The 61,935-nt window shown below is 30.4% G+C and overlaps 7 protein-coding genes and 1 pseudogene across 10 annotated transcripts; 6 read left to right on the top strand and 2 right to left on the bottom strand.

Annotated features, from left to right (window-relative positions):
* Positions 1-1,434: 1,434 nt before the first annotated feature.
* Positions 1,435-3,736, top strand: LOC137828506 (protein DETOXIFICATION 14-like; annotated as a pseudogene).
* Positions 3,737-5,861: 2,125 nt separating this feature from the next.
* On the top strand, positions 5,862-9,120 carry LOC137828175 (protein DETOXIFICATION 14). Its single transcript, XM_068634637.2, has 7 exons — positions 5,862-6,220; positions 6,878-7,422; positions 7,521-7,607; positions 7,749-7,805; positions 7,916-8,154; positions 8,260-8,465; positions 8,748-9,120. The coding sequence occupies exons 1-7, from the start codon at positions 6,005-6,007 to the stop codon at positions 8,808-8,810; spliced, it is 1,413 nt and encodes a 470-aa protein (XP_068490738.1). The 5' UTR covers positions 5,862-6,004; the 3' UTR covers positions 8,811-9,120.
* A 2,938-nt stretch (positions 9,121-12,058) lies between these two features.
* LOC137829668 (protein DETOXIFICATION 14) lies at positions 12,059-14,866 on the top strand. 2 transcript variants are annotated; one of them, XM_068636531.2, is made up of 7 exons: positions 12,059-12,456; positions 12,687-13,231; positions 13,333-13,419; positions 13,561-13,617; positions 13,741-13,979; positions 14,084-14,289; positions 14,540-14,866. In XM_068636531.2, exons 1-7 carry the CDS (start codon positions 12,205-12,207, stop codon positions 14,600-14,602), a joined length of 1,449 nt encoding a protein of 482 aa, XP_068492632.2. In that variant the 5' UTR covers positions 12,059-12,204; the 3' UTR covers positions 14,603-14,866. The 2 variants fall into 2 exon arrangements, 1 of the variants encoding a protein (XP_068492632.2); XR_016523544.1 differs by having other exon boundaries at positions 12,098-12,456; positions 13,741-13,837.
* Positions 14,867-19,327: 4,461 nt separating this feature from the next.
* LOC137827645 (uncharacterized) lies at positions 19,328-22,086 on the top strand. The gene is made up of 4 exons (XM_068633861.2): positions 19,328-19,573; positions 19,658-19,751; positions 20,087-20,296; positions 21,201-22,086. The coding sequence occupies exons 1-4, from the start codon at positions 19,490-19,492 to the stop codon at positions 21,932-21,934; spliced, it is 1,122 nt and encodes a 373-aa protein (XP_068489962.1). The 5' UTR covers positions 19,328-19,489; the 3' UTR covers positions 21,935-22,086.
* A 222-nt stretch (positions 22,087-22,308) lies between these two features.
* On the bottom strand, positions 22,309-25,951 carry APG2 (Sec-independent periplasmic protein translocase). Its single transcript, XM_068633862.2, has 4 exons — positions 25,539-25,951; positions 24,743-25,050; positions 23,054-23,344; positions 22,309-22,675 (listed from the first exon to the last, which is right to left on the bottom strand). Exons 1-4 carry the CDS (start codon positions 25,780-25,782, stop codon positions 22,466-22,468), a joined length of 1,053 nt encoding a protein of 350 aa, XP_068489963.1. The 5' UTR covers positions 25,783-25,951; the 3' UTR covers positions 22,309-22,465.
* A 1,151-nt stretch (positions 25,952-27,102) lies between these two features.
* On the top strand, positions 27,103-32,294 carry ORC4 (origin recognition complex subunit 4). 2 transcript variants are annotated; one of them, XR_016523545.1, is made up of 16 exons: positions 27,103-27,242; positions 27,339-27,429; positions 27,511-27,567; positions 27,907-27,954; positions 29,320-29,370; positions 29,460-29,503; positions 29,579-29,642; positions 29,824-29,910; positions 30,178-30,269; positions 30,346-30,427; positions 30,876-30,961; positions 31,056-31,154; positions 31,311-31,403; positions 31,470-31,534; positions 31,659-31,802; positions 32,083-32,294. XR_016523545.1 is itself a non-coding variant. In XM_068633860.2 (16 exons), exons 1-16 carry the CDS (start codon positions 27,139-27,141, stop codon positions 32,116-32,118), a joined length of 1,254 nt encoding a protein of 417 aa, XP_068489961.1. In that variant the 5' UTR covers positions 27,103-27,138; the 3' UTR covers positions 32,119-32,294. The 2 variants fall into 2 exon arrangements, 1 of the variants encoding a protein (XP_068489961.1); XM_068633860.2 differs by having other exon boundaries at positions 31,045-31,154.
* Positions 32,295-39,246: 6,952 nt separating this feature from the next.
* LOC137829539 (palmitoyl-acyl carrier protein thioesterase, chloroplastic) lies at positions 39,247-41,890 on the top strand. Its single transcript, XM_068636360.1, has 6 exons — positions 39,247-39,898; positions 40,004-40,137; positions 40,484-40,597; positions 40,702-40,870; positions 41,157-41,225; positions 41,331-41,890. The coding sequence occupies exons 1-6, from the start codon at positions 39,533-39,535 to the stop codon at positions 41,664-41,666; spliced, it is 1,188 nt and encodes a 395-aa protein (XP_068492461.1). The 5' UTR covers positions 39,247-39,532; the 3' UTR covers positions 41,667-41,890.
* A 627-nt stretch (positions 41,891-42,517) lies between these two features.
* Positions 42,518-49,069, bottom strand: PSS1 (phosphatidyl serine synthase family protein). 2 transcript variants are annotated; one of them, XM_068634491.2, is made up of 14 exons: positions 48,488-49,069; positions 47,998-48,173; positions 46,822-47,014; positions 46,625-46,690; positions 46,467-46,526; positions 45,634-45,724; positions 45,330-45,384; positions 45,093-45,172; positions 44,866-44,982; positions 44,615-44,699; positions 43,879-43,970; positions 43,323-43,576; positions 43,118-43,206; positions 42,518-43,011 (listed from the first exon to the last, which is right to left on the bottom strand). In XM_068634491.2, the coding sequence occupies exons 3-14, from the start codon at positions 46,980-46,982 to the stop codon at positions 42,881-42,883; spliced, it is 1,281 nt and encodes a 426-aa protein (XP_068490592.1). In that variant the 5' UTR covers positions 46,983-47,014; positions 47,998-48,173; positions 48,488-49,069; the 3' UTR covers positions 42,518-42,880. The 2 variants fall into 2 exon arrangements, with proteins under 2 accessions (XP_068490592.1, XP_068490591.1); XM_068634490.2 differs by lacking the exon at positions 47,998-48,173 and having other exon boundaries at positions 48,488-49,048.
* Positions 49,070-61,935: the final 12,866 nt, after the last annotated feature.

Here is a 61,935-nt window from a genome sequence, read left to right as displayed (position 1 = left end):
AAGACTAAAGGAGTGGCTGAAGTTCAAGTTGAGAAAGACTAAGTCAATCAACAGTTCTCAAGGTCTCATCTTCTTAACAGGAACACTTATGCTTAAGCATCACGACTCCATTTATCTAAAGTCCTATTCAATCTATACAATTTTATTTAAATTCTGTATAACTAGTATTATGTTAATACGACTTTGATTATTTATATAAATTTAAATGTGATTATTTTTTTTGTTTACTTTGAAATCTGTTTGACGACTTTAGTGTAGTTAAATTTTATATTTATTTTTAGTATAAAGTGATAATTATTTTTAAAGGATCGTGGAATTAATTAAAAGGATTTTATTATTTTATGAAGTATTTTAAAAAATTAAAAACATTTGAGTTGTTTAAAAAAAAGTTAAGTGATTGAAGTAGACTTTAGGGTTTATAAAATTGTAAATAAATGACGTATTTATAAATAAAAAAGAAGTAGGGTTATAGATTGATTAAAAAATTCAAATATAGCAAAAAAGAATTAACAATACAAACATTATTCTTATATAATATTAAATAAACCATTTATGAGAAATTGTGTTACAGGACGATTGTTTTGTCATTTTGTTCAAATGGAATGATAAGAAGTAGCACTTCGATCTTATTATGCTTAGTTGAATTTTCAAACACCGTGAAAACATTATTGTTCGATGAGTTTTTTTTTTATTTAATTTGAAATGTAGTCGTATATATCGATTATAATTTAAAAGAAATGAAGTTGTAATGCTTGAATACAACTTCATTAAATTTGTAATATTTTTTTTGGAATTGTTAATTCTCGTAATATTGGTATAAATTTATATGATTTGTATAAATTTTTCTAATAATTATATTGTTAAAGCATTATATGAACATATCAATAATGTTAGATAAGTAGAAGGTATGACTGAGAGGCTAAAGCCAATCAACAACATGAATATTAATCTTTCTCGATGGAATAAAATGGATCAAATCTGAGGGGTAAGAAAGGTTTCTAGTTTGAGTTGGGAACTAAAATATTTTCTAATAATATCATTAATGAATATGAGTATTAGTAATTAGCAAAATCAATAAATATTTCCTACCAACATTATTAATATGATAAAAAATAAAAAAGACAATGATTATGTTCTTAAAAAACAGAAAGTATCCTAATTAATATCTTACATATTTCTTTAATTCTTTACAAATGAATTCAAATGAAATATTAAAGGTAATCAATGACTAAAATTTCATGTAGCTTTTATTATAGAGGATTTTTTTCTTCTATAAACCCTGAAATATAATTATTAAGGGACCAAAAAATATTGTTCCTTGTAACCATATATAGAAATATTTGTTGCCTTCGGTCTCAGGCAAACGCCATAGCTCTACTGCTATTTGTATCAGTCTTAACAAGGTGCAACTTTTCTATGACCCTTAGAGAGAATATGGAAAAGGGTCTCTTAGAGAAGAAGGGAGAGGTGAAAGACGGTGGTTCAGGCATAATAAGATGGAGTGTGTTTGGTGAAGAGGTGAAAAGGGTTGGTTATTTAGCAGGTCCCATGATTGGTGTGAATCTGTCACAGTATTTTCTACAAATAATATCAATGATGATGGTTGGTCGCTTGGGGAAGCTTGCTCTCTCCAGCACAGCCATTGCCATCTCTCTCTGTAATGTTTCTGGCCTCAGTGTTATTGTAAGTCTTGTTTTCTCGTCTAACACTTTTTTTTGGACATTTAAATGGATGCATGTTAGAGTAGTTTATGGTTGTTGTGAACCATGCTTGAGACTAGAGCATTAATTGCATTTTCTCTTTTGTACATGTCAAATAGTTTGGAATGTCATGCGCATTGGAAACTCGATGTGGGCAAGCATATGGAGCACGGCAATACAGAATATTTCGTGTTCAGATTTACACTGCAATTGTCTCTCTTGCTTTAGTTTGTCTTCCTCTGACTTTTTTGTGGATGAACTTGGGGAACCTGCTCATTTTACTTGGCCAAGATCCTTTGGTTTCTTTAGAAGCTGGGAAATTTGCTTTGTGCATGATCCCTGCTCTCTTTGCTTATGCAACACTTCAGTCTTTGGTTCGATTCTTTTTGATGCAGAGTTTGATGAGTCCTCTTGTCATAAGTTCCTCCATTACTCTTTGCTTCCATGTGGCATTCAGTTGGTTTATGGTCTTTAAATCAGGACTTGGTAACATAGGAGCAGCATTTTCTATCAGTACTTCATACTGGCTGAATGTGATTTTACTTGGATTATATATGAAATACTCTACTCAGTGTGAAAAGACTCGAGTCCCATCATGGGATTGGAGAATTCATCCGCTATGCCATTCCTTCAGCTGGAATGATTTGGTGAGTTTATTTGATCTTTTTATATATGTTGTGTTTTTATTTCACTTTAATTTTCAACCATGATTTGTTTCTTATACATTTGATCACTGCAGCCTTGAATGGTGGTCACTTGAAATACTAATCTTGCTTTCTGGTCTTCTACCAAATCCAAAGCTAGAAACATCAGTCTTATCCGTATGGTATGTAGAACTAATCTTAGTTCTTCAGACTTAGTGTGTCTTAAAATCTGTGTTGAAATTGTTACTCCTAGTCAACTATAGATTTCCATTCATACAAATGATGCTAATTTGTTGTTTTATTGTTAACTGTTTTTCTGACCAGTTTAAACATCAGCGCAACAATCTACACGATCCCAGAATCAATTGGATCAGCAGCAAGGTTTTGATTATCCTCATTAATCTGTGCAGATTCATATTCATGAACAGTACTAATAGTATAATAAGATTTTTTTTCTTTCTTTTTGATTGGTTTCTCTTTTGTGTTGTTATTCAGTGCTAGAGTTTCGAACGCATTAGGAGCTGGAAGTCCACAATCAGCACAAGTATCTGCTTATGCTTCCATGACACTGGCAGCTTCCGAGGCCCTTCTGGTGAGCTCAATCATTTTTGCTAGCAGGCAGATTTTAGGTTATGGATTTAGCAATGATGAGGACGTGGTGTTTTATGTCACAAATATGGTTCCTCTCTTAAGTCTCTCTCTTATACTTGACAGCTTACATGGTACCCTTTCAGGTTTGCACTTGTTTGAACTACTTTTCAATGCACATCACTCTTCTTATACAGTGGAATCTGAGTAGTGACAAAATATAACACTGTAATACTTGTGCATTGCAGGTATTGCCAGAGGATGTGGGTGGCAGCACTTAGGAGCATATGCAAACCTTGGAGCCTATTATGGTTTTGGAATCCCAATTGCTTCTATATTGGGTTTCTGGGGCCAATTAAGAGGAAAGGGGTTGTGGATTGGAATGGTGACTGGTGCTTTCTGTCAAACAGTATTGCTACTTCTCATAACAATTTGTACAAACTGGAAAAAACAGGTTTGTTCTTGAAATTCCAAACATTGTGGCTCTGCACTTGGCATAATCCAAAAACACCACCTTCACAATGTAATATCTTCCCATATATCAAACTAAAACTTTGGAATTGAAGTTTAAACTGGAGAAATGATCTCTTAATGGTCAAAGAAAAGTAGGATCTTACTCGTGCAATCTTATCAGTTCTGAACATTTATTTCTTCTAAGTACTAATTAAGTTGTACTAATTTCTGGAATGTGTATGATTGCAGGCAATTAAAGCAAGGGAAAACATAATTCAGAGAAGTTTTTCTGCAGAAGGTGGATTAGATTAAGCAAATGGAGAAAGCTCCTTATGTCCCTGTATGGATTAGGGGTTGCACTGTTGTTCCTGCAGACGGAAGTGAGGTGCATCCCTGTTTGGATCACAGATAAGAGGAGGTGAGAGGGCGCAAAGGGTGTGAGAGGGGTTGAAATTCTTAAATATATAAAATACCTATATATTCTCATTCTTTCATAATATTTACTATTCACATTCTAATTTTTTTAAACTATATTACACATGTTATAAAACATAAAAAATATTAAATATATTTTATTCTAAATATATTTAAATAATGATAATAAATATTAATTAAAATCATTTAATTTTATTCTGAAGAAACTGTAAATATTCAAGAAATATTTAATATATTCATAATAAAAATAAATATATTTTTAATAAAATGAAAATACCTATATATCTAAAAATATATTTATAATAATAAAAATTATTATATTTAAATTATATATTATAATAATCTAGATTTTGATTTATTAATGTAAATACAAAATTCATTTAAATATTTAACTTCTAACAAGGATTAAAATGCTAGTAGTGGGAAAGTCTTCTCTTTTTCTAATTAACATTGTTATGTTATTCATTTTTACATGATTCCAAAATTACAAACAAATTAACATGTCTTTATCTTTTTTCGGATCAAATGTAATGACTTTATATAATATATTTTGACAACTAGTTAATATTCTAAATATCTATCTTTTTAAAAAAAATATTTATTCATAATAATGAAAATCATTATTAAAATAACTATATCTATATAACATAACATAATTTAAAAAATCATAAATAATATTAAAATTATATAAATAAATTAACTTAAGTAAAAATAATAATTAAATTAATAAAATGTTAAATAATAAAATTATACTTAAATTTTAAATTATAATTCATTATTTCTTTTAATTTTACATTTTTTTGTTTTATTTATAAATTAAACTTTAAATTATTTTAATTAACTAAAATATGCAAAAAAAAATTAATTATTATTTATTCTTCTTTATATACAAGGATAAATTTGTAATCTTACAACTTGTACTATTTAAAATAATTTATAATATTCTTACAACCATCACATCACTCATCAATTTCAATAAATTTTCTTCACAGTATAACCTACTTCAATCCAAACAACCTCAATTTTCTTCACACTTCTACTTACTTACACCCTCAACTTTTCACTCCTCCACACCTTCTAATCCAAACAAGTCTATGTGTCAATAGTTAATAGTAAGAATTGGTGAAATTTATACATAACTTTGATCTTAGAAAATAACAAATTTTAGAGACTCACGAGTTTTGACGTGAGTGTATTTATTTATTTAGACTTCAAATTCTGTCAACATTCTCAACATCTTCGTGTATAATGAAATATAAAACATTTTCAATTAAAATGCATAGTTTTGGTAAGACTCTTGTTTTGACTAAAAGAAAGTTGACTTTTCACTTTCCAACAGAACGATGATGAGAAGTTCGAATAAAATTCATTTCAGTAAAATATTTTAAAAATATTAATTAGATGTGAAAAGCATATTTTTCCAACTTCAAATTCCTTGAAGCCTAAAAAAATTTCAATTGCTGTAAAATACTACGATTCTTATAAATTTTTATATTAAAATAAAATTACAATATATATATTTTAAATATATACTAGAAGAAATTAAACCTTTGAAGGCTTATAAACCTATCTATCTATCTATATGTATACCTGCACTGCATTCCTTTCTCGTGGAATGCATGGTTTAAAAACCACACACACGCGCGCGTATATATATATATATATATATATATATATATATAAATAGAAATCACTTAATACTTAAATAAATCATTATTTTATTAATATAATATTTTATTTTTTTTAAAAAAGGTAAAATATATTTTTTTACTATATTTGGTGTGTTAAACGAATTTTATTTGGGAGACTAATTTTGCTGTGTATATAAGCTTTGAAAGCTTGTTGCCCTTTATCTTATTTTAGGTGGCTTATGGTGTGTTATTTTACAATAAAGATCCTTTGACAAATTAAAAAAAAAAATCCACTCTTTTTTAATAAAATATTACATCATATTAAAATAATAATTGATTTGATTGAACAATGTCATACTTCAAAACACATATGAACCACATAAAATTAGACAAAGGTCGACAAGCTTTGAAGGCTTATTTATACAGAGCAAAAAATTTCTCCTACCCTAAATAGCCTGTTTTACCACACAACCATCTACTGTACCAGTGAGTGGTAGTTTAACATAAAACCTCTGAACAAGGTGACAACTTTTGTGTAACCCTTGGAGAGAATATGGAAGAGGGTGGTTCAGGCATAATAAGATGGAGAGTGTTTGGTGAAGAGGTGAAAAGGGTTGGTTACTTAGCAGGTCCCATGATTGGTGTGATTCTGTCACAGTATTTTCTACAAATAATATCAATGGTCATGGTTGGTCGCTTGGGTAAGCTTGCTCTCTCCAGCACAGCCATTGCCATCTCTCTCTGTAATGTCTCAGGCTTCAGTGTCATTGTAAGTCTTTTTTTTCTCATCTCACACTCTTTTTGGGATATTTAAATGATGCATGTCAGAATACTTTATAGTTGTTGTGAACTATGTTTGGGACTCGAACATTAAGTGCATTCGTTGCCCTAGGTTGCCTGTGTTATTTTTTTTCTTTAAAATCTTCTTGAACCACCTCCCAAGAATCTTATATTTAAGAAAAGCTTTCATTTTGATGTTCCAATTGTTGTACTTAGTTGTTTTTGTTAATTAGGAGAGTGACAGATAGCTCTGAATAGTTTCCTAATGACTTCTCAACTTCACATGTTATCTAATACCAACTATACTATAAATTACATTTAAAACTATAAATTACATTTAAAACTATACTATAAATAACATTCAAAATTAGAATTAAAAGTATTAATTATTTCAAATTTTCAAACAAAACTGACGCTGACTTTGAGTTTAATACTTAACAATCTCATCATATCAATATGAAACAGTCCTTTATCAAAGGAGGGACAACAATTTTGTAAAGATGTTAGCTACTAGTTTTTTTTTGCTCTGGTTGAATTTTTTTTTTAACTCTAGTGGGATATTGAAATGGATACATGTTTAGGGTTTAGTTGTTGTGAATTGTGTGAGATATGAGAATTAATTGCATGTTGGCTTTTGTACAAACAGTTTGGAATGTCATGTGCACTTGAAACTCAATGTGGGCAAGCATATGGAGCACAGCAATACAGAAAATTTGGTGTTCAAATTTACACTGCAATTGTCTCCCTTACTTTAGCTTGTCTTCCTCTGACTCTTTTGTGGGTGTACTTGGGGAAGCTGCTCATTATACTTGGCCAAGACCCTTTGATTTCGCAAGAAGCTGGAAAATTTGCTTTGTGCATGGTCCCTGCTCTCTTTGCTTATGCAACACTTCAGTCTTTGGTTCGATTCTTTTTTATGCAAAGTCTGATCAGTCCCCTTGTCATAAGTTCCTCCATTACTCTTTGCTTCCATGTGGCTTTCAGTTGGTTAATGGTTTTTAAATCTGGACTCGGTAACATAGGAGCAGCATTTTCTATCAGTACTTCATACTGGCTGAATGTGATTTTACTTGGATTATATATGAAATTCTCTACTCAGTGTGAAAAGACTCGAGTCCCAATTTCAATGGAACTATTCCATGGGATTGGAGAATTCATCCGCTATGCCATTCCTTCAGCTGGAATGATTTGGTGAGGTTCCTCCTCTTGTATTTGATCTTTTATGTTGTGTTTTTGTTAGCCCTTAAATTTTCACTCATGTTTGTTTCATACATATTTGATCTTTGCAGCCTTGAATGGTGGTCATTTGAGCTAATAATCTTGCTTTCTGGTCTTTTACCAAATCCAGAGCTAGAAACTTCAGTCTTATCCATATGGTATGCAACTAATCTTAGTCCTCCAGACGTGAATGCTTTTATGTGTCTAAAAATCTGCTTTGAAATTGTTACTTGTAGCCAAATATTGAATTTGATTCATTCAAGTGATGGTAATTTGTTGTTAACTATTTTTCTGACCAGTTTAAACATCACCACAACAATCTACACGATCGCAGAATCAATTGGCTCAGCTGCAAGGTTTTAATCTCCTCAATCTGTGTATATTCACATTCATGAAAAATAATAATATTATAATAAGGATTTCTTTCTCCCTTTCTGATTGATTTCTCTTTTAAGTTGTTATTCAGCACTAGAATTTCGAATGCATTGGGAGCTGGAAATCCACAATCAGCACGAGTATGTGTTTATGCGGCCATGATTCTTGCAGCTTCCGATGCCATTCTGGTGAGCTCAATCATTTTTGCTTGCAGGCAGATTTTAGGTTATGTATTTAGCAATGAGCAGGATGTGGCAGATTATGTTACAGATATGGTTCCTCTCTTAAGTCTCTCTGTTATACTGGACTCCTTATATGGTACCCTTTCAGGTTGGCCCTTGTTTGAACTATTTTCCCATTCACATCACTCTTCTTGTACAATGGAGTCTGAGTAGTGCAATCAAATATAACTCAGTTATACTTTTTCCATTACAGGTATTGCTAGAGGATGTGGGTGGCAACACTTAGGAGCATATGTAAACCTTGGAGCCTATTATGGTTTTGGAATTCCAACTGCTGCTATATTGGGTTTCTGGATTCTGTTAGGAGGAAAAGGGTTGTGGATTGGAATACTGACTGGTTCCTTCTGTCAAACAGTGATGTTATCTCTCATAACAACAAGTACAAACTGGGAAGAACAGGTTTGCCTTCACTTCCAAGTCTTGTGGCTCAGCACTTGACACAATCCCAAAACACCATGTTCACAATGTTATGTATTCTGAAATAATATACCCAACTTTGTGAATATAATATTTAAAATAGAGAAGTTATGTAGTAAATTCAAAGAAAAGTATTATATTAACCCATGCAATCTTATTAAAATTCAGATTATACATGTATTGGTAACTTTGGTCTTTAGAGCACACATGTCCCACTAAGTTCTAACTAAATTGTACTGATTTATGAAACATCTGTGATTGCAGGCAATTAAAGCAAGGGAAAGGATATTTCAGAGAAGTTTTTCTGTAGAAGGTGGATTAATTTAAGCAAATGGATAAGATTCCTTAAAGCTGGGAGCAAGTTTAGTATGAATTGGTGAAGCATGTATAGCTTTGGTTGCAGGAAAGAACAAATTTTAGTTACTTTGAGCAGAGAAAAATGTTTTACCAACATAATATTCTGTTACTTTTTTTAACCCAATTTTGGCAATGGATTTGTAACTAATTACGTAAAGTAAAAGTACTTGGTTGGATACGCAGTACTTTTTGTCAGTTACATACTTAAATAATTTAATTATCTTATTTTAAATACTTTTTGTTACCTTAATTATATAAATTAATATATATTTTTTTTTAACATTAATTTTACATAGTTTAGAATAATGGCTAACTACATTATTTTAATAATAAAAAAGGAAAATGTTCATTAATATAAATAAGGTTATAAATATTATTTTAAATTAAGATGATAAAATTCTGTATACACATTAAACTATGTAATTATTATTTATATAAATAGGGTAATTATATATATATATGTATATTATTTTTCCTTTTACATTCATAAGTTTATTTTAATATTATGTTTTTATATAAAATAATTATATATTTTTTATTTTTTATAATTTATTATCTAAATATAAATTTTGATATTATAATAATATAAAAAATTCAATCTAAAGACTAAATTTAATAAAATGTGTTTTCTATTTTTAAAATTATTAATTATACTATATTAAAATTATATGTCTCACAAAATATTATTATTTTTTTTTTATCCTTACAAATTTAAAATTAGTATAAAGTAATTGACTTAAATTAAGTCCTCTTAAATATTATTTTATTTTATTTTAGTATCTGTAAATATTTTTAACTTTTAAAATAATTAAGAAACGAGATGTAAATATTAATTAAAAAATTACATTATTTTCAATAACAAAATTCAATCAAGGAAAGGTATTCAATATTAATTCACGTTGGTTTGCAATCCTCTCAAACATAGCACAAGAATTATTAGTTATGTTTGTTTTTATAGTAGCATTTGAGTTCGTGTTTAGCAGAGCAGGAAAAGTCATAAAGAGAAAGAATGTTGAGTATGTTGATGTTCCAATTATATATATTAATGTTACAATTAAATATGTATTAAATAACTATAAGAATTTGTATTTCTTATAGAGTTGATTTCTAAATAAGATATTGGCGGATTAACCATCATTTTTCTTAAATAGTATGTTTACTTTATAACTATAACTTATTCTTTGAGGTTGAGATGTTATGATTTATCAATGATTTTGAATTATTAGAAGTAAATAAGTTAACTTTTCTTTGATTATTTTTTATTTATTTTTTGTGTTCCATAAGAAAACAAGCTTTCTTGAAGTTGTGTAGACTTTTCTTAGTTGATTTGTTTGTAGGAGTTTTTGCTTATCTTTTTTGTTAGTTTTTTTTTTCATTTACTATTTTTTATTTTTTTTATAATTTCTGAAGATAGCAAGTATATAATTATTACAGTTTCACTTCCATTAATTAATTTATTATGATCTTAATTGCTTTAATATTTTGCATATATTTTTATTCAAGTGAGATACCTCTTCATATGCCATCTGAAAGCCTAGGTAGGGAGTTGGGATTTATATCTCCAATATCTTGATCTTGAGCCTTGTTCAATGGATTTGAAGTTCATTCTGTGAAGAAACTTAGTTTTATTTAGTTTTTTTTTTTCACTACATGCATGCTTATGACTTTAGGAAAGATCATTATGGTGTAGTCTGAAAACTTAAAAGATGGTGGATATTCTAGCCATTTGGTTTTGTTATCTTTTTGTTTATTTACACTTTATCAATGTATATCACTTCTTTTATATGTTAGATTTAAAATTCAATCTAAATATTTGAATTTAGATTTATAAAATCTAAATTAATTTTATAAAAAATATAATTTTAGATTTAAAATCTCATTTAAATATTTGGATTTAGATTGAGCTTGGTGATAGTATAGTTGAAAAGTTACATAATTTAGCTGCAAATGTTACGGATTTTTGTCAAACAAATATTTCACAACTAAAATGTAGAAGTAATAATATTTTTTTCAATGCTAAAATGTGAATACTAATTCAATTTGTGTTGTGCCATTTAAACACACGCGTGAAATGAATACAATGAACTAAAAGGAAAAAACAAAAGTTACATTCTTTTCGTAAAACTCAAACTCTTGTTTTGACTAAAAGAAAGTTAGCTTTCCGCTTTCCAAATGAGAACGATGGTGACACGTTCGATTAAAAATCATTTCAGAAAAATCAGAAAATGTTATTTTAAAAAATATTAATTAAATGTGAAAAACATAATTTTCAGCCTTCAAATTCCTTGAAGCCTAAAAAAATCTCAATTGCTGTAAATTTTTTACACTATTAATTAATTAAATTCAGTGAAAATAAATCTTTGTATTATATACGTATTTTAGTTATTTTCATTAATTGATTCTTCAATCATTCATTGTTTTTATCTTTTTTTTCATAATAATGATATAAAATAATTAAAATTAAGTAAACATAGTAATATAATTCAAAAAAATCAAAATTTTAAAATAATAAATAAAAGATATTTTTTATTTTATAAAAATAACACTTTTCGAAAAGCAACAAGAATAATATATTACGAGCATAGTTTATGATATTTAGGGTGTTGGTAGAAGAGACATTTTTTTATATCCACTTATCATTAATCCTGGAAATCATAATTTTTGAAAATTATGATTTTTGAAAATGTATTAAATATGTTTTATTTATCTTAAATATTCTTTAAAGTATTTCAATAAGTTTCCTCAAAATTAAAGAGTAACAACATATTTTTATTAGATATAATAGTATGTAAAAATTGAAAAATTAACTATAAATTATTATTTTATTAAAATATAATATTTTATTTTAAATAAATACTTGTTTTTAAATAAATTATTATTTATTATAATATAATATTTTTATTTTAAAAAAATAGTTGTAGAATAGTTGTTTTTAATGTTTGTTACGTTAAACAAACTTTATCTTTAACTTTACCAAGGCTTTATCTCTCTAAAGCCTTCAAATGTTGTTACCCTTTATCGTATTACATGTGGCTCATGGAGTGTTATTTTACAATAAAGATCCTTTGACAATCTAAAAAATATATTTTTTTTAATAAAATATTATCTTATAGTAAAATAATAATTTATTTGATTCTAGAGTGAATGTATCATATTATTTAATTATTTAATACACCATGTGCCACATAAGATAAGAGAAAGTCCAACAAACAACCTTTGAAGGCTTATATATACAGAGCAAAATTTGCTCCTACCCTAAATAGCTTGTTTTACCACACATCAACCCTCGACTGCACCAGTGAGTGCGACTTTATCATAAAACGTCTCAACAAGGTGGCAGCTTTTGTGTACCCTTAGAGGGAATATGGAAAAGGGTCTCTTAATAGAGAAGGAGAGAGAGGAGGAAGAGGGTGGTTCAGGCGTAATAAGATGGAATGTGTTTGGTGAAGAGGTGAAAAGGGTCGGTTATCTAGCAGGCCCTATGGTTACTGTGACTCTGTCACAGTATTTTCTACAAATAATATCAATGATGATGGTTGGTCACTTGGGTAAGCTTGCTCTCTCCAGCACAGCCATTGCCATCTCTCTCTGTGCTGTATCTGGTTTCAGTGTCATTGTAAGTCTTATTTTTCATTCTCATGTTATCACAACATATCAATATGAAACAGTGGTTTATAAAATTATTTTGAAAAAGTGTTAGCTACTAGTTTTTTATGTTCTGGTTGGCTGTTATTTTTTTTTAACTCTGGTGGGATATTGAAATGGATACATGTTAGGATACTTGGTAGTTGTCGTGAATTGTGTGAGATATGAGAATTGATTGCATTTTGGATTTTGTACAAACAGTTTGGAATGTCATGTGCACTGGAAACTCAATGTGGGCAAGCATATGGAGCACAGCAATACAGAAAATTTGGTGTTCAAATTTACACTGCAATTGTTTCCCTTACTTTAGCTTGTCTTCCTCTGACTCTTTTGTGGATCTACGTGGGGAAGCTGCTCATTATACTTGGCCAAGACCCTTTGATTTCACAAGAAGCTGGAAAATTTGCTCTGTGCATGATCCCTGCTCTCTTTGCTTACGCAGCACTACAGACCTTGGTTCGATTCTTTTTGATGCAAAGTCTGATCAGTCCCCTTGTCATAAGTTCCTTCATTACTCTTTGCTTCCATGTGGCTTTCAGTTGGTTAATGGTTTTTAAATCTGGACTCGGTAACTTAGGAGCAGCATTTTCTATCAGTACTTCATACTGGCTGAATGTGATTTTACTTGGATTATATATGAAATTCTCTACTCAGTGTGAAAAGACTCGAGTCCCAATTTCAATGGAACTGTTCCATGGGATTGGAGAATTCATCCGCTATGCCATTCCTTCAGCTGGAATGATTTGGTGAGGTTCTTCCTCTTGTATTTGATCTTTTATGTTGTGTTTTTGTTAGCCCTTAAATTTTCACTCATGCTTTGTTTCCTACACATATTTGATCTTTGCAGCCTTGAATGGTGGTCATTTGAGCTAATAATCTTGCTTTCTGGTCTTTTACCAAATCCAGAGCTAGAAACTTCAGTCTTATCCATATGGTATGCAATTAATCTTAGTCCTTCAGACGTGAATGGTTTCATGTGTCTAAAAATCGGCTTTGAAATTGTTACTTGTAGCCAAATATTGAATTTGATTCATTCAAGTGATGGTAATTTGTTGTTAACTATTTTTCTGACCAGTTTAAACATCACCACAACAATCTACACGATCGCAGAATCAATTGGCTCAGCTGCAAGGTTTTGATTCACACAATTCCTAATCTCATCAGTCTGTGTATATTCACATTCAGGAATAATAATACTATAATAAGGATTTCTTTCTCCCTTTCTGATTGATTTCTTTTTTAATTTGTTATTCAGCACTAGAATTTCGAATGCATTGGGAGCTGGAAATCCACAATCAGCACGAGTATGTGTTTATGCTGCCATGACTCTTGCAGCTTCCGAGGCCATTCTGGTGAGCTCAATCATTTTTGCTTTCAGGCAGATCTTAGGTTATGTATTTAGCAATGAGCTGGACGTGGCATTTTATGTCACTGATATGGCTCCTCTCTTAAGTCTCTCTATTATACTGGACTCCTTACATGGTACCCTTTCAGGTTGGCTCTTGTTTGAACTCTTTTCAATACACATCACTCTTCTTGTACAATGGAATCTGAGTAGTGCAATCAAATATAACTCAGTTATACTTTTTCCATTACAGGTATTGCTAGAGGATGTGGGTGGCAGCACTTAGGAGCATATGTAAATCTTGGAGCCTATTATGGTTTTGGAATTCCAACTGCTGCTATATTGGGTTTCTGGATTCTATTAGGAGGAAAAGGGTTGTGGATTGGAATATTGACTGGTGCCTTCTGTCAAACAGTTATGTTATCTCTCATAACAGCAAGTACAAACTGGGAAGAACAGGTACACAATCCCAAAACACCATGTTCACACACAATGTTATTTATTCTGAAATAGCAAACAGAACTTTGTGAATATAATATTTAAAATAGGGAAGTTATGTAGTAAATTCAAAGAAAAGTATTATCTTAACCCATGCAATCTTATTAAGATTCAGATTATAGATGCATTAGTAACTTTGGTCTTTAGAGCACACATGTGTCACTAAGTACTAACTAAATTGTACTGACTTATGGAACATCTGTGATTGCAGGCAATTAAAGCAAGGGAAAGAATATTTCAGAGAAGTTTTTCTGTAGAAGATGGATCAGTTTAAGGAAATGGATAAGATTCCTTAAAGCTGTGAGCAAGCTTTGGTTGCAGAAAATAACAATTAAGTTACTTTGAGTTAGCAGAGAATAATGTTTTCACAACATAACCAACCATATTTTGTTACTTTTTTTTAACCCAATTTTGGCAAACATAAAGTAGAAGTACTTGGTTAGATACGCAGTACTTCAATTTACATTAACATTTTTTCTATGCTGAGTGTAAATACCAATTGAATTTATTTTTATGGTAAGCCAATTATTTTTTATTAGTTTTAGATTGTGTACAGAAGAAAAACAAAAGCATAATGTTTTTTTTTAATGTTCAATATTAATTCAGTATATTTTAATTAGTAATTCTTAAAAATATAAAGCATATTTCATTACTTTTGTTTTTAAAGATAAAATCTCTATTTATGATATATGGTCACATAACTGATTTTATAATAACTTAAATTATAATATCAAAATTAATATATAGAAAATTAATTACAAGCATTTAAGTAAACTATAATGATTTTTAATAAAAATATAATCTCATTTATGTTAAATAATAAATGTATTTCTTAATTACTATATTAAATTACATACTTAAATAATTTAATTGTCTTATTTTAAATACTTTTTGTTACCTTAATTATGTAAATTAGTATTTTTTATTTTTAACATTAATTTTACATAGTTTAAAATAATGGCTAACTACATTGGTTTAATAACAAAATAGGAAAATATTCATTAATATAATTAAGGTTATAAATATTATTTTAAATTAAGATGATAAAATTCTGTATACACGTGAAACTGTGTATTTATTATTTATTATTTTTCCTTTTACATTCATAGATATATTTTAATATTATATTTTTATTTAAAATAATTATATTATTCTTAATTTTTATAATTTATTTTCTATGTATAAATTGTGATATTATATTGATATAAAAAATTCAATCTATTGTAAACAAAAATTATCTCTAAAGACAAAAAATAAGAAAATGTGTGTTCTATTTTTAGAATTATTAATTATAATATATTAAAAGTATATGTCTTACAAAATATTATTATTATTCTTTTTTTTTATCTTTACAAATTTAAAATCAGTATAAAGTAATTTGCTTAAATATTAGGTCCTGGTAAATATTATCTTATTTTATTTTAGTATCTGTGAATATTTTTTATTTTTAAAATAATTAAGAACCGGAGATGTAAATATTAATTAAAAAATTACATTATTTTCAATAACAAAATTCAATCAAGTACTATATTCAATATTTTTTATTAATTAGATAGTCACGCATTTTTTTTATTTTTAATATATGAAAAGTATTACTTTATATTACGTAATTGAATTATGCTATTGTTAATATTTTTGCTAAACCCTAAACCCTGAATGTAAATACTAATTGAATACGTGTTGTACTATTTGACACCAAATGCGTATAATAAAAAATATAAGAAACAGAGTAAAGGTATGTGTTAATCCCCACGCAAAATCCATGAACATCGTTTTCATAACTCAACAAAAGTGCGATTTGTATTCTAATTCATTAGTCAACTTTGGATGTTTCGCAACATGCCAAATTGGTGGATCAAAAGTAAGGTTGGAATGATTGGCCCACCAATCAGTTTTTTTTTAAATTATAAATAAAAATAAAAATAGTTTAAGAGATTTTTTATATTTTTTATTAACACAAATATATAATAGTACCTCCAACGCCACTTAAATAAATAATACTTACTGATTAGGTTTTAATTATTAATTATAATAAAATAATTTAACTTCTATAAGTAATAACTATTTTGATTTATCCAACATTCATTAATTAAAATAAATAATAAATATTTATATGATTAAATACATTTTATATATAATAAATTTTTAAAGTATAAAATTAAAAAACAAAAATTAAAAAAGTTGTATATTGACTAGTCTATTTTATCACATGTTTTACATGTAAATAATTAGTTGAACTAAAATATACCATTTTATTTAAGAATAATCAAGTGGGTTAGGTTCGACGGATTAATCTATATAACTGCTAATACGTTGGACTATAGTCGGATGGGACAAGTTAGTTGATCAATTATTGCTTTTTATTTGACAAATTCTTCTTGGATCTCCGTATTTTTTTCATGCAACTTTATATTTTTTTAATTCTAATAATACCCTTATGAGTATGATATCTTCTTCATTTTCAAGTGGTGGTTGATGATAAATGGTGATGGCTGGTAGTGAACGTAGTTGAAGTAAGTTTTGTGGTGTTTTTATCGATAGTGGTTGTGATTTTGTTATCTTATTTTTTATTTTTTTCAAAGCAACCAAACCTAAAAAAAAAAGTAACTAGATGTAAAAATGAATTATAAAACTCAAACAAAATGTTGTTTTTGCATTCAAAGACATCAAAGGTAATAAATTTTCCTACTAACCATTTCACGTACGCTTAATATAATGAAATTACTCTATTAAATTTCTAAGTGGAGTGGAGAATAATAAAGGTATAAAAATGGGTATGATACAATTGAAATTATTTAAAAATGTAAAATTATGTTTTATTTAAAGTTTTTTAAATTTAGTTTAAAGATTAAAATGGACTTTTGCTGACTTTTCACATTTCACCTTTTATTTTTAACACTTTTAAAAAACAATTTCATGTTTTTTTAATTAAAATTGACAACGATTAAATATTTTATAATTAAATTGATAACGATTAAATATTTTATATAAAGTTTTATTTATACTAATTTATTTATATACTATTTAATTGATATTTATTTTATTAAAGATTAAATATTATTTGATCGAATTATTAAATTTTATTACTTTTCTCACATTTTGATTATCCAAAAAATATATAATAACTACATCCAAATACATACATAAAAATCAAAAGATTATAAAGTGATGAGTCAGTCTGTTTTTGGGCACAGTGACTTGCGACTTTCACCAAATTTATCATATTACACATCATTATTCAAAATGGAACTGAACATTTTCAAAGGACAAATACTGCACGTAACGGTTTGTAATATTTCATTTGTTATTTAATCGTTAATTTTATAAATATTGTTTTATAATGTATCTTTTCATATTGACTCTAAAAGTATTTGGTCAAAATCCTTCTACCTTATTTCCTTTTTATAGAAATAAATATTAAAAAACATAATTTTTTCAAAGAAAATTTAGATTTAGTAAGCTACCTCCAATTCAACACTTCGACTTCTAGCAGAAAAAGAAAATTGACATTATTTACATTTTTTTTTCTAAAAAATGTCGATATTTTGTTTTGTTTAATTTATTTTAGGGAAATAATTCATTTAATTTTTTTAAATTGGTTGGTTAAATAAATATTTATTTCGTTAAAATTATGTTAAATTGAGGGCATTATATTTTAAATCAACTGCTTCAATATAAATAGATAATAAAGTCATTTATAATATTTTTAGCTTAAAGATATTAATAGTTAGAAATAGCTTTCGATATTTCTTTAACGATATACTTCTTAATGTAGTATAAACTTTCCTAAACAAGATATTAACTAGAATTTATTTGTTTTTAAAATTACATTTAGTTTTAGAAAGAAATAGTAGTTATAAATTTATTTATATATTTATGAAATAAAATCATAAAGGAAAATATTAATTAAATTAATTAATTTTATAAGTGATACTTTACAATTGCCATAAGCCCATCTTGTACAGCAATAGTGAGCCTATTTCGTTTCGGCCTATTACTAGATACACCTCTCACAATTGCAAAGTATACGCCGTTTACATTATATATATATATATATATATATATATATTATTATTATTATTAAAAACATATTTTCAAATCAAATTTAAGTTTAATAATTTGTTTATGCGAAAGAAAAGTACTCCTATCCTTCATAATTTATTTTAAGACTATTACCGTTAATTCTATTTAAAACATTATGATTTTTTAATGTTCAAAAGCTTCTCATTAATTAAAAGTCTACGTCAATAATAATTTATATTAATCTTTTTATCCTAATAACTAAATTATTATTCTCTTAATTCTATTTTTTTTTTCAATTGGATTGTTAAATTCTTGCATGCACAAGTTAGAAATTAAATTGTGTTTTTGGTGGGATTCATGTGTTGGTGAGAAGAAAAATAAATTCAATTTCATATATAAGAGTAGAGAAATCATAAAAAAAAGGTGTGACACATTTTTTAAATACATTATCCATAATTTTTTTTTTAAGAATTACATATTTTTGTAAATATCAATTTTCGTTTAATATTTTCTTAATTTTATAATTTTCAATCAATAATAAAGTGTGTTATTAACCTTACTCATAAAAAAAATGCAATAAAATTACAAGTGTCCATTAACATCAAAGTTCTAAACAAATAAATTCAAGGTGTAATTTACACTTAATTGAATATTTTAAATATATTTTTCTCCTTTGTTCTTAAAACATTTATTTCACAAATAATTTTATTAACTAACTTTTCTATCTTTTCAATTTTACCTACTTTAATACCTATATCTAAATTATATTTCAATGTTTTTAAAATATGAGTGAAATCGATTAAAAATAACCTTATAATACTATTTAAATATTGGATAAGAAGCTCAAAGTATAATTTATATGAAAAAAATATTTTTTATTAAATTTTAGTTATATAAAACAAAGATTGGTTCTTATAAGTAAATATAATCTATATGATAAAATCTTTTCACATGAAAACATTTTTTTTTTTAATTTGATGGTTTATAAAAGAAGTGCCACGCAGGCATAAACCCCTATTCCCAGCTTCAATTGCGAGTGTTCTGTTTCCAACGCCGTCACGACCATTGTCACTTGGCAGAAAGCTTGAGTTGGAGATTGAAACGCAGTGTGCAGTTGTGGAGAGTGCGAGGGTTGAAGATGGCTATAAGATCCAAGAAAGAGAAAGAACATCTCAATCTAGTGCTTGGTTCCCACCTCGCCACTATCCATGAAACGCTCCAGGTAATAATCACATCGTTCCTCTCTCTGTTTCTGTCTACTCGGTTATCACCATCGCTCAACATCTTTTTCTTCACACCCTTTTAGGTTTTGGATCAAACACCGCCGTCTTCTTCTACCAAAGTCACCTGGGACGATGTCATGAAGATGGGAGACCAAGTTTCTAAACAAGCAACTACAGGTCAGCCATTCTTAATTTCACTCGCTAAATTTTGTTTCTCTCTGATGCCCTGTTTCAATTTTGCGTTCTAGCACTCCCAAAATTTAATCTTTCCCCCCCATCATTAATTAGTTTTCAGTGTTGTAGTCACTCACGAGGGTTTTCCAAACTGGGTAAAAGAGATTGCATGAATTGAATTGTGTTGGGCACTTGTTGCTATTCTTAAATTAATGAAATCGTTTAGACTGGTATTTGTGAAAGGATAAAGATTTTTTTCTTGCCTTTTTTGCACTATTCGGATACCAACCATCCAAATTTTCTGTTTGGTTTTTCAATTGTGTCTTGGTTTTCTGCAGTGGGAATGCTTTGGACCGGGGAGCAGCCAGAGTCCAAAGCAATTGAGGAAAATATGGCATCATACTTCAACAATCTACAAGGTTTCCTTTTGGTTTCCCATGGTAGTACAGTTGGTGCGGGGCCTACTCTGTCTTCTGCTGTTCATGCATCCGTGAAGCAAGTTGTTGATTCCAGCTTCAGGTTGATGAAGGAAACAATCTCTTTATATGGTATGATGATTACTAATTTGTGCTATGCTATGATAATTAATGACATGTTGATCAGTAATAATAATACACTTTTGTCTGTGATTCTGGACTGTTGTTTTATGAATTTAAAAGCTAGATGTGAGCGATATAAATGAGAACATGCTTCTCCCTAGACCATGCGTTTTATACACCCTGTCAGAAATGTAGAATGGGAGACTATGCATGAGTTGAGGAGAAAACACGCAACCTGATGATGATTCCATTTCATGGTTTAGGTGATAGTGAAAGAGATGGACGCTAGCTAAGATATGTAGTTGGTGGTAGAGATGTTTTTTAAGTCCGTCCTCACGCTATGTTTTCATCACAGAAGTTTTTTATGCCGTTTTTCTTTTGTGATGTTGACTGTTGAGAGTCATGTCATTAGTTGATCTGGTAGCTTTGGAGTTGATATATGAATTGTGCTAGAAACACACTCTCCCTAATACTCTCTTCTATTGATCCGAATTTATTCGACACTACAAAAATCGGGGGAGAGATTCATTAAATAAGGTATGGGACCCACCAAATTGTGATTTCCAATCAATTTAACAAATGAGAGTGTATTAGATAGTGTATTCCTAACATTTTGCTTGATATATATGAGGTATAGTTTTCTGTTGTGATTTGGAGTTTTGTTCCTTATGGTGTTAGAGAGTGTATTCCAGTTTCTTGATTTATTATGTAATCAATCTAGTTTAAAATTAAAATTTGATTTAATAAGATCCCTGGATACTTCTGTTCTGGTTTAATATGCACTGATTAAGGATACTTCTGGTTTTGGAATGCACACAGCCTGCTCTAATGAATAGACTTTAATTTTAAAATTATATTTGTAATCTCTTATTGGATTGTTGACAACTTTTCTCTTTTAATGAAACACCAACAGGGACCCACTGCAAAGACCAGAAACTAACAGTACCTCAATTGGTTGGTCCTGTATGGGATGCATGTTCTGCTCTTAAAAAGACTCCTTCCACAAATGTTACAGCAATTGGACGAGGAATGACGCAGGTTGCTGTCTCAGTGAAGGATGTTCTTCGTGAAATGAAAGAATTGAAACCTGCTTCATTCGATGATCAAGTTGATGAAACTTCCAATGAGAGTTGTCCTGAAGCAGAGTCAGTTTCCCATGATGGTAATTCAAGTGAAGATGATTTAGGGAATGACTTGTCGCCTGAAGAGATGAGAGTGGCTGAAAGATCAATTGAGGTGGTCTCTGATACACTTTCAGTTATAAAAGTACTCATTCACTCCATCATCGGCTTGCTTAAGGTGGAAAAACCAAATGACAACAGCAGTTTTGTAAATTCCATGGAGAAATTGTTGCAATTGTGTCAGGAACTTGGTCGACAGATTGATGAAATTGGAGCATGCCTTTATCCCCCACAAGAGATTCCTGCCATAAAGGCAGGTTTGGAGAAAATCCTCAGCATTATTGATACTATGCAAGTGGAGGCAGAAGAACTTTTAGGCGCATCAGCTGCATTTATGGAGCCATGCAATGGCTTGAGGAGTTCACTGAAACAGTTTGCATCTGAACTAGGTAATCCTAGTACTACCGATGAAGCCGTTGAAGCCGTCGAAGCCAGAGTGGAAAATATAACATTAACCGATAAGTAGGCTCTGACATTAGCCAGGGTGTATTTTATTAATTATTATTTGGGTGGGGGAATATGTGTTCAATGAATTTGCCGTTGTAGAACTTCTGAAATGATCATTTGGATTTTCAATTTTATATATACCAGTGTACTTATTGTCACTGTTCAACCTCAGACATAAGATTGCTAGAATATTATCTCCTCTCACATTTAAACAGTATTAAAAACTTCGGTATAAAAGTTTCAATTATAATTCCATCAAAATCTATCTGGTTCAGTTCAAAGAACAGTTATAATTTCAATAACTGGAATTCAGGGAATGTCTTGTTTTTGGATTTTCGTTATTTAGTTCTATTATACTTTATCTTTCATTTGTAATTTGAAAAAAAAAATCACTTAAAAATGACCCGACAGACTTAAACGTTTAAATCAATTGGAATACAGGAAGAGTAATGCTCTGGTACGAGTAAAAATATACACTAGATTGCTGTGTGAATGTACATTAACATCTGCTCAGACTGAAAATTCTGGTACATAAATTAAGGGACTAAGGTCACCGTCCAATAAGCTTGACCATCCATGCGCCACCTAGGTAAAGACCCAATAAAGGTGCTGCTAGAAGAACTTGAGTGAGAGGATCAGTAGATGGCGTAACTATAGCAGCTGCCACAACTGCACCAACCACAACATACCTCCAAATTGATAGCATCTGGTCTCCGGACACCAGTCCAAGTTGTCCCAATAGAAATTGAATGACAGGTACCTACAATATGATTTCCTTTAGATTCCATAACTAATAAAGTTTGGAGGTACATACGTAGATAAAGATTGCTTCTTGTTATTGTTTCATTAAGCACTTGTTAAATGCACAACTGTTTATGCAAAACTAAAATCCAAAGGTATGATTGATTACAAGTGGTTTCTAAGCACAAACTTATGAGCATTCTTCGTCTTAGTAACCATAGCATGCCTTTCTTTCGAATACTTAACAGAATTATGTTGTTGGAATGTCCAGTGTTCATAACTCCAAATAGACCCCAAGCAGAGATTTTTAAAAATGTAATCATGTCAATGACCTCTGTCAAGAGTTGGTGTCAGCAAGTTTATCAAAAAGAAAGAGAAAAACAAGAAGAAAAAATACCTGGAAAGATAAGCCTGTACTGAACATAAGCACAAGAACAAATTCAAAGTATTGATCAATGGACCATATTGATTCAACAGCACCTTCAGCGTAGTTAACAAAGAAATTTAATGCTGCAGGTGTCAGAACTAAGTAGGAGAAAGTTATTCCCGCATAGAAAAGAACTGATGAGCCTAAAACAATCGGTCCTAGAAATCTTCTTTCCGCTTTTGTAAGACCTGGAAGTATAAAGGCTATGATTTCATAGAGGATGATGGGACTTCCCAAGAGAAGGCCACAGTATCCAGACACCTGCAGTTCAAAGTGACAAAAAATTAATATTATCAAGGTAGCTCCTGCCTTCTTTTATTTTATCTCTATTCAGGTTTGATCCTAACTTAGACGTGTATGCAAAAAATGGTTAAATGCACAACACAACACCCATAAAGATAATAAGATTTCGACTAGCTCTAATAAGATAATAGATTACTAAATCTTAAACACTAAGCATACTAAAGATAATATACTAGTTCTAATAAGATTTCAATAGTTCTCACATTATAAGTGTTGTGGAGATGAGGTTGTGGTAGATCCTAATTCAAATTCTAAGTGATAGATTATGTGCCTATGAGATCTTACAAGACAATCTGAATGTAGTCACATGAAGGATATGTTTCTCATCCCCACGATGAATGAATTGTTGGACGAACTAGTTTCCGCCAAGGTATTATTATGAGTTGTTTTTCTTTTCTATATTATCAAAAAATATAGTTTTCGTCCCACCCCGTTGTCATCCTTGGTAACAAGGAATGGTGAAGGAGTGAGTGTGGAGGTCAAGGGGGATGTGGGGACAGAAGCATGTACATGCGATGAGGTCACCATGGTACCATAATTGATAATGGTTTGGTAGGGTTAGTTGTGAGATGAAGGTGGAAGGCAATGCAAGGTTGCAAAATGTTGTGGGAGCTCCTACTCTCAATGAGTAGGGTATAGAAAAACCCCAAATATTGCGAATGAATTTGAGAGATTTGGGAGAAGGATGGCCAAATAAGGCTTGAGATGAAATTGAAACTAGATAGGGTTTAGGGGAAGTGTGATATCAGTATTGGTAGGTGATGGTTGTGTTTTTAGAGTAGAGAGGGAGTGAAAATATCCTTGGTCAGGTATATATGAGGTAATGGGATCCTCATCATCTATCGTGAGGAGAAGGAATTTTTTTGAAGCACATTTGTGATATGGTAAAAACTTTTCATTACAGTAGTAGCAGAGGCCTTGGGCCCTTCTTTCCTGCATCTGAGCAGTGTTTAACTTTTTTATAGGAAGAGAGTTTTGTGAAGTTGAAGGGATAGTTTTGAGTGTATGGTGGTTGTGAGGTAGAGTATTGGGATTTGAAGGGTTTAGATTTGATGTGATGAAGTATAAATGACCACACTGTTTCTGTTGTTCTCGATCTTCTAAATCACAAAGTTTATTTGGATTGAATTTTAATTTAAGCTCTTAGATAAAACAATTATCTGGAGAACAAAGATATTTCAATTGTACTACGCCATTAACCTTATTTGGGAACTAGTTATGAGGCAGAGATAAGAACGAAGGTTGCTTTGTACATTCCTGATAAAGCAAGAGCAACAACATAAAACACTGGTTTACAGCTCATTTGATAAGGAAGGAAGCAACAGCCATCTCAGAGATATTTGTAAGATATCTTACCTTTAAAGTTGTAAAGAAAAATTCACCAGGAGCCAGCTGAAGAAATCTTACACCCTGTGATTTAACAGGGGCTTCAAGAATCAATATCAGTTCTTTTGAAAATGTAAAGCATCCCAAAATGCTAGCTCCAACGGCTAAAACTGATACAAAGATTCTCTGCCGCAGCTCTTCAAGATGATCAAATACACTCATTTCTTTATCATCAGGAAGAAGCTCTTTACTGGGATAAAGAAAATCATAGATAGCACCTCGTCCACCATCTTGCTCAAAATTTCCCTGCATTTCTTCTGATGTACTCTTAAAAGGATCTGTGTTTTCAGACACAAGAACGATCTTAGAATCTTATCCATATCTACTACATTTGAGGAATCATATCACCACAATCATCATTTAACAAGGGAAAAAAATTAGCACAATTTCAAATGTACCCGCAATAACATTGTTCTCAAGAAACCACCCTAGGATAAGTTGAGTTAAATAGTATAATATGAACAAAAAACGATATACACTAATCATATTTGGAATTTATCCTCGTAGCATCCATACACAATATTATACATAGGTCATGTTTGTATAAAATTCTCCATAACTAAGAAAAATGAAATAAGCTTCTTTCACAGGCGAAAATTAAATCTGTAGCTCTGTATTTGTCCAAATTAACTTTATTCCATACAAGAACGATTTTTCTTATGTTCTTCTACTATAAAACTTTCTAAAAACTCTTAAGGAATAAGATAACGATAACATTAAATTGAAATGACTGAATCCGATGAAGCGGGTTCCAGTGGTTATTTACCGGGCCTTTCTTCAAGGGCGGAGCCCAACCCAGTAGCGGTGGTACTCAAGTCCTGCTGCTCCTGTCTGAGGTCGTCATCCACAGCCAAGCAAACAAAGCTCCTACTCCTCTTCTGTGACCGTGAAAGAGGGAGGCTCAACCCGGATGGGTTTCCGACCCGAATGGATGTTCGGAGCGACCCGAACTGAGGAACGACGTTCATGGGAACAGTGGTGGTTACCAATCCCATGGTGAGCCGTAACATCTCTTGATTTTGGTTTGCTCGGTGTGGCCTCGCCGCCTGATATTTTACACTCGCACGCTCTTCTTCCGCACACAACACCACTACAATATTATTGATATCTTTTGCGTATAAGTACAAATAAATTTTAGACAAAACTCTCTGAAATTAGTTTTCGAAAATTCAACGTTGCAACGCAGTTGTACTCTTTAGATATTTTTAGTTTAAATTAATGTTTCAGTTCTTTAGATTTGGTTTAAATGAGCTTAAAAAAAATTAAAATACTTATATTATTTATAATTTTTATTATATAAAAATTATACATAAATTCAGATTTAAATTCAATATTATGACTTCAATTAATATATATATATATATATATAATATAATAGTTAAATTTATTTAACTTTTAATTTTTTAGAAACGAAACAAAATTATTACATGTTAGACCAAAAAAATTACAATTCATCTAAAAAAACAGATTATTTTGATACAATTTTTTTAAATGGTCTTACACTTAGTCAACTTAGATCGAATCAGTTATTTCATAGATCTCGATAGTATTATTTTAATCATTATGTGAATCTTCTGTATATATATATATATATATATATATATATATATATATAATATGTATTTTGTTAATGTAATACTAAATGATGATGTGATTATTGAGATGTTGTTTAATATCTATATATCAATATAATTTAAGTATACAATTAAGATACTATAGAAATTAGAAGTAAAATAAATCACATTAGAAATATATGTTACCCAAATATTAAACTGCATTGTATAATTGTTATAATATATAAATTATACCTAAAAGACAATTACAATTATTAAAAATTCCTAGAAGACCCTAATTTACACAGAATATTAAAAACGAAAACAATACAATTATTATACCTAATCAAGTAATTAAAATCATATTATACTTTGAAGATCTATTATGATTTGTTTTTTAAATGTAAAGTTGATATAAATTACGTGATATACGATTTGTAAGAAAGGTTGATATAATATAATAGAGTGAAAAATATAAAATTTAAATTTAAGAAAAACAGGATGGTATTGTAATTTTTTTTAAAGTTATTATTACATCAAAATTCATGTAGGAGGATTTTATTGTGTTAATATAAGTAAACAAAATTACTACTTCTACAAAAGAGAAGAAAAGGGTAAAATTGTCATTTCAGATGTTCTTATAGAGGTGCAGGAAGAATTGCTCCACTTTTAGCCTATCACCGGGCTTCCAACGAAGAACGAAGCCCATTATAGGAATTGGGCCGCATTTGATAAAGAACACAAGATCTTCGCTAGTTATAAATACTCAGGCGCGGTTATTGTTCCCGCCAACTGTGTTGCATCTTCGGCGCAATGGAGCCAGAAAATCACAAAACGATGGCAGTGAACGTGCTTCGAAGCAGAATCTGCGACCCCAAATTCATCTTCAACAACGATTATCCAGACAGCAACTACAGGTCTGAACTTCTTCTTTCCCACAGTTAACGTTTCTCCTTGTTATTCAATCAAATTCGAATCGGTCGTAGCCTCACTTTACCGATTTCTCATATCAGCAAACTGAAATTCATGATATCGAGTTCAGTGACGGAGGCGTGCAACAATTCTATTCTGCTTCTCGGTCCGCGCGGCTCCGGAAAGAGCGCGGTGTGTTCATCACTCACCTCAATCTCAACCTTGGTTTAAGGGTTTCCTCCATTTTCTTTTCAATATGTTTTCTCTTATTAGGTTTTGGAAGTTGTCATTCAAGATTTGCTGCAAGAGTATCCAGACTCGATTTCAGTGGTAATTAATCATTGCCTCTAAATAATAATATAGTTTAATTAGTCTTGGTCATTTGGTTCTTGTGCCTGCACAATCATAACTGTTTCATTCCCACACTTAGATATTACTTTCTTAGGCTTTACAGATTAGCTTTTGAACTCGTTTTAGTCTCTAAAATACCTTTTTAATCCATTTTAGTCCACGGTAGAGACTATAACAGATTAAAACGTCTATGTGGACAGACTACAATGAAAAAATAAATGTTCAAATATTACTGAATGAGCGATTAAACATAATGATATGAATAATTTATAAGATCGGAAGTATGTTTATTCTCTTGGATTAAATTTTTCGTTGCAGATAAGGTTGAATGGGCTTTTACATTGTGATGACATCTCTGCATTCAAGGTTAGCATTCATAAAACCTGCTTATACAATTACTAATTTAAACAGCTATGATGTTATTATTGCCCTTTGTTTTTCTGCTTGTGTTAATTTTTTTCTAGAATTGTTTTTCCTGATTGCTTATGTTGACTTACTTACTACTGACAACGACTTTGGTGACGTTTGTTAGCTGTGATTTGTATATAATCAATGGCTTCTTATATGGCTAGTTTGCCGCCCTAGTCAGCTTCTTACACTTAATAATATAGGCACATAGGTTGGCATGAACTCTGGTTGAGTGATTAACTAGTTAGTCTTGCTGCGGAAAGAGACAACTAATTGGAAGATAATCCACGGTGATTTAGCTAGGAAGCTTGTAGATTCTCCTAGTGGAACTGTAACAATGTTCTTTCTGAATTTTTGTTACAAGATAAGGAATAAATCTTTATAGAATTTACTATTCTTGTCATACGGTCAGTTTGATTGCACTGATGTAAATGAGGAAATAGTGGAATAGCGAGGAAGAGAGTTAATTTTGGGATTTGTGCACCATTTGGCAGTGAAAAGCTACGAAGAAATGGAGAGAAATTCAAACACTGTTCATTTCATCTAAGGGTGTAGAATAATGCAGAAATGGGCGGAAGAACACCAGATGGAAGGATGTCTCTTACGTTTTACTTCTTTTTGATACACAATCCCAATGTTTTATTATAAACACAAGAGTTGTTGCGCCATGTGTCTGTAATTTCTATCACAGTATATTATTTTAAAGACTTAAATTTAACATTTATTAATTTTAATTTTATATATTTTTTAAATAAAATGATTTGCCTTCTAAATTTTAAAAATAAAAAAGAACACATTAAATACTAACATGGCATTGAGTCCCATCCACCACAATTGCACTCCAATTTTGTCAAACCTAATCTCTTTTACATTACACAATACACCAAATGGGATGATCCCTCTTATATATTCTTATAGATAAGGGTAAAATAGGAACATAATGCCTACATCAAATAGGATAATCCCCATTTATACTTATAGATTATAGATAATAAATAAATATATAAAGTAGTAATAATGATAATAATAAATGAAAATAATATTAATAAATATTAATCTCAATAATAAAATAGTATTTTTAATTCCTTTTTTAAATTAAATAATCTCAAAAAAATAATCTTTTTTCAGTGAGACTATTTCTATTTTTATTTTATTTCTCATAAATTTCTCTTCTTTCTTTTTCCACTTCATTTCCTTTATTTCTTTCTTCTCTACCAAACATATATCAATACAAATAAGATTGTTTGAACGGGTAGATTTAGGTTGCACTGTATCTAATCTTGTTTGGTGTCTCATTTGTTGCTGCAAACCATGATGAAACAGGAAATAGCTAGGCAGTTATGCATGGAGCATCAATTGCTATTCTCAAAAGCGGTAACATAACCTACCTATACAAAATTCATACTATGCATTTGCAAATATGGTACGTTGATTTTTTTTATCTTGATATCAACATTCTGCAGGCATCATTTGATGACAACTCCCAGTTTATGGTTGCCATTCTAAAGTGAGTGAAAGTTTCATTGGTTAAAAAAGCAAAATAATTTCAAGTTCTAGAGCATTTACTATCTTTGTTTTATAGGGAATGCGGATTAGCACATAAAACAATTATATTTGTTCTAGAAGAGTTTGACTTGTTTGCTCGGGTAAGGCTTCTCTTGCTTTTGTCCTTTGATCATTTCTCAAAAGTTTGTGGTTTAACTTGTGGGTTATAATTGTAGTTATTTTCAACCTCTTACTCTCTGTTAAGTTTTGTGGTCACTGAAATATTTTGGTTTGACTTTTTAAACATACATTTGCTATGTCTGCATTCCTGATTCTTTGCAGGGTAAACAGCGGTTACTTTATAGCTTGCTGGATGCAATGCAATCAATAACATCACAGGCTGTTGTACTTGGCATTAGTTGCCGTTTGGTATGTGCTTTGCAGTTATTTCGTTTTTCTTCTATAAACTTTTAAGTAGTTGTGAATAGTTATGTCTGAATTTCTTAATGCGATTGGTAAGGAGAAAAAATTAAAGTGATGCTATTTCTGTAAATTACAAATTATTGTTATTGGATTAACTGTTTCCCACTTCTTTTTTTTGCTTGTATATATATTTTGAGAAAATAATCTATCATAGCATGTGGTTGTTGTAGAACATAAGATAACTTTTACAAATCAAGATAGTCCACCTTGCAGGATGCAGATCAACTGTTGGAGAAAAGAGTACGATCTAGGTTTTCACATAGAAAGCTGTTGTTCTTACCACCTTCAATGGAAGATTCACAGAAGTAGGTGGATTGTAATTTTCTTAGACTGAGATATGCTGAAGACGATGTTAAATGCAATGCTTGACTTGTCATGTAGGTTACTTATACACATGTTGACATTACCAATCGATTCAAGCTTTCCACATGATTATGCTGTTGAATTTAACAGGAAGGTCCAAGTATCCTTTTTTATTGCGAATGCTTTTCTATGTTGATTCTAGTTTATTAGTTGGGCTTCTGAACAAACAGGAGTGCCACCCATATCAATTTAAATGTTTCCAAAGCACACGAACGAATTCACATGTCTACCATATGCTGCAATCACCGAGATTTGATAACTTAATGCCAATAAATTCATAATGCACAGATGTTGACATGTTTGTCCATATTTGACTATTCTTATATTTAAGTTAATGAGTTTTGCAGAACGAAATATTGTTGCAAACCTTTTCAGTTTTCTGCATCGCCATTAACCGCCTTTGTGTTTGCTAGTAAACTTATTTCATTGAAAACAACTGGCTCACATCTACAGAAACTGCTATGTGTGGAAAAGTTAGTTATGTATTTTCTTGATCAATGAAAATTCACACTTGTCTACCTGGTTAAGAAATCCTTGACAAATTACAGAATATTATAGAAGATAGAAAGTTCAAAGAAACCATAAAAAAATATTTAAATGTTGATTCCTGTATCAAACATTTGCTGAGGTTCCTGTAAGTATCTTTTTCACACTTCTGTAAGCTGTTGAATAACATATAGATGTTCTCCACGCTTTTGCGAATTTGATTATTTTCAGATTCTGTGCAGTCTCTCATATGGATATGCAGACTGGGTTCCTGTCTCAGGAGAACTTTGAAATTGCATTTTCAAGCATCCAGAGGCAGCCCAAACTAGAATGTTTAAGAAGTATGACAATTTAGATAATTTATAAATCATAATAGATGTTACTCTTTCTGTATAGAGATGCCATTCCATTGACGTTATATTTTATATATAAACTATTCTCATTTAATGGGTCTTGAACTAATTGGCTTTCTGGTTATAATTGCGATTTGCAAGCAGATTGTTCCAATTTAGAACTTCATATTTTGGTTTGCATGAAGAGATTGGAAGTTAAAGAGCAAAGTTTATGCAACTTCAATTCTGTAATGAAAGGTAATATTTGTTGTTTTTCTTTCAATTTTTTTATATTATTCCTTAATGTGATTGCCAACTTTGCAGAGTATAAAAGCATGCATGATTCCTTCCGGACTTCTGAGTATTATTCAAGAAATGTCTGCTTACGGGTTTGTCCATCTGCTTTTATGATTTTTTTAAGCCAAACATGTTATTCGTAGCAAATAATGATTATGGTATGTTTCCTACCATTCCCGAAACTCATTTGGGCGTATTTTATCCTTGTGTATACAGGCATTTGAACACCTTATACATCGTGAGATGATATGTTTCACGGACAATAGAGGCCAAAGTTTGACTGTTGAATTCCGCCCTGTAAAGCTTTTAATTTCATCTGCTGAACTACATCAGGGACTTAAAGCGTATAGTTCATGTCCTGTAAGTTAACTGACTCAATTAGCCCAGCTGTATATTAATTATGTGCCAGATTGAGAAATAAGAATTGCCTGGGGATTTCGTTGGAAGTAAAGGGGCTTGCATCTCCTAAACATGATCTTAAGTTCAATTTCGAGATTCATGTGTATGATGGGGCAAAAAAACTGTTGGCAGGAGGAGTCTCCACTTTATAGCTTCATCTAAAGAGAAATTAGTCTCTTACATACCGGATAGAAGGATATTGAGAAACCAAAATACTAATCAAATTGCATATTTTTGGCAGGCTTACCTTTTAAAGTTAATGGACCGTGAAGGCTAAAACCTTGAGGGACATGTCTGTTCGCGCTTGATGTTACGCTGTGTGGTACGATTCCAAATTCTGATAAATTCAACCTGTCTACTAAAATGTCTCTCTTGTTTATTCAACACTTTTTCGTGATTATATAGTTCCATGTACACGGAAATTAATCTTTTTTATTCATTTCTTTTGATCAATCAGATTTCAATTTGCTATAGGTTAAAATCCCGATTTACGTCATTACATAAATCAATAATTACAAATTATGAAAACACCCATCCCCGTAAAATGTTTAGGGCTTGTTAAGGGTGGGGAAAAAATCCAAATTACAAAATCCAATCCATAATTATCCAAATCTATATTAGTTTTAATCAATTTAAATGGATTTGTCTCAAATCCAAATTCATATTTTTGGATTTTGGGTTGGATATTGACTTGGCCCGATCCAAGTTGAGCCAAGACAATTTGGGCCCAAGTTGAATCGAGTCGGTATGGGCCAAAGTCGAGTCGAGTCAACTGTGGGCCAAGTCGAGCTGAGCGGGTGATATTGAGTCGAGTTGACCCATGCATATGTCTAGTTGAGTCGGTCCAGGCCCATGACGATCAGGTTTAAGGCTGATGTTGAGTCGAGCGGGCCTAGGTCGATGTCGAGTCGAGCAAGCCTGAGACCATGTCGAGATGAGTAGGCTCGGGCCCAAGTTGAGCCAAGCAGGCCTGGGTCGAAGTCGAGTCGAGCAAGCTCAAGCCCATGTCGAGTCGAGCAAGCCCGAGCCCATGTTAAGTTGTTTGGGCTCAGGCTAATGTCTAGCCAAGCGGGCTTGGGTCGATGTCGAGTTGAGCGGGCCCGGGTCGATGTCGAGATGAGTGGGCCCAGATTGATGTCGAGTTGTCAGGGTTGGGCCATTGTCGAGTCGTATGGGCTCGGGCAGATTTTGAGTCGTTCGGGCCTAGGTCGATGTCGAGCCGAGCAGACCTAGGGCGATGTCTAGCATAGTGAGCCTGGACCAATGTCAAGTCGTTCAGGTCCGGGTCGATGTCAAGTTGTTCGGGCCCGGGTCGATGTCGAGTCGTTCGGGTCCGGGTCGATGTCGAGTCCGGGTCGATGTCGATTAGTTCGGACCTGGGCCGATGTTGAGACGAGCGGGCCCAAACTTTTGTCGAGTTGAGTGGGCCCGTGTCGATTTCGAGTTGTTTAGGCTGGGGCGATGTCCAGTTGTTCGGGCCCATGTCCATGTCAAGTCGTTCGGGCCTGGGGCCAATGTCAAGTCGTCAAGGACCGGGACGATGTTGAGTCGTCTAGGCTCGGGTCGATGTCGAGTCGTTTAAGCCCGTACCAATATCGAGTTGTCTGAGCTCGTATCGATGTCTAGCCGTTTGAGCTCAGGTCGATGTTGAGTCGGCCGGGCCCGGGCCGATGTCGAGTTGTTCGGGTTTGAGCCGATGTCAAGTCATTCGAGCCTGAGTCAATGTCGAGCCGTTTGGGTTTGGGCCGATGTCGAATCGTCCGGGTCTAGGTTGATGTAGAGCCGAGTTGGTCTGCGTCCAGGTTGAGTCAGCTTAGGCCAGTTCGAGCCAAGTTAGTTTGTGTCCATATCAAAATGGATTTAATGTAATTGATAAAGTAAATTTAATCTAATTAACAAAGTAAATTTAATCTAATTAAAAAAAGTGGATTTAATCTAATTAAAAAAAGTGGATTTAATCTATAGATTTTTAGAAAAATCCAAATATATTTGATCTAGTTAAAATGGATATGGATTTTATATCCAAATCCATATTTTTGAGCCAAGACAATTTGGGTCCAGGTTGAGCAAAGTCGATCGGAGTCCACGTCGAGCTGAGTTGTTCGGGCCCAAGTTGAATCAAGTCGGTATGGGTCTAGTCGATCCGGTCCAGGCCCATGACGATCAGGTCAGGGTGGATGTTGAGCCGAGCGGGCCCAGGTTGATGTCGAGTCGAGTAGACTCAAGCCCATGTTGAGATGAGTAGGCTCGGGCCCAAGTTGAGCCAAGCAGTCTCAGCCCCATGTCAAGCAAATCAGGCCTGGGCCGAAGTTGAGTCGAGCAAGCCCGAGCCCATGTTGAGTTGTTTGGGCCCGGGTCGATGTCAGGCTCAAATCAATGTCAAGTCGTTCAGGCTCAGGCCGATGTCGAGTCGTCTGGGTTCGGGCCGATGTTGAGTCGTTCGAGCCTGGGTTGATGTCAAGCCGAGTAGACCCAGGCCGATGTCCAACATAGTGGGCCCGGGAGTCGTTCGGGCCTGGGCCGATGTCTAGACGAGCGAGCTCAGACCGTTGTCGAGTTGAGTGGGTCTGGATCGATGTCCAGTCGTCTAGGCCGGGGCCGATGTCGATGTCTAGTCGTTCGGGCCCGGGGGCCGATGTCAAGTCATTCGGGATTGGGCCGATGTCGAGTCGTCCGAGCCCAGACCAATATCGAGTTGTCTGAGCCAGTACCGATGTCGAGTCGTTCGGGTTGATGACGAGTCGTCCATGCTTGACCGATGTTTGGTCGTTTGAGCTCAGACCGATGTCGAGTTTTTCAGGTCCGAGTTGAGTTCAAGTCGTCTGGGCTTGAGCCGATATCGAGTCGTTTGGGTTTGGGTAGATGTCGAGTCGTCCGGGTCTAGATCGATGTAGAGCTGAGTTGTTCCGCGTCCAGTTGAGTCAGCTTAGGCCAATTCGAGCCAAGTTAGATTGTGTCCATATCAAAATAAATTTAATGTAATTGACAAAGAAAATTTAATCTAATTAACTAAGTGTCTAGATTTAATCTACTTTAAAAAAAATTAAAATTTTTAAATATATTTGAACTATTTAAAATGAATATGGATTTTATATTCAATCCATTTATTTGGAATTAGATTGGATTCCAATCCATGACGTCCTCGACAATACACTTGCTTCTACATACATTCACATGTGTATTTTAAAGTTGTTACATATTATCATCTATTCTTGTATTGACACCTCATTCTGTAAGATTGAATTAACAGCTCTTTAAATGAGTGTTAATGACAATTTTGTAAATGTCAAATACATTAAAGAATATGTTTGAAGTATATTAAGATTTCTTTAATCATTACTTTAATTTGTAAACAAGTTTTACACTATTATTTAATAATGTCTCAACATTTATTAAATTTGAAAGTATTATTAATGCATACAAGTTCGGCTTTAGAGACACCAACTTTAGGTTTATTTTTTCCACTGTTTATGAATAATTCCGGGGAGGTGTACAAGTTGGGCTTTAGATTCTCGGCAATTACTTTCTGCACTTTTATTTGTTTCACCGTTCTCAATTTATTTTGAAATACTCATTTTGTCTTTTGTGCTAATTAGCAAATATGAAAATGATATTTCATTGCACTTCAAAAATTCTTATACCCCGCAAATTTGTTAGAAAAAAACTGAGTTGTGCTGAAATGAGCAAAAAGAATTAATTATGTATTTGGGAAAACTGCAAATTCTTGTGCTGTTTTTATTTTGATACATTTATGGTAGATGGCACCAAATGCTTTCAATAATCCGCACTCCACACCAGACCGACGCAATCGCAGAGAAAATAAACTTTATTGAGAGGTGACAAGAAAAAGTTAATTTTGGATTAATTAATATGGATAAGAAAATGTTTCTTATTTTATGTTTCTAATTACATAATTTAGAAGTGAAAGATATAATTTTAGATTATATAATTTAAATTGTATTTTTAAATTTTACAATTTGAAAGGAAAATAATTTAATAGTACAATTTAAAATATATTTTTGGACAGGATAATTTAACAGCGGAAAAAATAAATTAAGATTTGTAATTATTAAGTTTTCTTATTTTTATTTTGTTAAAAAGTAGAAAAAAAACTTTAATTGTTGTTTTCACTTTTATGTACGTCTTAAAGACTAAATAATTTTTTATTAAAAGTTTCAAATCAAAAAACTTAAATGATTTTTCCTCATTATTTCTACTGAATTTAAGATCACGTGATCGTAAATTGTTTCACACAATTAACTCAAAAAGAAAGTAAAATATAAAATATTGATTGTGAATAATTTCATAGTACGCTTTATAAAACCAAATCTCCCAAAAGTAGAAATACACTATAAAAAAATTTACTATCTAACTGACTCTAACCACTTTAGATCTACAAATTTAAGTTCCATGTGTCAAGCACGTGTCAAGGTAAATTCATTTCAACAAATTGTGGATGTCTGTCCCTCTCCACATGATAATTTATAGATAATATTTAAACTATCATTGAAGTAAGAATATATTTTTTGATAATAGGTTTTGTACTTAATAGTTTGAATCAACGATCATACATACATCATATAGAATATTATTCATAATTAAAACATGCATAATCATTTATAATAAATTTAAAATTTTATAATTAAATATATACATTTTAAATAAGGTGCTTTTGCTCAACGCAAAAAAGATTGGTTGAGCTGGTTGTACAATTTTTTAAATGCTCTTAGGTTAAAATTTGTTGAGTAGATTTAGTTTGCGAGAGAGGTTGAGTCTTCGGATAAAATTCCTTAAGCAAAGTTTCATCTGTTAAGATAAATTATGCCAAATTTACAATTCTATACAGTTTTCTCAAAACTGATTCCACTTCCAAATAGAACAAGTTGAAAATGTATTAAATAACTTTTATATAAAGCCTGATCGACACGTAATCACTAATAATTTGAACTTCTCCAACTTCTTTTATTGTAAAATATAATAGTTCACCATTCAATCTCACTAGTACTACAAATATGCTAATCAAACCAATCTCTTTTTTTTTTCTTCTAAGTTTTCAAACTTATTTCTAAATATGTTTCCAAACTTAACATGCATTCAAATATGATACAGCACCCTTCATCTTATTATTGCAAATATGCATATATCACAAATCGACTCAATTCATGATCATCCCTTACCTAATTTAAATAATTTAACTTTTAGAACTCAGTTAGTAAAATTTCCCATGTACACATAAAGTAATAAAGTAATAAGTATACATAACATATACTAAAAAATAATTTAAAAAATTAAGAAAAAATATTTTATAATAAATATATAAAATAATAGTATTTAAAAAATTTAATTGTAAAAAATCATTAAAATAATTGAATTTATGAAAGTTTATTTTAACGATCATTTACAGATGTCTCGTTATATTTTATTTTGATTAAAGACATTCAATGTTAAAATAAAAATTTAAATATTAAATAATTAAGGAGAAAAATATATATTTTGCTTAATAATTTTAAATAGAAAATATTAATTGAATTTTTCATAGAAGTGTATGAAATATAAAAAAAATAACAATTGAATTTCAAAACTGTTAGCAACGTAGTTTTGATAATTAAATATCTTAACTAAGTTGTTACAATCAATTCATAGTTTAGATATGAAGTTGCTATTAGAATTATTATTTATCCTAAAAATGGGTCGATTCGATAGGAATACCTCCTAATCATACATAAAAACATTGAATTTATGATACTGGAAGAATTTTATTTCAGCTTGATTTGTTGAAATTGTTTTGAAATTATATTATTGATTATTGATAAACAATACTTAAGAGTAATAATATAATGTTAAATTTAAACAATATTATGATCCCAATTGAAAAGCAAAACTATCAAAAGTATTAGTTTTAATTTCAAATCATGTTTACATTCTCAAATATGTCGCAGATGGTAGAAGGTTTAGTTTCTAAACATATTGCACACTTTCTTGGTAAGCATCCCTCATGATTTGGATTGAAATTTACCTAATATATTTTTTTACATTTATTACATTGATTTGGATTAGATTTTACCTAATATATTTTCTACATTTAATATTAATAAATAGATTTTAAATTTATTTCAACTCTATAAAATTAAGTTTGTATTTTATTTGTATAATATAAAATATAATTTACTTATGAAATCGATGTAGAATCTTAAATATTCGAAATGAATTTAAGTCTAATTCAATTTTATTAAACTAATTTATAAAATTAAGGTATACCTATATATTACAAAATTACTAAATGTTTTATTCTTTTATTTCGTTGATGTAATTCAAAAACATTTGAAAAATAATAATGTAGAAAAAAATATTTTTGATTTAAAAAAACTTGTTGCCACTGCTTTGTCTGCGCACATATCCTTTCTTTTGTCAAAATTAAAGTCTAATCTAATCTATCATAATTACACACCATTTAAAATTTCCATTATTCTTGATTTTGATTTGTGAAGTACCCTTTCAAACAGTTAAAGTGAAGAAAACATTATTAAAATTACAACTTCAAGTAGAATAATTTGTTGGCCTACCTTGCTCTACTGTGCTGCAATATTATTATTGTTGTCCAATATTTAGCCTCCATTTATGAGATCTGATATATAATGTCATTTTTATTGGTTTGTGCCGAAAAAAATTTGAAGCATGCAATTTCATTAAACTGAATTGGAATTATTTCCTTGAGCCTCCACCTTATGCAAAGCAACAGTAATGCATTTATTGCTGAAAGTGTAAAACAATAATGAATGAACCTACTAACTTGGCATCACTGCAAAGCCTCAGCAAATTCTGAGTTGGCTTCATTTTCTCCTACTTCTTGTCATAATCTTCACTATTCCTAACCACCAATAGAAGACATAGTGAGTCCAAGAAACCTCGGTTTCTTCCACGCAACATTCTAAAGAATTCATAATTTTTCACTTCAAAACTTCCCTTAACTTTTCTCCTAGGAAGTAACATTTATTTCTCTTTGCTTCTTGCTAACATACATACAATGCTAGTAGCATACACTAACAACAGTGTGCTTTTCAACAAAAGAGACTCTGAATTCATTCTCTTATGGCTGATGTCAATTTCTAGAGGGGGGCGTTCTTTTACTACCTATGTAATACAATAATAATACTAAGCACTATATCTATAACTCACCAATTCTTAAAGTCCTAGACCCAGTAATAATGAAGAACAAAATGTTTATAAATAGTTAAATCGTGACAGATATAATTTTAAATCCTCCAATGATACTTTCTGTTAATCTTCTTACTGATAAATAGTTAAATATTTTGTATGTTGGGTTTTTCATTGTTTTATATAACATGTTCAGATTGACATTATGAAATAGTAGCTATTAACTGCATTGCTTTTTTCATAAACTCACAAAATTGTCTGACACAAACTAAACATGGTTTTGTCTACTACCTAATCGATCAGAACTAGGAGGTTTCCCTTCTGAGATGGGACTACTAAAAGTTAGTTCCGCAGCAAACACCAAAATCTCTTTGATAAGTCAGCTGATTCACAAGGTTCACTTATTTGTCTCTCAGAGTTCCAAGCCCTGCTTTGTTAACACCGTCTAAAGTTAAACTATAAAAAAGTTTTAGTACTCATTTTCCTCTTCCAACCTCTCTCCTTCTAAGGTGCTGTTCCACTTTGTCAGGAACACAATGAGAACAATGGCTACCACTTTCTCATATCCAACCTCTACCTACTTTGTGAGGTCTTGTTCCATCAGAGAAAACCATGACCAAGTTAAGCAGATCAGAACTAATGGGAGTTTTAGGTCGCCAATTAAAGTTGAGACACTCAGCCAAATAGCTGGAACTACTTCCACCACTCTGGGTCAAGCTGTTACAGTTGATGAAAATGGTCTGCGCCAAAACATCCCAACAAAGAAGCAATTGGTTGATCCTCATCGCCAAGGGCTCATCACTGAAGGTGGAGTTGGTTATAGACAGACCGTTGTCATTAGGTCCTATGAAGTTGGAGCTGATAAAACTGCCACGCTTGAGAGCATCTTCAATCTTCTTCAGGTGATTAGTTAAATACACATGTTGTTGTCATATAAACAGAGTTTTCACTGCACAAAAAGCATTAGGGCTTCATTGTTTTGTTGCAAAATGCAATCTTGCGTGCAGGAAACAGCATTAAACCATGTTTGGATGTCTGGGCTGCTCGGTGATGGGTTTGGGGCGACACATGGAATGGTGAGGAACGATCTCATTTGGGTTGTCTCAAGAATGCAAGTTCTGATTGATTACTATCCCATCTGGTAAAGTCCCTTTCCACCATTAGTTCCCTTCAAATAATTTTTCTGTTGTTGGAATATACTAATCAAATCTGAGAATTTTCAACTCGCTTGAGACAAGTCTTGTAAAAGTTGTTGTACTACTTGTTGAAGGTTTTCTTGGAATCTTCTCCATATTCAACAACTCTTGTCTTGTACTGATTTGACAGCAGAGAAAGCTACAAATATCTCTAGCTCTTCAATAGGAGTTACTTTGTGACTGGCCATAAGCTCAGCATATTTGCTGAAGACTTGTACCAATTTTAATGAAATGAAAATTTAGTTGATTGAGAAAACCATAATAACAAGAGATGAATTTGACATGATTCAGGGGAGAGGTAGTTGAAATTGACACATGGGTTGGAGCATCAGGCAAGAATGGAATGCGGCGGGACTGGCTGATAAGGAGCCAAGCCACAGGCCACATTTTTGGTCGTGCAACAAGGTATGTACTATGCACTATGTTCATGTCTTGCACAATGTTTCTAACAATTTTCAAACTTTCCACGTTTTATACCCTGTGTGCTGATTGAGATAAGCCATAAACAGCACGTGGGTGATGATGAACCGTAAAACAAGACGCCTTTCCAAAATGCCAGAAGAGGTGAGAGCAGAAGTTGCACCTTGGTTTATAGAGAAGCAAGCAATAGAGGAAGATGCTCAAGAAAAGATAGTCAAATTGGATAAAGAGGCAAAATACATGAATTCAGATTTGAAGGTATATATTGCATGTTTCATTTGAGCTTAATAGGTACTGTCAATGTTAAAATATGTCAATCAATCAGAAATCATTAAATAATTTTTAAAGTAGTCCCTTTAGAAATCAACAAATTTACCATATTTAACAATTTGTAATTGGATAATAGCATAAAAAATCTTTGCTCTGTCAGTACATATACTATTTACTCTTTACTCTACTGCATTACAGTTAAATTACTGCTGGCTCTGCCACAGCACAAAGAATGTACACAATTATTGACTTTGTGCACCTCTTCACTTTTCAGCCCAAGAGAAGTGATTTGGATATGAACCAACATGTTAATAATGTGAAGTATGTAAGATGGATGCTAGAGGTAAATTGCAAAGGTTTATGGACTCAAAAGTCAATGCTCATTAACTAGTCCTTATAGAGCATTGTGAATATCATAGTTAATTTCTATTGTTGATTGCTTCTGCAGACCATCCCAGACCAAATTCAGGAGCGGCACCAATTATCTAGTATCACACTAGAGTACAGAAGGGAGTGTGGAAGCTCAGATATAGTTCAATCATTGTGTGAACCTGAAGAGGATGAAAAACTTTATGGTGTGGTAGAACCAGATTACTGCACAAATCTTCTGAATGGGTTATCATCAGATATTATAAATGGTAGTGGAGTGCTGACTTACCTTGAGCAGAGGCCATTAAGGTATACACACCTTCTACAAATCAAAGGAGAGAAACAAAACAATGAAATTGTCCGAGGAAGGACAAGATGGAAGAGGAAGATTGTTACAATGCCATTTTCCACTTAGACTTGGTAAGATATGTGGACTCGTAAGGGACAAATGTTGGCATATACTCTTGTGTACTCACCAAGAAATTCTTGGTCTAAACGAAAACTGATATGATGGGAAAAAGACAACCAGGAAGTGTTTGGAGAAAACAAAATACATGTAACAATTCTAATGAAGTGTAAGTTGTGATCTGATTTGATTTATGAAATCAGTATAAAATGTGATTAGTTAGTTGTAGTAAATTGTAGCTATATATGATAGGTGTTCATAAGCTATATTATGATTTAAACTAAAATAAAAAATGGTTTCCAACAAATAGAAGTAAAAGTTTATCTCACTAAAATAACGAAAGGCATCTCCATATTGTAAAAGGAACATTAGGAGGGAGTTCAAAAAGTAAACATGAAATAATGAGGAATAACCCCTCATTATTATAAACACGTTTTAGTCGAGTGTTAATGTTGTTGTTTTTTCTTTCCAACAACTTTGATGTTATACAAAGTGACGAGCAATGGGCTACTAAATCTGTCATTATTACGTAAACACCAACATGCTTCGGTGCATGCATTATTACGTAACTATTCAAGCACTATTCTTTATACCGGCGATTTTTTTTAATCTCTGCACGATTAAAGTAAAATGATTTTATTGTCTCCTTTTTGGTGAAAATAGTTTTAAATTATATACATGCATGCATGCAAAAAGAATAAAAGATCAAGTAAAAATATTAGTAAGCAAAATGTTAAGTTTTGTAAGTTATTTTTATATCATACAATAAAATATTAAATCTGAAAATGGTTGCCTGATAATATTCCGAATAATGGTATTTGTAAATCTCCAACAAAATTATGATAAATTTAGACAATTGCTGAAGCAAAAACATTCTTCACTCAAAATTTCATTAAAATAACTGGGTACACACGTTTCAGAATGATTAATTCCGATGGAATGGAAGAAATTGGCCAATTTAGCAATGGTGGAAACCTATTCAAAAAACAAGCCTCATAAATAACAGGTGCACCTCTCTACCAGCTGCTGGAACTAATATTTGCCGCCCAAAGAAACTGTGATCCACTACACTAAGCTAGGAGAATTAATATTCATTTACAATTTAATTATGAGGTTGATGATAGTATTTACACCATGTGTGTATGGCTATGGATTTGGTATCCATAAAAATGAGGAAGGAATCAATCAAAGAATAATGCATTGCAACTGCAATAGTAGTAAAATTATCGCCTCTTCTTGTTCCCTAGACTGCGATGGATTTGCCAAGACCACAAAAGCAAAAATGTAACAATTGCCACTCCAACACTCGACCAGAATATTACCAGCCATATAGGCATTGCTTTGGGATACAAGCCTGTGGAAACACACCATGTACGTAATCAGTGAATTAAACAATAATCAATACTAACCTCTAAATATGTCACACAACACAAGGATTTATATGTAAGAGACCTACGTACCGTGTCCAAACTTAATGCAAATCAGAAGTTCCACAATGCAAATGGCAAGAGAGAGCCAACAATATGCTCCAACCTTCTTCACTGGCTTTCTGTAAAAATCACAATATTATATGGACATAAAATGTCAAGAACTCGTTAAGATGTTGCCAATGCCATTCACCAACATTCAATTGACAATATATAAATAGAAAACATAGGAATGTACCTGTCTTGAAGGTATGAATTGTACTCACGAATTGTTGGAATTGCAAGTAGCCACCACAAAATCAACCTATATATGACAACTGAATTTCGAGGAGGTATCCAGAGACAAAATTTCAAAAAGAATGTGTTGAGCTCTACTGTCAAAAATACAATGCAAAGACTAAGCACTTGAATGAAACGCCAAGGACCAAGCAGTGGATGCCACTCGTCTTTGTCCCACTGAGCCGGTGTGAATTGACCCAATGTTCGTTTCACCTAATGCCAATATCAAGTAACATAGACCAATCAAGTCACATACATTTAGTCTCCTTAGCAATCATAATAAATTACTAATAATTAACTAACATTGTCTCAGATGGTGAGATGAAGTGACTGTACTAGATTATTATTACGAGATTAAAGAAGGACAATTTTAGTAAAATCATCTGTCAGAGCATTAGGCAATTGGCTATTGCTCCAGTAGCCAAAGAAAAAGGCATTCCAAGTTTAGTGATTTCAATTTCAATAGGAATCAAACACTCAAGCTTAATGAAATAACTGATGACAGAGAAACATACTTTTCCTATTATATTAGGCTGCTGGCTTAGACCGACCCATTTGTATGTTTTCCCATCAAAGTATCTAACAGTATGCATTCCTGCCCAAATTCCTGCAGATTAATTAATCCAACAGATGTTACAATCGGCTGAAACAATTTCAAATCCAAAAAACCACTAATTCGATGCAAGAGTTTACTCAATACCACCAGAATCATGAATTATGATACTTAAAGAACCACTAAAATTCAAATGATGTACTGAGTTTTCTGGGATGAGCAAACTGTTTGGAAATAAAACAACTAAACTTGTATATAGGCTTGAATATCTTCACGGACAGAGTTAAAAAATGTCAATACAATTAATTCCTTGAAGCTTCATTGTAGAATGAAGATCTAAAGGAATTTGAAAATGAATTCCATTGAAGCAATGTGAAATCGTAGTCAACCCGCAATATTTAACAGTTCCTATCCAAGATAGTTTAAACAACTAGACAAAGACATTTTCATATATATTTAAGCTAGAAACAGTAAAGATGCATTCACTAGATGTTAGAATCCTATAGTTTTTCAACATTTAAGGGTCTGGTCATGTTTTAAAATCAATATTTTTTTTATTTTGTTGACAAAATGAATGTGTATAGATTCAATCTGTAATTATGGTGGTACAATAAATAAGTTCATTCTTCAACTAATAAACCACATGCAATCTTTGAAACTTGCCAAAAGGAAACAAAAAATGGATCCAAAACTCTTACCGAACCAATTGCAGATCAATATGTCAAGAATAATACTGTCCCACCAGCACTCGTTGAAATTTGGCAACATGTGACGAAAAGTATACTGAAAATGCCAGCACAGAATACTTCGTAAGCAATTCGATAGTATAGTTATAACTTATACCAACGCAATAAAAAGGTCAAAGCTTCATGGAGGCACAAACCCCCAACCAGACCTATCTCAAAATATCAAAAAAGAGTGTATTAATCGGATAAGTATCAGGCCTTACCTCCACCAACTCAAAACCAATCGATAACACCCAAAGAAGAGGCTGATTACGAATCAATATTGCTTTCCCCCACCACCCAATAACATGAGCTAGAACAAACTCATCAAAAAGTGTCTCCTGGGAAATGAAACATAATATAAGCCCCGTGTTAGATCCAAATGTGATAGAGGTATAAAGTAACTTTAAGAGAGGATATACAAAATCAAAGGTTGTGAAAGGAATCATACATAAACATTCTTAAACCTGCTTGCAGGGTTTTCAGGCAGATATATACGGCAGTCGGCGCCATAAGATCTTTCTGGAAGTTCTGCCAAGATCACACACAGCAATTACAAATTTTTAAACTGAAGGAAACAGGCTGATACATGACTAACCGAAAATGTTTTAAAATCTCAAATACAACACATACATAATGAATTAATTCCAACCATTTCAAAGCTAAAAAAAGAATCGGATTGACTTACCAAGACCAAGATCAGGATGAAGAAATTTCATAAACTGTCGAGCATCATCACGCTTCTGTAGGGACAAAAATTGAGAGTACATGTTAGTCCACTTTCATTCACTTGCTGGAAACAGAGCAACAAATGACAAATATTACTATGCCTCAGAAGACACAAATGAAGTTAGAGGAAGCTAACAGATGAAAGAAAAGTAAGCAAGAATCAAGTGCAAAATTTTTTTTTTTCAAAGTTGTAAATCTAAGCTTGACAAAATTGCTTAAACTTTACACAACAAGAATTTTCAAATCGAGACATGGAAACCAACCTGAAAAAGTAAAAATGTGAGGGCAACAAGATAAACAACAGCCATCCCATGAACCAAGCGCCAAATTGCAGGATGTGGCCGAATAAGAACCCTGAAAGAAAATGGGAAAATATTTATTCAGGTAACAACTTCAGCTGATCTAAAAATCTACTAATATCATTACTCTTCCACCGTCATACACTATCAAGAGGCTGTGACAAACTCATATTTATATTATCGTCTATGTTAATATTCTTACATACTCATAAGCAAAACCATTTTAAGCGGAATTATATTAAAATTTGTATAGAAAGAACGCCCGTAAAAAAAATAAACACTTTGGATTCCCAGTTATCTTCAAACAGTTCCATATCCCATCCACACTCTCTCTAACCCAACCTTGAAAAGAAGCACCTTCTACTAACTTTTCTACCCAGCAAGTAAAGTAACAGCAACCATTCAATTCAATCATGAATGATATCTTCATTATCTCAAATAACTTGGTCCATTAATAATGTTCTAAAACAGTGGTGTGTGAGTATGAAGCGGTTGCCTTATTCTCTTAACATAAACTCACTCTTGACTTTAAATGTGAAATAAATTAACTGATGAAGCCTGGAATTAAATTATTCAAACACCATCTCTCAAACATGAAACTAAAAGTTTAGAAACTCAATTCAGTCCCCTTCCAGATATAGGCAAGAAAATAATCCAATCATGTAAGAAGTCACAGAAAATAAGGAACATCTTCTTACTCCTTTGGGATCTAAATCTAAAATCACAATTAAATTTAATATAATAAATGTAAAATAAAATACCAAACTAAACAAAATAAATTCATTCTGATTACTCACGTAGAAGGAGCTTGCAGCAGACAATAAGCAAGAAAAACAGCAATCATTGCCCATACACCCCTACAGAGAAACAGTTGTGTGGGCATTTAGCATATGTATTACTCAGCAAAATGATAAGCACAGCGAAATGAGAAGTAATTAAATTAAAATTACCAAACCTTTTAACAGAAGTAACAAGATCACCAGATGCATCTCTTTCTGGATCAAGTGCTCCACTTGCCCAACTGGCATATACAACAGTGGTATAAAAAAAAATAAGTAGGGGGAAGAAATTTGATCTTATTGAAGAACAAAATTTACAAGTAGATAAAAATACACCACTCGTTAACATTAATTTATCCAGCTAGACACTCACATGAGAAAGCAAGCACCAATAAGTAACAATGAGATGGTGCGAGGCTTGTATGCCCATGCCGTCCATGGATCATGTTCATCATCTACATTTGACAAATGAGAATTACCATTTTCTTTAATAACATCATTTCTCTTTAATCTTGCATGACCGTTGGACTCCATATTCCGTGTTCCACAGAAGCTATACTCTCTACCTACAATCAAAATCAAAGAAATAAGATCATTTACAGATGCTATGACAAATAGCCTCCGTGTTCTATACGCATATATAAAGCCATCCGCTTAATTCGTTAAAAGTCCAGAAGATGGAAACAATGAAAGACAGTACCATATATAAAAAGCTAACCAAACATTTCATTATTCACAATCCAAGAACACATGGAGCATTAACAAGATTAGTGTTAAATACCCGTGTGTAATTGAATTTCAGTGACATGATATATTTATACAACCATATATATAAATATACATATATTAAGAAAATAAAGATGAGATAAAAAAAAGTGTCCACATATCATCGTATCTGAGTAAAAATTGCACACATGCATAATAATCACAAACTGTAAGAGGATTAAGCAAGACAGCTCCATGAAAACATGCAACCAGAAGTCTTTTCTAAAAGCTAGAATATCGGTATTGCAATGGACCGCAGGTTAATATCAGTTATCGTTGGAGTACTAAGTACATAACCAATAAGTAAAACAAAAGTAACTTATGTATAACAAAACCATCTTAGGGTTCAAAATTAAAGGCCAAACTAAACTAGCTCATGCAAATCCACAGAATTTACAAGAAGCCCCAAATTTGTAACCCAAAGTAGTATCTGGTACAGAATTCAATGTGCTTTTTTTTTGTGTCTGAGAAAAATCATTGATTGACAGCCCAACAGTCCATCACAAATTCTACAGTATATAACAGAACTCGCCAATATCTTGAACACAGTACTACCCATCAGCATCTTAACACATATATGACACCACATGCATACGCATCACAAAGAATCAAACTGAGTAATTAACGGATCCCCATCGAGAGCCGAACTACACAAACCGTTGCAGCCCAAAGCATACTATTACTATTCCAAAAAAAAAAAAAAATAGAAAACACTCATTAATTTCAAACGCATTGCGTCATAAGCTTTGGAAAAGCATTCAATTTCTGAATAAAGGCAAATTACCAAAGGCGGTTACATGAGCACAATGGATCTAAATCTGGCAGAAGAAGCAAAACCCATTACGGCAACGCGTAATTCAACCCGGTTTCATTTCAATGCATGTAACAGCGAAAGCAACAGCAATCGAACCCGGAATCCAGTGGAAGAAGGGCGAAGTGTGGTTGGGCGGAAAAAAGCAACTTTTGAAAAAAAAATAAAAAATGGAAGAATTGAAGGAAGCGAAAACGGAAAAGGGAGGAATAAAAAGAGAAAAGACGGAAAAACGGTACAGTGAATGTCAGGAGAGGTAGTAGATTCGAAGCACAATCGAGAAAGAATGCATAGCGGAGTGCGCGTGTGAGTATGTGCGTGTGTGCGTGCGAGTGATGATAGATATTATGCGGATATGATATGATTCGTAACGAAAAAGAGGTTATACATACAGAGGGCGAAAAAGCAGGTTATAATAAAGTCTTTGTTGCGTTGTTGCATAGAGAGAGAGAAGGAGACTTACGCAGAGAGAGAGAGAGAGAAAGCTGAGAGAAGGTGTGAGTTGGGCAGACAAAGGACCCCTGGCCGTACGATTGGAGAAACGAGAAGATCGCAGCCGTGGGATCAGAGTAATGAATGATGAATGGAATCAGAGGAAGAAGAAGATAAGTGTGAGAGCTGTTTCTCTTTCCGCTGCTATGCTAATGAATGGCGAAATTATAATATTTATAGAGATGCGTTTGGGAAAAAGAGGGGCAAAATGGAGATATTGTATTGTTTTCTCTCTGTTGGGTGTGGTGGGTGAAGAAGGAGTGAGTGAAAGTGAGTTCGTGTGTGGTGGCTGTGTTTTGAGCAGAGTCTGCAACAGCGGCGAAAAGGCGAAGGGTGATGATGAGAGAAAATTAAAAACACACACAGAGAAAGAGAGTACGACGGTCAAAGATAGATTTCAAGATGTTTTAGATACGCACGATGACGATGATCATGAATCATGGACCAAAAGTTCTTTTCTTTTTTTCCTCTTCCTTCTTTGCCCCTCTCTCTTTCCCTTATTTCCCTTTTCTTCCTCTCTCTCTCACCCTACAAACACATCATAAAATCAACTATTCTCTATAATTAATTACAAGCTAACAAAACCTTACATCACACACCTTTCTCTCTCAAAGTACAAGGACCATTATATTAAATTCAAAATAGGTATATAAAAAACTATGATTTATTATTATTTATATTGTTTATAAGATAAAGGAGATGTCTCTTAATGGTTGTGAAATTCTAGTTGGGAGTAATTGGAGAAAAGAGAAAAAGTTGGTATGTGTTCTGGTACAAGAGGTAAAAGGAAGAGAATTTGTGCATTTAATCGGTTATTTTATGTGTGAGAAGAAAAAAACACACGTAATTCTAACCTCACTTTGTCACCTACATACACACGAACAATTATTAATTTTTTATTTTTTATTTTATTGCACACTAATTATAAATACAATAATTTTTTAAAAATTATAAAAATATATAATGATTAAGTTCACTCACTAAATAATATGCATAATTAATCCAATTGATTCTGGTTTTATACTAAAAAAATGTGATGCATTTTCAAGTATGTATGCAAGTGTGCTCTACAAACACAAAAATACAATGTGGGGTAAAGCCAAATTGAATCCAACAACTGCAAACAACAAACGCAACCAAAATGAATCCCAATTGACACATTATTCTCTGTTTTTGAAAAGAAAAAAAATGTTGGTGTTTGATGTATGTTTACGAAAATGTGGGCAGCAAAATAAATTTGGAAGAAATTGTTTTTTAGTGGAAAAAGCATGCAACAATTTAGTGAGTGGATTGATCTTTAATGAGATAGAAAATAATGACATCTATCACAATCGTACACACCTTAAACACTTTCTGTCATCTTCTGTAAATGTTTCTAATTTCTCCACTTTCTTCATTTTACGTTTTTCCTTTTTCTCTTTCCCTTTCCTTCATCTTCTTGTGAGGTTCGTGTCAATCGCTTTTTGGTTTTTCAACTTATCACTGTGATTTATTATGTTCATCACTGTTACTATTACATCCAAATTCATTGCCAGAAAAACCAAATAACACCATAAAACTAATTGGGGACTACCAAAAACTCCATTTTCACAACACATATTAGTATATACATACACTAACAATGCTAATACTTTACTTATTCTCAAATGGTATGTATCAGAACTAATGAAAACAATAACAATTTATTAATTATCCCACTGTGATCAGACATTTATTACGTTAGTTTCATATAATAGTATTCTTGTACAATTTTACTTTATCACTAGTATATTTCTTGTGCAAATGTGTACTTACATCTTTATTAAATTAATATATGCTATATTATTTTATTATTTTTATGAATAATAAATTAAAAATGAAAAATAATACAATTATATATGTATACGTATATATAATTTTATATAAATAGTATTAAAAAATTATATAGTTGATATTTTAAAAAAAAATATTTATTTATTTTAAAATAAAAAATTATTCAATTATTTGTTTTTTTAAATAAAAAAGAATGTTCAATTAAAGATGCCACTTAAGAAAGTTATAAAAAAACTGGTATATATTATTATTATCTAGTTTTGTATTTAAGATCTATTGGTCATGTCCATCAATCATTTTTTTTCTTTTTATATATATATATATATATATATATATATATAATTTTATTTTATTTTTGGTATAAATACTTTTTCTCTCCGTATTTAAAATCAATACACAGTTTGAGTTTTTAAAAAGTATATAATTTTGTTTTTTTTAAGTATACAATTTTATAGTAAATGAATATTGAACATAAATGTAAAGACAAAAAAGTGTTGAAGTTAATTTGAGTTTCAATAATATTTTTGTTTCAGTTATATAAAATGTTTTTGTATGTTTCAAAAGGTTTCAAAAGAACTTCTACTCTTATGTTTCTTCCAAGTCTTTGGTTTTGAGAAAAATATTATGATGCTCAAGTTAATCTTTGGGTTTTAGTGGTGGAGAACAATAAATATTGTATAATGCCTATAATTTTAAATATTAATTATTTTTTAATTTATAAAATAGTATTTAACTTAATCAATATAATGATTAATTATTTTTTATTTAATAATTTTATTATAGTGAATATTATGTTTGTTAGATTATTTTAAAAAATAAATAAATTAAAAATATAATCTTCTTACCCTATCATTTATATTTTATGTCTGAAATTATATTTAAAAAAAAACATCTCAAATTTTATCGTCATTTCATAAACATAACTAGAAATTAATCAAAAGTAGTATTTAGATTTCTTATACATCTCCTCATGTAAAAGCATATACTGATGAAACATGATTAAGTCAGAATGCAAAATGAAGTTATTAAAAATAAACAAGATGAATACATAAGCTTTTATACATAAGACAATAATGTTTGCAAGATTGAAAGTTTAGGTTATCTTTAATATAAGTCGAATTATTCCAAATCTTTTATTAATATACTAAAAAATTATTAAATAAAAATTAATTTTAAAAATTAAAATAATTAATTATTATTTTAATTAAATTAGAAATTATTTTATAAATTAAAAAATTAATGATATGTAACTAACTATTAAGTTGTAAGATATACTAAATAACTACTTTATTTTAAATTAATTTTTATTAATCTTTTTTAAATACTAATTTAAAATATTAATAATTAATTTAGATACTAATTTATAAATTATTTTATAATTTTTTATTAATAATAAAAATTATTTTAGATAACAATAATTTTAAAATCTCTAAAATAATATATAATTTAATCAATATAATAACTTATTTTTTAAATTTAATAGTTATTTAATATTTTTATTGTAATATATGTTATTTGATATATATTAAAAAAAATATTGAAACAATATATTAGTTCATAACTAGGTAGACCTCATCAAACTTACATGAACATCTTGATTTTCTTACTGGTATAAGGGTTAAAAATGTTGGTAATGATAAATATATTTGTTTTATTTTTTACATGGGGTAAAAAATGTTTATTTCTTGATCTAGCAACATTAATCTAGTATTATTTTTTATTTATCTTAAAACTTATTTAATTGATTTTAAAAAATATTAGATTAATATAAATGTATTAAATTTAATATATTTATGATATTATAAATAATGTAAAAAAATATCATTAGAAATAAATTTAAAAAAATAATTAGTTATTATATTAACTATATTAAATATTATTTTAAAGATTATAAATTTTATTAATATTAAAATAATTTTTATTATTAATAAAATTTATAAATTAATTTTTAAATTGATATTTAATTACATACGTTTCAATTATCAATTAAATTAGATCGTAAGTTTGTAGTTAAAATATTTGTAGTTTAATTGCTTTACGAACATCTTTAAAATATTATACTACAGAACATTCCCTAATTAATTGACATCAATTTTATAAATTTATAATTTAAAATAATTAAAAATGTCTAAGACTTAAATATCATATGTTTTTATTATCAGAATCGAGACACGGCAGAAGAGGTTAGGTTAAGCATGTTCATATGAAAAAGGTATAAAAGAAAATATCAACAAAACCATCTCCCTTGGGTTTTTACAATAAAAATGTTATTTTTATCTGAAAATGTATTTTTTTTAAACACTTCATAATGAATAAAGAATGAAAACCTGATTATTTGAATTAAGTTTAAATCTACTTTTTAATATTATTAGCATTTAAATCCTTTTACAATAAGTTATAGTAAACTCAATTACAACAAAATCATCAAAAGGTTGCATTATCAAATCCAACAACAACACTCATAATAAGATATATTATCTATTCCAGACACAATGTCTCTAATTATTTGCACTAAATCACTTTTTATTAATTTTCTCAGTTTTATATAGATTTTTTAAATTTATCAATCTTATAAATTAAGTTAATTTCTCTTATCTTGATAATTTTGTTTTTCAATCATATGTTTCAAAGACTTTAAAGAGAAAGTTAAAGAAATCCTTTTATTTATCCTTCTAAAACTTGATTTTCAAATAAAATATATAGTATAAATTTAAATCAACAGAAGTTCATCTATTTAACTCATCTTTAAAAAGATTTTTTTTTACACAAAACCCAAATATCAACATTCAAAATGTTATATACTGTCACTTTTGACTTCAGAAATAAAAAATTAAAAAAACATATATATTTTAGAAACATAAAATATCTATATAAATGAAAGATAAACTGATTTCATGTTATATATATAAGCTTTAGAACTTTTATATATTAAAATATAAATTTTCTATTGAACTTAAATTTTCCCTTTAAATTTATAAAATAGATTCTTATATACGTTTACATATATTTTTTTTTTGTAATAAAATATGTAAACAAAAATACCATTTTTGAACAAAATTCTCTTTAGATATGACAGTGCCCCCCAAAATTATTAAAATTACAATTTAGATGGTGTAGTTGCATGATTTTATGCTTAGAGCCATTTTCATGGAAACTGGTGTGGTGGATTATAAAAAAATGTGATTACTGACACTTAATTAAAAGATAAATCATTCATAATTATCGAAATAAATAAAAAAGTAAAGATGAATCATTCATAGTCATAAAAATAAAATAAAAAATAGCAATTTTGATCGATCTTATAAGTGAATTATATATAAGTTTAACTTAATATTTTTTAAATTATTAAAAAGTGAATTTTAATTATATATACCCACTATATATTATTATTTGTATTTGAAGTTAAATAAATGAGTTTTAATGGTGAGAAAACATTGAATATAGAAATGATAAGATTATGTGGGCTTTGAGACATTGACCTCTCTCTCTTCTTGTGACAACCTCTGAATACTCCTCAGACTGTGTTGTTCGATGCCATTTATCACAACCATATGGGCTTGCGGTTCATCGTTTCAACATCATACACAAGTTAGGTGGCTTCGACATAACATATGAGAGAACAAAAAATATTTCATAATATAATAAAAGTTAATTTTCACTTTCACTTTAAAATCTGAGTTATTAGCTTTAGCCATGTGAGGGAGTTTTTTTAAACTCACTTCCATTAATCCAGTTTTAAAAATGAAATATGTCTGATAAAAAAAAATTGAAATGGGTGTTAATCCAGTTTTGAAATATTGTATTTTATTATCAAAATCAAGATTTTTAAAAAGAAATATTATAACTATTTTTATAATAATTCTTATTATTATCATTTTTATAACTATTATAATGTTTATCATTTTGCTGTTATTAACATTGTACCATTCGGGTTACCAGGGAGTTGAATATTTCACATATTATAAGAATGATTAAATGATATTAGAACTCTTAATATTTTATTAGGTCTTTAAATATTTTAGCCTTATCATATAGAATCTCATAATGGGTTGAAACTGGAGTCAACTAGACTCACCAAGTATAATATTCAAGCAAATTTGGATTTTTAAAAAGATTAAAATTTTGTCAATTATGAGTCAAAAACCAACTTCACCCACTTAACCCATGAGTTTAAAGAGTTTGATTTGGATTGTTATAAGTTGATCCATTTTTTATATTTTAGAGAAAACAAATACAAAATGTCTTCCTTTAAAGTTCGAGTAATGGTTTGAATGTTTTTTTTTAAACATTTATTTATTTGTTATGCTCTTACATTTGAATTGAGTTTGTATTTATTATTAAATATTATAAACTATCATCTTCAATCTTAAATTGCTCGCAATGCACAATTTTTTATTAAAAAATTATTAAAAAAATCGCAAGTTATTTTTTTTTTTATGAACAATAAAAAATAAATAAATGAAAATTATTTTAGGGTGATTCAACCCTTACACAGAAATACACCATATCATTCTCCTATTAATGAACCAACTTCATACAAGTTAAAGGATTCGAAACTCAATTAGGATAAGAAAAATAAACATCACGGAACTTTGCATAAATTAAAGACTAAATATTTACTTGCGCCAATGCGAACACTTTTAACGCATCTGCTACTCTTTTGTTGAAGATGACTGAGTTCCTGTATTTCCAGATAAATCAAACTATAATGTTCTAGTCAAATTGTGAACAGTAAGTTGAACTAAATTAACTATTTTTTCAGATATAAATTTTGACAGAAAATATTGATTAATAATAATAATAATTATTATTATTATTATTATTATTATTATTATTATTTTAATAAAAATCATAATAGATTTACAATTATAACAACCCTAGTAAATATCTTTATAAAAAATATTGTGTATATAGTTTTGCAAAGCTTATAATATTGTTTTTAGAAATTTTATTGCATTATTGTCAATCTATATTTAAATATATTCTTAATTAAAAAGGTTAAAGGTATTTTATCCACTTAGAAATGTTTTAAAAAATAGAAAATGGAGCATATACCATGATCCGAACAGAGGGCATATGCAGATTTGAAAAGGCTGCTTCTTGAAGGTGTGTTTGTTGAAGGAGCCGCCACCCAGTTTTTCTAGAACACTGGCAATAATTATTTATCCCAAAAACCAGGAGAACAGAGTAAATGGGATAATTAGTTTTGTCTGAGAAAAAGTGTCCCACTTAGAACAGTTTTGTGGGAAGATGCAGAAGGGGGAAGGTGCAATAATGGTGGATTTGAAATACATAAATGTTGGGGAAGTAAGGTACATGGTTACATCATAACAGTGATGAAGAGAAAATGAACTGGATTAGAGTGGATTAGATATATGATTTGAGCATGATTAGAAAGATGAGGGAAAAATGGAGGAATATTCTAGATCCATCAGAAGAAAAGTATTGACTTTGATGGAGTTGTTATGTTTGGGTTGGTTCACGTGCAGGAGGGAGGTGATGAAGGCATAGGGGTGCCTGAGGCATGTGACACAGACATGCTTTTGGTGTCTGTGTGTGTCCGATTTTGCAGTTCTTCATAATACATGTACGATGTGTGGGCTCTTAATTACTCATTTCAACACCCTCGCACATGATCGTGACACTCACAACACACACTTAAATGACCTAATGGGTAATGCTATTTATTATTAACCCTCCTTTTTCATTAGGGTCCAAAGGCAAACACAGTTATTTGCTGTTTAACGAAAAATAATGAATGGAGAGAAGAAGAATGAGTGGGGAGAGGGGAATATTGAGTCAGCTGTCAGAAACGAGGCTTAGAGGGAAAGATGTTGATGTCATTTCGAAGGGGTGTGTGTGTCCTTACTACTACCCCTTTTTCCCTTTCTTTTCCCTTTCTTTTCTGTGTGCGTGTGTCACTGTTTGTGTCACCACTCACACTTCTAGACCTTGCTGTGTGTGTGTGAGTGACTTGGTGAGTGAGTACTGAAATAAATATGCAACCCTAACCTAGCAGTACAACTGTTGCTAACATTCATGTGAATGTGACTTAGACAGCATCTCCAACATGGATTTATGTTATGGATGAAGGAATTGGGATTCACAATCTCTTCTTTAGTCACTTTCCAAACCCTTCTCCTGTCTTTGTTTCTCACACATTTGTGGTTTAGTTTTGCTATGCAAGTAACACCTCTTCTTTCCTTTCTTTTATCTCAATTATTTCTGCTTTTGCTCCTGTGTTTGGTTAACTCTATTAATTACATAGTGTTGATAGGGTATCAAGTATTAATTAGATAGTGTTGATAGGGTGTCAAGTATTAATTACATAGTGTTTTATGGGCAACATCTAAAACAGAAATTATGTAATGCAATTTTTGTAAATAGTGACTTATGTAATGCAAATTTTTTTACTCTCAAAATATATATCTAGTCTCAAAATATATATCTAGTCTAGTGTTATTTAAGGTGTCAACCTAGTTAAGATGTCAAGTTGCATAGTGATACCTAACATGAAAACTTTTATAAAAATAATAATAATAAAAAAATAATATATATAGTCATATATATATAATAAAGTTTTAAACAAAATAAAAAATAAATAAATAAATAAAAATAAAATATTTATTGAGATTACCACTGTATTTTCAGTTCTTAATTGCTTAAGACAACTAATGTGTACAATTTTTTACTATATATAGAGAGTGCTCTTATCAAAATTTTGATAAACCTACTTTTAATTTATTATCTATTGTCACTTGAACAATATAATATGTTTGAAAAAAAAATTAATAGAAAATAAATTATTTTAAACTTATTTTTCGTATATTTTAAAATTATATCCTAATATAAATGAAACAGGGATTACAGATTTGACACACAAAAAAACTATACACTAAATTTAAACAAATTTAAAAAGGGATATTTATTTACCATATAAACCTAATCCAAACCAGTGATGGGTCCCATTTTGACATGGATTCTAGCTGTAGCTACAGTTCAGTCTTTGTTGTGACGCTTTGATTTGATTAGCGTGAGAAAATGAATCGTGATGGTGGCATTGCCGCGATAAATGCCATAAACAATACCTTTTTCAAACTTTTATCCGGTCATCTTCATACTTAAAGGATCCTTGCTATCTTCCAAAAGTTGTTGGACTTTATTAAAATAAATAAAATGTTAACATAAGTTTTTTATTAATAAATTTACTGTTCACACCCATGTAAAGATAATAGAAAATGTAAAAATTAATGAATTAAAAATATAAAACACAGAAATTAGGAAACAATTGTGATATTAAGCAATTTTTTCTCTATATGAAACATGGATTTGCCACATTGAATAATGGATTATCATTTTTATAACAGTGAATATTTTAATAATTATATTATTAATATTTCATTATATTATAATAAAGTAAATAATTAAAAAATAAAATAAATTTAATATTTTGTTATTTTAGTTTTATGTTATAAAAATAATAAATAAAAGAAAATTAATTATTTAAAATTTGGGTATCTTATAAATAATTTATTTTAATATATTTTTATTTCGAAATATAAGTTTTTATTAAAGTTTTATAATAATATTTTATTTTTAGAAATTATTTTTGTATTAAATTATTATCAAAATTTTATTTTATAAATTACTTTCTAAATATATTAATATACAATGCCATTAAAATTATTCTACCAAATATATTACAAACTTTTCATTTATTTTTTCTCAATTTCTCTAAATTCAAACAAAACCATTTTTCCTTTGTTTTTTTTTTCCTTATTTTACTCTTGCCTCAATCCAAATACTTTGGGATTACGTTTTTTTATGTACTTTTCTAGATAAATCTTAATTTCATGGGGATTTTTTTTACATAAAAAAATATGTTATTAAATTAAAAAATATAATTTTGTTTGTGAGCTTAATTAAAAAGAATATAAATTAATATAAATGATGTTGGGCATTAAAAAAAATGAGTTCTTTTATGTAGTTCAGTGTGATTTAAAAAAAAGGAAATTTCTTTTTTATTCATATATATTAAGTTATTTTTTCATTAGGTTGTATACTTTTAAATCAATTAAATTAATTCGTTATTAGTTAAAAATATTTAAGTTTTTCTATTGTAGTATTGTTGTTGTCAGAATTAATCGAAAGAGAGATAAAAATTTCATATTTTAAAAAGTTTGAGAACTATTTTTATATTGAAAATCTAACTAATAAAAAAATAAATAGGATTCTGATAAAAGTGATTGGATGTAATATTGCAGTTGTATATCATGACACATGATTGGATATAATATTTGAAAATATTTATTTTGATCAAAATTTTAAATATATTAAAATCTCAATTGAGGATCTAGAGGTTGGAATAGAGGTCAAATTATAATTGTATAAATACATGTGACATATTAGGAAAAATTAAGGTCAAATTAAGCTATAAATGGTCATGCTACAGAATCATGTGGAACAGTTTGGGCTATTCCCATTATGTGGAAACTCCACATTGTGTAATAAGTTGTTGATGAAGAAATTCAAATTATTTAACATTGTGTAACAAAGTAGCAAAACCATGTAACCAGCATTGAATGATATTAAAAATTGGTTCTCATTTATCAAGAAAGAATCATTCAGGGGAAAGTTGAACCTGAAGCAATGTTCAGAGAATATATCTGGAGAACATAATATTGGGGTAATGCTCAAGTAACTATTGTTTTATATAAAAAAATCTTATAGGATAACAATTTTATTATCTTATTAAACAATCTACTTTAAGAATGACACAGTCATGATATATCTAAATAATTTATCTAAATAATTTTTTAATAAGGTAAGTTGAAATATATTGAGTTTTTTTATCAACAAATAATAAATAAAATAAAATACTTCAAAGATATCCTAACTCTTATTAAAAATATAAATCAAACTTCTTAACACCCAACGAACCGGAGATCTATTCTAAAAAATATCAACTAAAATGATAAAGACATGACAAGACTGATATAGACATGATCGAATACAATTACATCATTCTTTTAAAGGAAACACGTTTTCACAAAATAAAACAAAATAAGTATTACCTTCAACCCTTTTTCAACAACTGAATCTTTGTAAACGGTAGTTATAGAGGTAGAAAAAGGATACTGATTACGAGAATAAATCTGATTAAAAAAACAATGGAGTTGTTTGAATGAGAAAAAACTTAGAGATGAGGAATTAAATATATAGCATGGAAGTTGCAGAGTGTGAAGGAATTGCATGTTGGGTTGGGTTGGAAAAGAAGTAAGAAACGGCACGCAAATAGGGTTTGGTGTCTGAGTTTGTTGGCATCATATGATATCATGTGCGAATGCTTTTTGCATAGTTGAGGTAAGATCATCACCAAAGAAGCAACACAAACAAATATCATTGTCTTTTAACGTGCGTTGCAAACATTAAGGATAAAAAGACAGATACATAAAATACGTTACACTTTCTTTCTAGTCCCAACATGAAAACACCGTTTGCTTCACGTAATCACCACTGAATTTCTCAGTCTATACCCATTATTTACTATTTAGAAACCATTTGGCTCATACACCCAAAAATTTGTGTCCATTCTCATACATTTCACCGCATTCTATCAGACAATGCTACGTCTCACGACACATCAAACGATGCTCCCACTGCTTTCAACCCCCATTTTTGTTCTCATGTATATTCACCATGTGTAATAGTGGAATTCAAAAACACACCATTTGCACATTCTACTTTAAATTCATTTCTTCCTCTTTATGTCAAACTTTACTTTTAATTTCGGTATGGAAATGATTTCAAATGTTTCTATTTGTCTTGAGAACGTCTATCACAGTTCATAGAGCTGCTATAAACAGTATTGGTCGGACACCGGACGACCGAGTTAAATGACATTTACAATATACCAAATACGTAATAAATAAATAAACAATTATAATTGGTGTTGAATGAGTCAAATATATATTTCAAGATACATGTCCATGATATCAGAAAGCCACTACACACGTTCTGAGGATCATTACACACGTTTAAGTGAACTGATTACCTAACCTACACAAGTGAGGGCCCAAGTCAACTTATAGATAGGATTTTGAAAGGAAAAAAATGTACGTTTTTTCATTTCCTAAGAGAACAGACCAAAACATTAGCACTGAATTGAGCGTCGGAGTGCAATCGCAGGTACTCCGACCGGCGGAGCACACACAACGAAAGGAAAGACTTTGAATGAAGGCTTTGTTTGGATGAGGGAGTGGAAAGGAGGGAGTGGATTTGAGATGATTTGAAGGGAAAGTGTAAAAAAAGTTGGGGTGTTTGGATTAAGGTAAATAGAGTGGAAAGTGTGAGAAAAGTTTATGAAAGTTTGTGAGTGATGTGATGGGTGTGATTGAAATTATATTTTTTTTAATTGATAAGAATGTAAGTTTACAAATTTATTTTTATATTTAAAAATTATTAAAAATTAATTGGATTGATTTATTTATAAATTAAATAAATTTATTATTTTAACTTTATTTTTTATAATTAATATAGTTATTATATAATTTTTTATTTAAAAATATATATATATATTATTATTATTTATATTTATTCTTATAAATAATTAATTATGTTATTTTATAAAAAATATTTTTTTACAGTTTTAATTATATTTTTATATTTAAATTATAATCTTATTTTAAATAAAAATAATAATAATTTTAGTTTAAAATAAAAAAAACTAACCTCAACTATAAAGCAACTTTCGTTGCAATCCTCTCCTTCCACGCGAAGAAAGTTTTAATAGGAAATCTCTTTTTGTTTTTCGTGTTTTATATTATTTAATGTTTCGTTTTTCGTGTTTTACTTACCAACAGTAAATCAGCTCTTTTCTTCTTCAAACGGAACTTAAGAGATTCTCAGCATGCCAACGAATTGTGTACCAGTGGGTAAACATTATCTAGGTCCGTCATCAATATAGGTATGTAAACTAATCAATGTAGGTTTGGGTTATTATGCAACCGTGTTAACTTTTGCTGGACAATTTTGCTATTTTTTTTAACCATACTGTAGTTTATTTCAGTCAAAAGTTAATGACCCCTTAAAATAGTCAATAAAGTGTTTCTTCCATGTATCACTAATCTAACTTAAACACATAATCAAGAAATCACAATTTAATGGAAAATATGGCACCAACAAGTAAAAAGACATTAAAACAATATAAAAAGACATTCTTAATTTAATGGAAGATATGTTTACATCACATTTGATATCAATCATAATTGTTTGATATCAAATCATAAAAAAATGTTACTAATAATATAATATTATTGTCTGACGTTATTAAACAATATTTTTTTATCAGTGAGAGTAAAAACACAAATTTTCAAATAAAGTTAAATAAATTCGTAAGAATATATTCGATTAAACCAATTTATGTATATATTAGAATGAATTTATTGTAATTTGCACTCAATTTTGTTTCAATGAAAGACACTTTAAGAAATTTCAAACAATTTAAAATTTTAAAAATTTAAATTTAATTATATACATAATAAATTTAAAAATCCCACGAACAACATAATGTTTTTTATTTTTAAATTTGAATTGTTTAGTGTTACT

This window comes from Phaseolus vulgaris, chromosome 7 (assembly GCF_051622355.1).
Source record: "Phaseolus vulgaris cultivar YP4 chromosome 7, ASM5162235v1, whole genome shotgun sequence".
Classification (NCBI taxonomy): Eukaryota; Viridiplantae; Streptophyta; class Magnoliopsida; order Fabales; family Fabaceae; genus Phaseolus; species Phaseolus vulgaris.
Note: the sequence above shows the minus strand (reverse complement) of the source record. Positions and strands in the feature narration are given on the sequence as shown.

What these genes read in the sequence shown, in the direction of transcription:
- LOC137829668 (XM_068636531.2), top strand. Translation starts at nt 12,205, where the DNA reads ATGGAAAAGGGTCTCTTAATAGAGAAGGAGAGAGAGGAGGAAGAGGGT. An exon ending in ACTTCAGTCTTATCCATATG is followed by an intron (nt 13,420 to 13,560) that starts GTATGCAATTAA and finishes TTTTCTGACCAG; the next exon opens with TTTAAACATCACCACAACAA. An exon ending in CTTACATGGTACCCTTTCAG is followed by an intron (nt 13,980 to 14,083) that starts GTTGGCTCTTGT and finishes TTTCCATTACAG; the next exon opens with GTATTGCTAGAGGATGTGGG.
- LOC137829539 (XM_068636360.1), top strand. Translation starts at nt 39,533, where the DNA reads ATGAGAACAATGGCTACCACTTTCTCATATCCAACCTCTACCTACTTT. An exon ending in GCATCTTCAATCTTCTTCAG is followed by an intron (nt 39,899 to 40,003) that starts GTGATTAGTTAA and finishes TCTTGCGTGCAG; the next exon opens with GAAACAGCATTAAACCATGT. An exon ending in ACATGAATTCAGATTTGAAG is followed by an intron (nt 40,871 to 41,156) that starts GTATATATTGCA and finishes TTCACTTTTCAG; the next exon opens with CCCAAGAGAAGTGATTTGGA.
- LOC137828175 (XM_068634637.2), top strand. Translation starts at nt 6,005, where the DNA reads ATGGAAGAGGGTGGTTCAGGCATAATAAGATGGAGAGTGTTTGGTGAA. An exon ending in TCTCAGGCTTCAGTGTCATT is followed by an intron (nt 6,221 to 6,877) that starts GTAAGTCTTTTT and finishes TTGTACAAACAG; the next exon opens with TTTGGAATGTCATGTGCACT. An exon ending in GTACAAACTGGGAAGAACAG is followed by an intron (nt 8,466 to 8,747) that starts GTTTGCCTTCAC and finishes CTGTGATTGCAG; the next exon opens with GCAATTAAAGCAAGGGAAAG.
- LOC137827645 (XM_068633861.2), top strand. Translation starts at nt 19,490, where the DNA reads ATGGCTATAAGATCCAAGAAAGAGAAAGAACATCTCAATCTAGTGCTT. An exon ending in CTATCCATGAAACGCTCCAG is followed by an intron (nt 19,574 to 19,657) that starts GTAATAATCACA and finishes ACACCCTTTTAG; the next exon opens with GTTTTGGATCAAACACCGCC. An exon ending in GGAAACAATCTCTTTATATG is followed by an intron (nt 20,297 to 21,200) that starts GTATGATGATTA and finishes AAACACCAACAG; the next exon opens with GGACCCACTGCAAAGACCAG.
- PSS1 (XM_068634491.2), bottom strand. Translation starts at nt 46,982, where the DNA reads ATGGAGTCCAACGGTCATGCAAGATTAAAGAGAAATGATGTTATTAAA. An exon ending in CTGCTGCAAGCTCCTTCTAC is followed by an intron (nt 45,725 to 46,466) that starts GTGAGTAATCAG and finishes ATTTTCTTTCAG; the next exon opens with GGTTCTTATTCGGCCACATC. An exon ending in AATTCATACCTTCAAGACAG is followed by an intron (nt 43,207 to 43,322) that starts GTACATTCCTAT and finishes TGATTTTTACAG; the next exon opens with AAAGCCAGTGAAGAAGGTTG.
- ORC4 (XM_068633860.2), top strand. Translation starts at nt 27,139, where the DNA reads ATGGAGCCAGAAAATCACAAAACGATGGCAGTGAACGTGCTTCGAAGC. An exon ending in ATGACATCTCTGCATTCAAG is followed by an intron (nt 27,955 to 29,319) that starts GTTAGCATTCAT and finishes ATGATGAAACAG; the next exon opens with GAAATAGCTAGGCAGTTATG. An exon ending in CTTCAATTCTGTAATGAAAG is followed by an intron (nt 31,404 to 31,469) that starts GTAATATTTGTT and finishes CCAACTTTGCAG; the next exon opens with AGTATAAAAGCATGCATGAT.
- APG2 (XM_068633862.2), bottom strand. Translation starts at nt 25,782, where the DNA reads ATGTTACGGCTCACCATGGGATTGGTAACCACCACTGTTCCCATGAAC. An exon ending in TTTTCTTTACAACTTTAAAG is followed by an intron (nt 23,345 to 24,742) that starts GTAAGATATCTT and finishes TTTGAACTGCAG; the next exon opens with GTGTCTGGATACTGTGGCCT. An exon ending in GTACAGGCTTATCTTTCCAG is followed by an intron (nt 22,676 to 23,053) that starts GTATTTTTTCTT and finishes ATCATATTGTAG; the next exon opens with GTACCTGTCATTCAATTTCT.